Genomic DNA, 68851 nt, shown 5'->3' with positions numbered 1-68851 from the left:
ACAATGCAGTGACTGAAGGCCTGCCTGGCAGCCAGCATTCCCAAGGCCATTGTTGCCAGCACGGGAAGGACACAAATACAAACAAGAGCTGTGTTCCCAGGCAGAGACACATCCACTGCAAATGAAATGACTCCCTGGAGCTCCTCAAGGCCTGCATGCACCATGCCATCCTAGCTGGGAAATCATATCCTGAGGCAGGAAAAGCTGTGCCAGGAGGGGATAAAGAATCAAGCAACCTGGATGAGCACAGGCTGGGGTTTTGCCTGCATTGGCAAAACCGGACCAACATTAATTATGTTGCCTGTGTGATGGACCAATATTAATTATAAGGATAGATGGAACTTGAAAGTCACTGCAAGGAAGGAGATCCCCTTCAAAGAGTCTTGGTCTGGCCTAGGGGATATATAGGAGAAGTAGAGGATGAATCCCACCCAAATGTGATCTCACTAGAAGAGCATTGCCTCTAGAAGTCACAAGGCTTGGAGAAAGAAGAGGGATAATTTTATAGTCTCTTTTCTGGCAATAAAGCCCCTGTAAGATCCCAGAGAAAACTGCTAGAAGCACCAGCTGTGGTCAGGAAAGGAGAAGCTGAACTGCCCTGGGCAGCAGGGTGGGATCCAGGCTGGATAAGCAGCTCTCTCCAGAGGATGGCCATGCAGTAGAGGACACCAACAAGGGCAGCCCAGGGGATCCATGTGGTGCTTTAGCTCTCAAAACAGCTCCTCAGGGATTCAGAGCAGGGCGTTCCGGGCTAATCCCTGCGTCCCTCAGGGAACCTGAGGATTACTGCTCTACATCTGCTCCCAGGGCTGGGCCCCACCTTGTCCAGGCAGTGGAAATGCTGACAGCCACTCTCAGCTCTTTAATCGGTTTGGGACAAACAGCAATGGGCTCTGTCCCCCGTGGGGCAGCACCTTGTGGCATTCACGTTCTCTGAAAAATCCCTTTGCTCAGGGTTTTCCTCCTGGGAAGCTGAGAAGCCTCAGAGAAAAGGAAAACAATTCTTACCTCAATTGTTTCTCCTGTGTTGTGCTCATGTGGAATGTGTTTGGGGATTGTTTACCCACAGGTGATTGTTCCATTGGATTCTGGTGTGAGTTGTTTTCACTCTTTGGCCAACTGGGGCCAAGCTGTGTTAGACTCTGGAAAGTGTCACACGTTTTCATTGTTATCTTTTTAGCATTCAGCAAGTACCTTTTTTATATTCTTTAATGTAATATAGTATTACAAAGTAATAAAATAGCCTTCTGAGAACATGCAGCCAGATTCATCATTCCTGCCTGCCATGGGGACCCCTGCCAATACAATAGCACCTCTTAAGTGACTCCCTCCCTCACAGCCCTGATGGCTTCTCTTGACCTTTGGCTGGGGCAGGAATGCCCCTCAGAGTTTGTCTGGCAGCAGCTTCAGAGCTGCAATGCAGCTTCCCTGGTGGAGTGGTCTTGGTTTGTTAATTTGAGATTTTGTTAATTTTGAGATTTCTTGGTTAACATACTAAAGAGTGTGGTGGGTTCGGTGTTGGTTAATTATTAATGTGTTTATTTTTTGTTGTGAGATAGGATTAGGAGAAAGGTAAAGTAGGTTTCAAACTTTAAAAGGGTATAAAGAAAAATGTATTAATAGTAATTAAAAGAAAGAGTAATAAGAATTAGAATAAAACCCAACTAGAGCAAGGCTCAGTGAGCTCCCTAGAGAAGGGCCTCAACATAACTTCCCTGGCTTGGGGCTCAGCTGGAACAGGCCTTATTACTTGTTCCTAAGTCAGGAAAAAAAAAGAAGAAATTCTCGAGTTTCTCTCATCTTTTACATGTGTTTTTCACAGAAACATGTCTAGTTTTATAGTAGCTAAAGGTTTTATATCACTTCTTGAAGTGTCGCTCATACAAAACCATAACCCCTGGTTATCTCAGTTAACCATACAAAATGTAGATAAGTTTTATATCACTTCTTTAAATGTCTCCCATAGAAAACCATAACCCCTGGTTATGCCAGCAGCGTGTGGCCACCCCTGGTACCCCCCCAGCAGCAGCCATGGCAGTGTTTGGCTGCAGCCCAGGCTGGGATGGAGGTGCCAGGGCAGCAGTCAGAGCTGTGCTTTCAGCTGTAATAACTGTGATATCTCAGACCTGTGATAACTCTTTCAACTTCCCAGCAGGAAGGGCTGCAAAAACCTCGGGTTTGTGCTGTTAGTTGTGCACCAAGATCTGCTCGCTTCTCTTCGTGCTCTTCTCTCCCTCCTGCGCTTGCCTGCCGGAGCTGGGGCGCTGGTCCTTCCTCCTCCCTGTCAGACTGGGGATGCTGGTTTGGGATCAGCCCTGGCCGGGCCAGTCCCGGGCAGTCAGCCCCATCTGCTGGCTGCTAGGGAAATACGGGAAGCTCCAAGGGAAATTTAGAGTGGATTTTAGGAAAAAGTTTTTTGTTGAAAGAGTGATAAATACTGGAATGGTCTGCCCTGGGAGGTGGTGGAGTCACCATCCCTGGGTGTGTTTAAAAAAGGATTGGTTGTGGCACTCAGAGCCCTGGTTTAATTGAAGTGGTGTTAGGGCATGGGTCAGGCTTGATGATCTTAAAGGTCTCTTCCAACCCAGTGATTCTGTGATTCTCCAGTAATGGACAGCCTTGCTTTTAGTCAGTCTTCTCCCTAACCCTCACATTCTTCTGCTTAAGCCACAAGTCATAGGGCTGACCCAAATAGTTTAAATTATTCACATTTACAAATAGGGAGTGTTAAATTGAAAACATTTTATTAAAAAAATGTTACAAATAGAACGATTCACATTTACAAATAGGGAGTGTTAAATTGAAAACATTTTATTTAAAAATGTTACAAATAGGACAATACATATCAGGTTAAATGAGAGATTTTTAATTTATAATCATAACTTAAGTATAAATTAAAGGAGTCTCATTTGAAGACTTTTAACAGCTAAAAAAATCGTATTTTCAATACATAAACATACAAATCTCAGTCTTCCATTTCATTCATAAACATTATGCAGTCACGCAATCCTTACAAACACTTCCAATTTAGTTTCAAATAAATTCTGATCAACAGCCACAGACCTACTCAAGAACAAGTATTTTACAATGCATGTACAGTTAAGAGCACAGAAATATCCACAATAAAAACTGCTCAAATAAATACATATGTATATACACATATTACAGTACAGAATCCCACAGGGATGAGATAATTTCAGATCTACCTGCTGTGTTCAGAAACCAGAGTACCCTGTGTAAACACCATGGTTCCTAGTGCTGTTATATTTTTTTTTTTTTAAAAGGCATCTAAGTTTTCTGGGATATGCAGCAGAAACCCAAATAATTGCCCATATCACTGCAGGCATATCTATTGACTGGGACATCTGAAAATAAACTGGCTTCCACAACCCAGATCAATAGTTTCAAAGCTGTTCAGTGAATATTTTTCCATCCTGATTCTTCTGTTTCTGCAAGCATAACCCCTGTGAGTCCAGAGGAGACACTGCAGCAGTGTAGTAAGTGATGTGAATTAATGCATGTCTTCACCTCACCTTGGTACCTTTGAGTGGAGCAGAGGAGGAACCAGCCTCCTCTTTGGGCAGCAGTGCTCTGCTTACTCACCACCTGCACAGGAGATGGCAAGCTCCCAGTTCAGGATAAGCACATGGCTGAATGGAGGCAGGATTTGGCCTCAAGGCCAGAGTTCTCTGTTTGTCTTCAATGGAAATACCAGACAGCTTGAGTTCAAGATTTCTGAATCACATACAAGGTCAATCATCTTGTCAGCAAAAGGTAAAAACATCTGGACAGCTGCTGATTTGCAGGCAGTTTCATTCTCCAGAAATCTGAGATGTAAGTGAAGGTGGCTGCAATTCCTGTGGAGAGAACAAAATTCCTCCATAAATCAGAAAACTGGCAGAGATTTGTATTTGCTCTCATCTCAGAGGAATTTTGTATGCAGCAGGTAGCAGAACTGCACAAAAGCGTTCCTAATACCATTTGCAGCTGGACAGAATGCTAAGCACAATCATCCTTCAGGAGCTGAACAGCCATTTCTGCAGCAATAAATCCATCAGGCTTGTTAGGAACTGCCATGCAATGCCAAGATGCACATTAGGTGTCCCAAAGCACATATTGCTGTGTCAGCAACTGTACAGAAATTAGCAGCTCTGATTGATTGCTTGTGTGATTAAAAGGAAGAGAATTTGTGAGTGAAACCATCACATGTGCTTACCTGAAACACCTGAGTTAGACATTCTCACCAGCAATTTGGAAGCTACCTTCACTGGCTGTTTCCTGCCAGTTCCTATAAAACAAAAAGTGAAAAGTACTTTAGTGACAACAGGTTCTTATCAAATGGGTTTTAGCAAAGTGATGGCAATGGTTTTTTCATGTTGCTTTTTGAGACACAACTTACCTGAAAGGAATAAACTTCTTTGCTGCAAGAAGAATAAGAAAAGATATTAGTATTTCAAGACAAAAGCCCTCATTCTTGTTGTCTAAATATTTGGGGTTTACTATTTTTTTTCCTTTTTCAGATGTCCATCCAAAAGCCAAACGTGGCATACATGGAGGGTTCTTGAAAATAATTTTGGAATTATATCTAAGTATGTGAATTACTACTTTTTCAACAAGCAAGGCATAGGGCTTTGGAGGTTTGGGGTTGATTGTTTTCCTCCTTTCAGGGACTTTTCAGGAAGATAAATGAAGCAGAGCAGGTGCTGACCTTTTCTCCGGAAGCGCCTTGCGAGCCAAAGGAGGAATGATGCTGTGGACAGCAGAGAGGCAGAAGTGGCTGCTATGCCCACAGAGATGTAGCTGGCTTGGTCAGAGGCTGAAAGGATGAAAAGATTTCAGTGAGATCAAGGTGGGTCTTTGAAGCCCTCTCTCCTTCTTCCCTTTCCTCGTGCTCTTCGAGAGGAACCACAAGTGCAGTTTGTAACACTCAAGTTTTCTCTTGCTGAAACAGGATAGTTCCTGTACACAAGGTAAAAAGCTGAATACTAAAAATTATCCCATCCATTGCCAAAGTAATGGCAAAAGCAAGAAGCTCCCTACACCAGGGTCTGTCTCCAACCTCCAGCCTTGCATAGCAATTTGTGCTCCTCTTATTTTTCATGTTGCAGTTGATATTTTAACTCCCTGTGCGCTATCTTCTTCTTTGAGCAATCCTGCTGAGATCAATGAAATTCTAAAGGATCTAAATTCTGCTCAAGCAAATGAAAGTGGGATTGAGCTTTTAGGACCTCAAGAAAAAGCATTCCAGGCAGGCCAGGGGTGTTCCAGCTCAGGGCAGTGACAGAGCTCTTACTGCCTTGAATGAGAAGGCAAGGCTGAGCTTCTGTCCTTTGAAATTGCAGCCTCTGAGAGAAAAGCTCTGTGAGGTCTTTTGGCTGAGGAGTCCATCCAAGAAACTATCACACCAAATCAAAAAACCTATAAAATTTTCCACTGAGAACCAGACTTAAGAGTGCAGATTTCCCCACAAGGTTCTGCTTGTCTAGAAAAGCTTTTGTTTCTATTCACATGGAGAAAAAGCTCATGGTGAGAAATATTTTGTTTAAAAACCAAACAGAAAGAAGTGAAATCTGGTTGCAGGGGGTTTTTTATATATAAGAAATCAATCTTTTCCACCAAGATCTTTTAGGATTTTTCCCCTCTTCCATTTTCAAGCATGAGTGATTCTGTTGGGCTTTTGAATTAATGGACTTCACTGCATGTTCTAGCTCTCAGGTTGCTATTACCACCACTACCACCCTTGCAAACCTCATCTGACTACAAACACAGTGCCACCTCCCTGTGGCTGCTCACAGGCAATGTACCTTCACACGTGGGCAGGCTGGCACTCCAGTTTCCTGAGGGGCTGCACTCAAGAACACGAGAGCCATTGAGACTCCATCCTTCCAGGCAGCTGAAGTGGCAGGAGGTGTTGTAGGTGAACATCCCAGCCCCGTGGGAGCAATCCATGGAGCCTTTCTCAGGAGAGCTCAGTGGTTCACACTGTATGACTGAAACACAAAAAGATATGGTTATTCCTGCTGTAGAGTAGTGAAGTATGCAAGAAAAAAAAAAAATCAAGAGGTTCCAAGCAAACAAATAGTGAAATTTCTATATAATTTCCTGTGGTTTGCTTGCACATAATTTTTTTGCAAAAGAACACAACTGGAACAACTAAGGGCTTTCCTGTCTTTGGCCCAATATTTTGCACTAGTAGATGTACACTTATTTTCAAATTCATTTGACTTTGGGATGGGAGCTGCTCAGAGCCATGAGCAGGCATTCCAAGGCACAGCTGAAAACATGGCAACACAGAACTGAGTTTGGAGCCAGGGTCCTACAGGAACAGGGATTCCTGCGTGTTCCCCAGTGAGCAGAAAGCTGCAATTCCCAACAGCCTTACCTTTGCATTTGGGCACCGGCTGTGACCACTGGCCCTGAGCCGTGCACTCCGTGCTGGGTGATCCCTGCAGGACAAATCCCTCGGGGCACTGGAAATGGCAGCGGGAGCCAGGGGTGAGCTCTGCAGCAGCGCGGTCACAGCTGACGGAGCCTTCTGCTGGCCACGGCACAGCCTCACAGAGCACAGCTGCAGCACAGGGAGCACACAGCCACCATCAGCACAGCGCTCCGGGACAGCAGCAGCCAGCGCTGGCAGCCCCCGCGGCTCAGCTGAGCAGCGAGAAGGAAATTAGGGAATTAATTAGGAAATTACCTGCACACTCTGGCTGCTGCCTGTCCCAGGCTCCTGAAGAGCCACACTGCAGGGTGGCTGCTCCTCTCAGGGTAAATCCTTCCTCACAGCTGAACTCACAGGTGGTTCCCCAGGTGAGCTGCTCTGAGGGATGGGAGCAGTTCACAGTCCCATGGGCAGGCATTGCCAGGGCAGGACAGGTCACAGCTGAAAGGCACAAGAGACAGCACAGAGCTTAGCTTGGGGTAGGTCAGGATAAACAAACACTCTTCTGGAGCTGGCAAGAGACATGCCCTGCCTGGAGCTGTCTTACAGAGCCATCAAACCTCCCTTCAGACCTAGCAGTGTCTGAAGCAGGTTGCACAGTGCAGCCAGAACCCTTAAATCTGCACCCAAAGCACACAGGTCATCCTGGGAATGACTACAGATTATTCTCCACCCTGGAGTGCATAAACTGACACTTGCTCCCATTTGGGGTTTACGCAATCAAGATTCCTGCCTGAACACTCCACTGTTAAAGTGTGGTATTGGGATCTGCTTATGAAAAGGGCTGGGGATGAATGCCACTCCTGGATTAGATCTGATTGAGAGAGGAAATTACCTGCACACTCTGGCTGCTGCCTGTCCCAGGCTCCTGAAGAGCCACACTGCAGGGTGGCTGCTCCTCTCAGGGTAAATCCTTCCTCACAGCTGAACTCACAGGTGGTTCCCCAGGTGAGCTGCTCTGAGGGATGGGAGCAGTTCACAGCCCCATGGGCAGGCATTTCCAGGGCAGGACAAGTCACAGCTGAAAGGCACAAGAGACAGAGCTTAGCTTGCAACAAACCATTTTAAGTCTTTTTCTTTTTTGAATCTTAGCAACACATCCACTAAACAGGAGCAGGTTTAGAAAAGCTACTACTATGGCATGCTACTATGCCACCATCCTACAAAGCAGACAGAAGGGGAAATATTTTAAAATGGGAAACTAGCTCTTCAGGCAAGACTGTTAATTCATCTGCAGCTCATGACAGCAACTACTTAAAATCCAAAATTTCCCTATTTTTATTGTTGCTGTGTGACCTTTGATGCTTTAATTGTAACTGGCCTGTTGAGAGCTGTCTCACAGCTAGGTCATCTCAATTCCCTGTTTCCACCTAAGAGTTGGAAAATTCTTTCCCTGCAAGGAACAAGGCCAGAACATTCATCCTACTCATCTCACCTCCTCGGGAACAGAGACCTGTGTGCTGAAATACAATAGCACCTACATCACATAATGTGTTACAAAGGATTTGGCCAAATTTCCATTTTTACCTCCTGCCTGAGGTGTAGAGGGCCATGTGCAATGCAGCAAGCTCACCTTTGCATGCTGCAAGAGGGGCAGACCAGAGCCCAGCAGAGGTACAGTGGACAGACTCCAGTGCAGTCAGCTCATAGCCCTCCTCACACTGAACTTTGCAGGATGAGTTGTAGCTGAAGTTCCCCAATGGATGCTGGCACTCAAGACTCCCATGATCAGGTTTCTCTAGTGGATCACAACTCTCAACTTCAAAGAAGCACAAGAAGATAAAGAAGATACACAGTCAGTCTCTTTGGCTGAGCAAGGAAACCAAGAAGGCAAACTGAGCACTAGGTAGCATGAGTTGGTCAAGAAGCAGGATGAAATAATCTTACCAAACTCGCATTCAGGCCCATAGAAGCCAGGGTTGCAATGGCAGGTGTGGTTGTTGATGGTCTCTATGCATTCTCCATTGCCACTGCAGAGGGATGGGTTGCAAGAAGCTGGAAAAAAAAAAAATAAAGCAAATTATGAAAGAATCAACAACAGCCACTAAGAAAACGTGGCTAGCACTTTGTTTGTCTTTCTGACACTAAACAAGCCCTTTGTATAGCAAAAGAAAATCAGAGGGTTTGGTATTTAGGATTGTCCTGTCATTTCACAGAAGCATTTCTCAAATGCACACCTTTTACAGACTAGCTCACAGTAAAAGGATTCTGGTGGCTGGAAACTCCAAGACCGCTTGTTCTGAGGTAAATATTAAATGAAGTTAAACAACTCATGCCAGCCACCACCTTAGCTCCCCAGATCACACTGGAGTGACTTTTATCAGGCCATACCTGTGTAGCACAAGGCAACCTTCTTCTTCTCACACTGCTCATCATTCCATTTGCCATCATCCTTCCCTCTTTTGATGTAGATCTCAACGCAGTCCTCGTTGTTCCCTTTGCCATTTGGTTCCCCTGAAGCCCAGTTTCTTGCTTCTTCTGTCAGCTCTTTGTTAGTTCCAGTCCAGGTCCACACCCCATTAATTTTTCTGATTCCAATCCAGTAGTAACCCGGATTGAAGGGTAAGAAGGTATTGAGATGCTTGATTTCCTCCTGGTTCTGGATGGCAACCAGGTTAGTGTACTTCTTTCTGCACCACAGCTCTGCTTCCCTGTAGGTCATGTTTGTGTCTGAATAATGGTATGTCCACCCATTCACCCCCTGCAGCACTGTAAGTCCTAGAATGAGAAAATATCCAAAAGTTGGTGCCTGACTTCTCCCCTCCTCTCTCTCTAGAAGAGGACATTTAAGCTCTATAAACACTGCAAATGCATAAAAACTAGTGGTAATTATTTTATAAACAACCACCTGGCAAGCTTCAAACCAGGCAAGTCAGCTTCAAGTACAGGACTTCAGCCTGTGAAACTACATCTGATCACACAAAGCTTTGAGACTTATAGGAGCCAATTATGGCTCTGACAGGCAAGCAGGGAAAATGTGCCATTGCATCCAGAGGTTCTTCTGTGTGAACACAGCCTCAGGTTAATTAGGGCAGGTTCAAAAATTCTCTTTGATGCTGAGCTCAAAGAGAACAGTCACATTAATATTGCCATCCCACTGGTTTTCTACACAGAGAAATACACACTTACCATAGGTTAGAAGAGATAGGAACTGCAAGCAAATCATGTTTCTGAGAGTTTTCTCTATCTTTCAAGCAGATGGCTATGAGAAATCAAAGAAACACATTTGTAAAAAACAAATTAGTCAAAAATCCATATAAAGTACTTGTCATGCAATTTTTGCTATGTAGGATTTCCACAAATTATTCATTTAAAAATTGTTTTTAATATCAAGATACTTTAAAATGTAAGCGGCTTTTAAGGAAGATGGACATAGATTTCCAGCTGTCCAGTTCTCCTTTAGCTGGGCAGTGAAGCAGAATAGCAGAGTCCATTTCTACTCACATTTTGTAGCTGCAGTGTCCAGGTGACAGAATTCCTCTGCGCTGCTTCCCAGAGACTGTGGCTAAGTGGATGAACTCAGCCTTGAAAATCAAGTTCAGCTCCAAGTGTCTGGACTCTGAAATGCTCTGCCTTTTATTCCCTCGACTAGCCTGCCCTCCACGAGACGGGAAACTCCGCATGGAAAACAATTTCTTGGAAAATCCCAGGATCCGTCCCTCCCACACGTCAGGACGGATATTACCCCTGGCCAGAGAGACACACTGTGGTGACAGAGTGCCAAGTGCCACATGACCAACTTTTACTGACAGAAACACACAATTCCAGGATATCAAGGAGGAGGAGGAGGAGGACAATTAGATGGAATTAAATGCATGAATAAGCAGATTGCAATTTTTCACTTGGCATAATGTTTTGCAGTGAGGAGGCATCAGTTCTTCCGGTATCTCTGTAGGAAAGGCACCAACACTCAAAGCTGGAGCAAAAATGGGAACTGCAGCAAAGGACAAGCCCTTCCTATGGATCTCAGCTGTGCAGAGCTCTCATTTCTGGTCAGGTTTGTCAGCTCCAGGATTGCTGGAACTCCTCACAATACAGGTTCATCAGTCACTTGTGGCAGTCAGGCTTGAAACGTGGACCTTGCTCTGAAGAGTCCCTTGGACCATATTCTTCAATGTCCTGATCTCGATAGAGTTACAGCACCTGAACAGGTGCATAGAATATTTCAGTGGACAAGGCAATACACTAGGAACTCATGCACATTTATTGTGTATACTTTGATTAATTATACTGCTGCATAAAGCTCCACTGTCGTGGATGGGATTTAATGAGGCTGAACATGCAAAGGACTCAACAAGTGCTGGCAGCAATAGGAGGCCACAGGGTAGCACCCACTTCACATCTGTAAAGCATTGTTTGAGTTTATACAGTACATTTTGGAGCCCTAATTTTGGAGCCTCAGCCTGTTCTTACAGAATAAAAATCAGTGGCTTCTGGATTCCAAGCTAACATCAACTGGTATCGCCCAATTTTTTCAAAAAAAAAAAAAAAGAACTGTCAAGTAGCCAAAAATCTCTGCCCATCAAAGAAATTATCTCAGAAAAGAGCATGGAATAAAGAGTATATTCTAAAACAGCCTCAGTTATTAACAACTCAGGAGAGTTGACTACAAATTGCAACAAAGTCTTAGAAAGCAAGGCAGTTACTGAAGAGAGTGAGGATTAAAAACAACAACAACAACTGAATATTTGTAGGCAGATGAACACTTTCTAGCAGGTGAGAACTAGAAACACAAATCAAGAAGCTCTGGAAAGCTGAGATCAGCTTTTGGCTGGCCTGGGCAAGCCTTGCTTAGAAGCACCAGAAGTCCTGAGGCTTCCAGGCAGCATCAGATCAGGGCTGCTGTTTATTTAGCCTCAAACTGGCAATGAAAACTTTTCCTGTTTGCCAGCCCTTCTCTGTTAGGAGGCTTTATTGCCTGAAGGACACAGACAGAAGCTGGTATTTTAATGCACTTATACAGCACATTGTGCAGCAGGGCCTAATTTCAACATTATTCTACTACAAACTAATGTCAATCAATCTTGATAGGGCAGGGTTTGGGGTTTTTGGTTTTTTTTGTTTTCTAAAACATTGATCAGCTGTTACAACTGTATGCACAGAAAATTTATAGACAACTTCAGGAGAGTTTTTATGCTCCCAGGCACCAAAAGGCAGAAAGTGCTACACCTTTTCCTGGAGATTCCCTTTCCAAGCCATTTAATGAGCTTCCTACTGATAAGCACTCACCCTTGTCATGGCAGAAACTGTGAAGAAAGTTCTGAGGAAACTTCATCAGAGTTCGTTTGCCAGTGGAATCTCCGGAGGAAGGAAGGGTTTATTTCATAGTTTACAGTAGTCTTCCTCTGCAGGGGCTGTCTGAGACCTCTTGTCTGCAGCAGATAAAGAGAGCCCCAGAAAAAATAACAAAACACCCAAGCCTACAAGCAATATGCTTGTAAAAACTCCAGCCTAAAAAAAGACTTGTTTCTTTTTGTTGGCTGTACTCCCTTGTGCATCATTGCCATGGGGCTCTTTTTGGTTTTTCCCAGGGAATTCTGCTGACCACTGATTGTATTCTTATTTCCCTGTAATATACTGGAAGAGGAAGGCAAAATTTTCAGGAAAAAAGAAAGCCTGAAAATCATTCTCAAAACCCCACAATAGAGGTTTAAACCTCGCTATTAAAAGTCAAAGGCACTTAAAAACTTCAGGGGGACTGGGATTCCTATGAGCTAAAGCTCATCTTGGATGCTAAACTACATCTATATTTCAGGGAAAATACCTGTGATACATTTTCTTAGGTTGAACTGGAGATAATCAAGCTAAAAATGCCATTTCTGATTCTGTGTTACTTATTTATTCTCTTCTCAAAGTTTTTTTACATTTATGCCTTTTTTAGTCTTTTGCCAGTTGATTTGGGAATGTAAGATCCTCGTATCTTGGGCTGGATGAAGTTGTTGTTCTTGTCTTATATTACATGAGCACAGACATAGTTCCTTAAAATTAATACAATTCCTCTCTGCCAGAAAAACAGGAGACTCTAAAGACAAGTTTTTAGAAATGCTGAACGCTTCTTGTTCCTATACACTCCAGAATTTCATTTGCACAAGTGAAGGCCCAACTTTTTATAGGGAACACTCCAGATCACCTCTTTTCCCTTTCAAACAGAGGTGCATTGACAATTATGTAGACACAGCTAATTTTCCAGATGGAAGGTTCACTTAAGAGGCCATTATGAGACATAAAGGGTAAGAAAGGACTTTATAAATATATTAGGAATAAAACAAATAAAATCCAGCCAGGTCTGCCATTTAAATTGACAGAGGACATATCAAATGTCATTTCTTTCTATATAAAGTTAATATTCACTGCAATAGTGTAGGAAAAGAGAACAGGTCGGATTATGGAGTGAAGAATATTTAGGTTGGTTACAATCAATCAAGCTACAGTTAAAAGATCCAAACCCTCAGTAATTAACTTTGAGAATATGAGCAGAAAGATGTAAAAAAATGAACAAAAAGCAAATATTGTGTCTCTGTATCTCAGAAAAGAAGATCAAGGTAATTAGAAGGCAGGCCTTTGATGTGAGCACCTAGAAAAGACACCAGAACATTGAAAAATGTTCAAGAAAACCATTGAAAAATCAGCAGAAGGCTGCTAGGCTGTCAAGAACAGCTGACATTGATGTGATTGATCTGTTCCTGGTAGATCAACCTGGCTTGTGCCTCAAGGCTGTGTCAGTAATAAAGAAACAATAGCGCACGGCGGTTTGTAATAATTAAGATTTTTAATATCGTCCCATGAGACATTCTTATGAGGAAACAAGTGAAACAATGCTTAGCTGAAATCACCAGAAAATGAGCACACAAGGGATGGAATCAGAACTCAAAGGGCAGACTTTCAAAGAGCCCTGTCTGTCCAAGAGATCTGTTTTATTGCCACCCCACTGGAAAACAGGGTGCTGGAGGAAAGAAATCTTTTCAATCTTCTAAAACCCAAAAGGTGTTTTAGAGAATTTAGGAGGCACATGATCAACAATGTTTCACATCCATTTGGTGCATATCAAGTAGTGCTGGGTTGATTTGTAGGGACAAAGTTTTAATTGAATTTTTTTCAAAGAGGCCATAAATTGCTGAAACAGGGGTTTTGTAGAGTCTGCCTTTCTGTTGGAAATTTGTAAATTTTGGTTTGAAAACCATTTTTTCCATATCTCAAGAAAATTTAATGCAGTGAAAAATTATTTTACTTTATCTAAAGCTCTGTTGGACTTGAAGAAATCACAAATTCAAGACAAATAGAGAATGTGGTGGGATCCCAGGTAAACAGAGTATATAGATGTATATTTGTACATGCAGAAAAGAGATTAATTTCCCATGTGTTTTTTAAAGACTGGTTCTTTTTCTACAAGATTGCACCTGCATTTACATATCAACAGACAAAAATAGACCTTTAAGTGTCTCTGAGTAATCCAGTTCCATCTCTCTCCTAGAAGATATTTTCGTCATTCCTAAATTAAAGCACTTGATAGGTATTTATTTCAAAGTGCTTTGTATAATGGACATTTATCCCATGGCAAAGAGTCATAGAACCACTTGAAATTTTGAAATAGTGGAAAAACCTCCAGCTTCACCCACAGTAATACTTGGAGAGGCAAAGTAAGAGATTGAGCCGGCCTGGAGGGGGGAAAAGGAGTTCTAGTGCCAGTGGTGAAGATGTTTCCTGTTTGGAGAGGAGCTTGCAGCACTTAATTCTTTTGAAATTAAGAGACAAAGGGTTTAAATCACAAGTTTTCCCTGAGGTCCAGATGGGAAGAAAAGATAATTTCTGAAAACATACTCATCCCTCAGCTTCTGTGTCTGATTAAATGTGAATAAGGTAGGCAATGCAACTGCTACAAAGGCACTGGAATTTCTCAAGGCTGCCTGAGGCAGTCTCCACTCTGTCTGGAGTGGAACCCCAGGAGTCAGAAAATCTTATCTCCACTTCTCATTTCGGGAATTCTGAAGTGACTCATAGTGCTCAATTTCCTCCAAACAGGCAAAAATACACACTGAAGAATCTAACCTGAGGCTGGGGGGTCACTTGCACTGGCCAGGTGTGATTCAGAGCATTGAAACATCAAACAGGCAAGGAGCAGAGGAAACAACAACTCACACCTCGAGTGAAGATAAAAGCAGGACTGGCCTTAACACCACACATTGGCTGCCTGCAAGTGGAACTGATCTTTCATGCAGAACTTGATTCTTTCTCATTCCACTGCTGGAAATTCTTGTGGCAGGGAAGCTCTTGGAGCCTTGTCATCCTTCATGTATACCTAGAAAGAATAAGTATATAATGCATGCATTGACTGTTCCTTTACTGTCCAGCTCTGTTGCACAGCCCCATGGTCTCAGCAGGGAGATGTCCCACAGGTGACACTGACAGGAGGTGCTGGCTCTGAGGAACAGAACAGGTTCAGCTTTTGGCAAGTGAGAGGAGTGAGAACAAGTTTTGGGATTAGGGGATTAAGTAGGTGGTTGAGACTGTAAAAGTGGGCATCATGAGGTACAGTTTTTGTTTTGCAGATTCTTTGCAGAGCTACTGCCTATCTCTGTGCCATTAAATATTGTATTGACTTATCAGAGAGCATGTGAGTTTATCAGCAGCACTGGATGGCTGACATGACCCACCAGTCTTCATTTGCTGTATCAGGAGGAAGAGGCTGCAAAAAAAGGAAGAAAATGCAGCAGCTTCACTTCCTTATTAATGCATTTCACCATGGGTTTATGGATTCCAAGCTTCAGGTCTGTTCTCTTCAGTGCTCAAGTTCAACTTCATTTTTATACATCAATGGACACAATATTCAACATGTTTGAGTCCTTAACTACAGCAGTATTCAAGAGCAATCATTAAATCATTAAACACAGCACTCATTATAACAAATATAACAGTCATGAAAGGTCCATCACCAAAACTACTGGAATTCTGTGGAATGACAACTTGCCATGGGGTATCTGAAATCTTCAAGGCAGAAGACCAAAGCACAAGGAACAACTGCACAGCACTGAGAGGTAAAACCTGACCCAAGAACAGCCATCAAAGTGTATCATTCATACCACTTTTGAATTTTCTCAGTTAATAGGCCATGAGAGAACAGATGTTGAATCCTGTTCTTATATTCAAGAAGAGTCCTTGAATTAAGGACTCTTTCAGGAACTTTTTTTGCCACGACCATACCACTTATGAATTATTCAGAGAAAGAAATTTATTTCCATCAGCAGAATAAGTAATTACTTTTTAGGACAGGCATTTTTTAACACAGAATCATTAGTAAAATCTACTTTAATTGCTGCATAGAATTGTTGCTGCAAGAACAAAGAACTCGCTAACTTAGAAAGCAATGATTTTAAATTACTTAATTTTATCACTTCCCACAAGAAAACCCCAAACAAACTGGCGCCACAAAGCCTTTTAAAGTTCCAGTTAACAGCTACCAAAAAAATTAGGACTTCCCTTACTTCCAGGGCTTGAAAACAATACTTTAACTTTTCCCACAAAGATTTTGCACTTCCAACACTTTTAGATTTCTTGACTCATCAGGAAGAATGATCTGTCACCTATCCTGAAATTGTTGCACTTTTGTATTTGAGCCTAAGAAGAGATGCACAAAGTGGATTTTCTTAAGTGCTGAGTATGCACCCCACCCAACAGACCCTGTTAATAAGCTTTAAATGTTAATAAAGGGTTGTCAAGCACTGGAACAGCCTACCCAGGGAACTGGAGGAGATATTTGGGTGCTTAGGGACGTGGTTTAGTGGTCAATTTGGTAGTGTCAGGTTTCTGTTTGGATTCTGATCTTACCAGGCTTTTCCAAACAAATGATTGATTCTGTGATACCGTATTTATCCTTCCTGGTGCATACTAGTTGTGGTTTTTCCTCTCAGTTATCAACAGGCATTTACCCATCATTTGCAGTCACTGCAATGATGGCAATCAACAGCAGAGTCTGGTTATTTGGCCCACAGAAATAATATCACTTTCACAACAGATATTGTATCAGTGGGAAGAGCAGGAATTGCCATTTAGCAGCTATAAAATAATACTGGGCTGGCATACAACATTCTTACTTCAGGCACTTAATCTAAATCCCCACAATGGGGGTACACAAATACAGTGGGGAAGCTACCCTAGTCTCAAAATAAAATGAAAGATCCAGATTTATGCCCACCTGAAGAGAAGGAAATTAGGAGTGCAGATGCTCTATATCCTCTAGAGTCAAAGACAGACAAAGGTTTATCTAAAGGTTAAGTCAAAGGACATAACTTCAATTTATATCCAGAATTATGCTAGTAAAACTTCATACCATTACACTCCCCATCCATCATCTTCATTCTGATTTTTTCTTAGGAGCTGCCATCCCAATACCATGACAAAGGAAGGGCATGGTTTCCCTGCTGAATGCCTCCAGCCCTAAATCTACCAATCAAAAACCCCTCATATCTCCAAGAATGAAAATGTGTGAGCCTATCTTGAAGGAAGGCAGCTGAAAGGCCCATCCTGATATTCAGGATGTCACATATCCCACATAAATGAACTGTGATCAATTAAACAGCTCATTCACACTGTTTGTCTCTGCAGAGCACAAAGGAACAGCTGGGCCTCAGGAACCATCACCTGCTCACTGCTTCCATCGTGCTCCCAACATATGGAGAGCAGGGAAGGACAACCAAAGGACAGCAGAACCCTGCAAACAAACCTAGAGAGCTGCTCATTGAACAAGGAGACTCTGGGCATGCCCTGTTCTCTCACTTCAAACATTAACAACCCTGTGACTGGTGATATTTATGGTCACTGAGAAGGAGAGCCAGGAGAATGACACCTCCTGGTAGGAAAGTCCAGTTTTTCAAGGAATAGGTACATGGCATGAGGTCCCTTCTGAAAAAATACCTCTCCAGAAACCTATTAGAAATTTGGGACTAAGCCTGGGGAAGAGGAAGGCTAGGAAGGCTCAGAAAAGTAAAGAAGGTGCTCAGAAGTGTTCTGTATATAGACAGATACAGCTGGTACAAAAAACCCCAAATGGATAAAAAACCTTTTGTGAGTAAATGTAGACCAGAAATTAGAGGGGGCTTTTAGCCAGCAGAGCAGAGGGGCTATAAAATTGCCTTCTATGAGAAGCAGGACAAAACTTGGTTTTCCCCAGATCTTGTTCAGTTTCTCAAAGGGATCATTATTTATGAAAGCAAGATATGAGGGGTCCATAAAAAGCCCTTCACAAATGCCAAAGATGTTAATCCCAAGGGAGATAATGTTATTAACCTGCATTTGTTCTGGCCTCTTTGCTAATCTGAGGAGCTGCTAATCAACAGCTGTAGAAGAAGAATCTTTATTAAATCCTATTAAATTGAATGGGCCAAGCAGCAAAGAAGACCTGTGATCTTTGATGTTCATGGCAGAATTCACAACAGTGCATTTCCTTTGCACAAGTGTATAATGCATTCTTCTGATCAATCCCAGGGTTACTCATGCTCTGGAATAAAAAATAAATTTGCAAGTACAGCTAAACATTAGCCTTCATTTTACTTTCTCTGTTGTGTGAGGGTTACATGGGATGGAAAGCACCTACTTCAAAAGCCTTTCCTTAATATTTTCCTGTAATACAAGCATGGGCTAAATGTATCCTTATATCTTGTGCTCTCTGTCAGAGAGCTCAATAAAAGGAGAAATTTATACACCTGGAGATCAAAGTGATTGCTTCCCTTTTCCTGATTTTAGCAGCCTGGATTGATCCAATGGCTTGAGAGAACCTCATGTTGAGTTTCACTGCAGCACAGTGTGTCGTTAAGAGCTTTGCAATGTAATAATATAACTTTTCTAGTCACCTGCCATTTAGAGTTTAAATTGCTAAAAAAATGAAGATGTTTTGGCATTAGGATACTCCTGGCTCAGGGGATCTGATGATAGGAAGGACATAAACAGAACAATTTCAGTCATTTGGGTGCAATCCAAATCCTACAATGCAAAACAAGGCCCAAACAATGTTGTTTAGGACTCCTCTGCAAAGAGACAAGATGTCTCTTGACCAAATAAATAAAAAACCCCTCAATTTTTTCAGAAATTAGTGCCAAGCCCAAGACAAAAGGAAAGTCCCTGTGTGCAGTTTTGCTGGAGACAGGCTGTGTCTGGATGAAGACCCCTGTCACCCCGTGCCATCCTCTCCGCACCCCTGAGGCCCACAAAGTGACGCACCAACAATTCCCACCAGCAGCGGGGAATTTTTGTCTAAAAATGGCCTAAAAGCCAAGAGGAAGCTCCTATACCTGGGCATGGCATAGGAAACTGCTCTTGGACAAGATGGGTGCTCAGGAAAAGCATTCAAGAGAAGTGGACAAAGCTCTGATTTATTAATTATTATTACTAAAGTTATCTGCTCAAACTCATGGAGGGTGAAGCCTGATGCCTGTCCTTCTTGTTGAGAGCAAATTCCTTTCAAGTTTAGCTTCTGAGGTATGCCACAAATATTTCCTTTGCCATCCTCACCACTATTGTTTGTTGCTAGTTCCTTTCGTGCATCATAACCGAAATGGGGCAATAAAGGTTTTCAGAGCCACGCAACAGATTTCTGTGCTTGAGGAAATGAAGGAAACCATTCCAGTGAGAAAGAAAAAACTGAGTTGGTGCAAACAAACAACTTCCATAACACTGTGTTAGTATAGGATAAATCAGAACATGAGATATTAGGGTAGATTGGTAAACAAAGTAACCAACCACAGCCAAACCAGACCTTCCTAGATTACTGGAAACAAACTTAAAACACTAATCCTGCCTTTAGTGCCAGACAAAGCAAGCTTAAACAACCACCCCAACTCCACAAGATTCTCTAAGCCTCCTTATCCGAACTAGGCATAGATTTTATCACTTTCTCTGGCTGTCTTGAAAACCCAGAACAGCTGAGGCAGGAGCTTGGAATTTCTGCTTAAAGCTTAAACAACCACCTCAACTCCACAAGACTCTCTAAGCTTCGTTATCCTAACTAGGCACAGATTTTATCACTTTCTCTGGCTGTCTTGAAAATCCAGAACAGCTGAGGCAGGAGCTTTCTGCTTAAAGCCCTTTACACCTCTTCACTCCTAAAATTTAGTTAGTAAGGGTTTAACTCCCTAGGGCTCTGGGCGTTTTTTCCACTCCCAGATTTGCTGTTGCTCTGTGTACAAACAAGGTAACTAACAACAGTTTCTGAAATAACAAAATGCTTGAATTTTTTAAATTAACGTTTATTGCAGTGAATAAAGTAGTTCAGGAAGCAGCTATAATTGTTAAGTAACCAATAATAGTCTAACTAACCACCAATTTACGTTTACCTTTGTAGTATCTCTCAATACTATATTTAGGTGATATGTACTCCTCTGTTTTAGTGATGTTTTTCATTACATCTTAAATTATACAGCATTTTGTGTATTTAGAGAAAGTATTCAAGCACTAATTTTAGATTTGAAAGCTATTGTTGATGGAGAAATAGTTTCAACAATAACTTAAATATTTGTATGCATGAAATGAATAAAACAGTTTAATTAGAAGTGATCTACAATATAACAAAATGTAGTTATGTGAAAGTGCCTGATTTTCTGAAGTTTTAAAAGAATTCTAGTCTTTAAAATCTGAAATTTGCCTGATTTTGGAGTTACCACTTTGTGAAAAATGCGTATTTTATGATTGGTTTTTTGCAAATATTAAAATGAATATTATATGTGTTGTGTTAGAAAGTTATGCTGTATTAATTCTCCTAAGTAGTGCGTTAAATATAGTTTTAGGTTATAACAAAATGCTGAAACAGAAACTGTGCTATGTAGGATAATTTTTCTTTCTAAAGAAAGGACTAACACTGAGATAGCAGCCACAGGACACCTGAATCTTTCAGAAAACAGAATTTATTGCTCCATTATCAGAAGAAATGAACTTCTTCCTGCCTCGCTTGGGCAGGACGACACCGTTAGGATTCAGAGGAAGAATTTGATGACCAGACAGAATCCTGTGTTTGAATGGAATTTATGCATTGTGTATGAATATGAAACAGGTTATTGCTTTTAAGGGTTAATCCTCTGTTAACGTGGGTCCTTTTTCGGGCTTGTGCTGCCCAGAAAAAGTTACCCAGACATCTGTAATGCTTTGTTTCTTTTGCCTCATATTGTCCTAATTCAATTTGTCCAAATTATTATTACTTTAACTGTATTACTATTTTTATAACCATTTTATTAGTATTAAACTTTTAAATTTTTAAAAACAAGCCATTGGCGTTTTTCACGAGTCTATGCAAAATATTTCATTTCTCTGCTTTTGGTGCCTTGATGCTCACGGAGGAGCATCAGGTAAAAGCAGAGTTTTATTGCTATGAGGGCTTCTGTCAGGTGGAGACCCTGGGGCTCAGATGGCCTCAGTCCCAGGTCAGAAGTTAAAATATTAATTATATTGGTTTAATGCTTTTCTTGATTTGGGGATTTGTTGTCAGACCGTAGCAGAACCACCTTAGTGTTTTATTGAAACCAGAGAAATGGTCTTTTACTTCTTTTTAAGCAGATGCTGTGCTGCTATTTTTAAGGTTGGATGTGGTGTGAAAAATGCCAATGGCTTGTTTTTAAAAGTTTAATAGTAATAAAATGGTTACAAAAATAGTAATACAATTCAAGTAATAATAATTTGGACAACTTGATTTGGGACAATATGAGACAATAGAGTCAAAGAGTTAGAGACAGTCTGGGTACCTTTTTCTGGGCAGCACAAGCCCGAAATGGACCCACGGTTAACAGAGGATTAGCCCTTAAAAACAATAACTTGTTGCATATTCACACACCTCAGACATGATGCATAAATTCCATTCAAACACAGGATTCAGTCTGGTCATCGTCATCTTCTTCCTCTGAATCCTAACTGCGCCTTCGAGGCAGGAAGAAGTTCATTTCTTCTGATAATGGAGCAATAAATTCTTTTTCTCTAAGATTCAGGTGTCCTGTGGCTGCTATCTCAGTGTTAGTCCTTTCTTTTAAAAAAGCATCCTACATAGCATAGTTTCTATTTTAACATTTTGTTATAACGTAAAACTATATTTAACACACTACTTAAGAGAATTAATACAGTGTAACTTTCTAACACAACACATATAATATTCATTTTAATGTTTGTGAAAAGCCAATCATAAAATACATGCATTTTTCACAAGGAGCATCAGGTAAAAGCAGAGTTTTATTGCCGTGAGGGCTTCTATCAGGTGGAGACCCTGAGGCTCAGATAACCTCAGTCCCAGGTCAGAAGTTAAAATATTATTTATATTGGTTTAATGCTTCTCTTGACTTGGGGATTTGTTGTCAGACTCTGTAACAGAACAACCTTGGCGTTTCATTGAAACCAGAGAAATAGTCATTTACTTCTTTTTAGGCAGATACTGTGCTGCTATTTTTAAGGCTGTATGTGGCTACACAAAAGCGATCCGCAGAAGCGCAGCTTTGCAATTTGCCATAACGACAGAGCTCGGCACGTTTTTACCGGCGGGCACCTGAAAGAGCCCACGGCCGCTGCCGCCCGTCCCCTCAGGGCGAGCCACCGCCCCCAGCTCGTCCCGCCTCACGGCCGCCATGGCGCCCGCCCCGCCCCGCACCTTCCCGCCCTCACGGCGGCGGCGCCATGGCGGCCGTGCGGGACGTGGAGATCGACCCTGAGGGCACCTTCAAGTACATCCTGGTGCGCCTGCAGCGCCCGGGCGGCGGCGAGCAGCGGGACATCGTCCGCGGCACCAAGGCGGCCGAGTTCCACAGTGCGTGACAGCCCGCGGGGCCGAGCGGGCAGCGGCCGCTGAGGGGCCCGCACCGGCGGCGGGTCTGAGGCGGAGCGGGAGCCCTGCCCTAAACAGCTCAAAAATCCCTTTTTCCCCTCTTTCTGCGCCCCCCGGGTGATAGGAAAATTGGGTCTATATATCTCTCGCGTGCCGTTTGGGAAGCCAGTTGAAAAGAACGAGGAGGTGTCTGCAAACCGCGGGCCTGAGGGTAGATAAGGGCAAATATTGAGAGGTGAAAGAAGCAATGGAGGGGGAACCATAAATTCCTATGGAATTCCACTCGTTGGCACAGACTTGCTCAAGACTGTGCTAAATCCCTGGATTTGTAGAAAAAGAACAGAGAGATAGGGGAAAAAGAAAAATGGTGGGGGGGTACATATTAGAAATGGGGTTTGTTAGGCGACTGGGGGAGTCTGTATCTTTCAAGGGAAAGAGAGAGGTGGAAAAATGATAATAAAAAGGAGACTGTGTCTTCTAACAATTTGAGAGACCCCACAGGAGATGCCCATGACCTCTCCCTTCATTCAAGTAAAGTTATAGGACTTCTCTGTTTCCATTTTGGACATTAATAAACCTCTGGTGTTTATGGACTAATTTTCCTGACACAATCAGCCTCATTTTGAAGCATGATGTATGCTAACTAAAAAACTATAAAGGGCTTTAACTGCAGCTTTTCTGTGTCTCTCAAGAGAGTTAACTGCTTTTAACTGCAGCTTTTCTGTGTCTCTGAAGAGAAACCTCCCTGCTTCGTAGGTGAAATAAGAAAGTAGCCAAAAATTAGTTCTAGACTATGTAATGCCTAGTTCCTGTTCTAATGTCTCTCGCCATTCTTCTTGTGCAGATCATATATTTGAAAAAGTAAATCCTGAGATGGAAAAGCTGGGATATGAGTGCAAGTGCCTTGGAGGAGGGAAAATTGAACATAATAGCAAAGACAAGAAAATCAGGGTATTTGGACTCTCAACAGTAAGTGCAGCTCCCATTTTCCTTCAAGTGCCTCTGTCTCTGATGCTGTGGGATTTTTTGGTTAATAGCATGGTGGCTTTTGGCAATTTACATCACATTTTAAACATTAACTGGCAAACTTGCCTGTCTGACTTGTGAGATAGATTAGAAAAACAATGGTTTTAAGGCAGGAGAGCTGTATTATTAATCTAGCTGCCAAATTAAGTGTTAAGAGGCAGCAGTCAACTCTTGCAGTCTGAGAAACAGAGTTTATTCTCTGCTTTTGGTGCCTTGATGCTCACAGAGGAGCATCAGGTAAAAGCAGAGTTTTATTGCCATGAGGGCTTCTGACAGGTGGAGACCCTGGGGCTCAGTCCCAGATCAGAAGTTAAAATATTAATTATATTGGTTTAATGCTTCTCTTGACTTGAAGGTTTGGTGTCAGACTCTAAAACAGAAATACCTTGGTGTTTTATTGAAACCAGAGAAATGGGCATTAACTTCCTCCCTAGCTGTGCTGCTATTTTTAAGGCTGGATGAGGTCTTCAAAGTGGTTGCCAAAGCAGGAGTGAGCTGTGGATCTGTTGCTTTCCAACTGACATAACTAGATGATCTGTTATTTTTGAAAAGCTTGCATTTTATAATGCATCAACTTTAACCTTTTCAGTTTAAATGCTTGTTTATTTAAGCTGTTCCTCTTTGGGGCTGTCACTGATGAATAAGAGTATGTTTTGTTTATAATACAAACTTGGACTCTTTTTTTCAGTATTCTAAGTAAACTTTCATATGAAATATTATGGGGAAAAAATAACCTGTAAATCACATATTTCTGTCTGTGTACTGCACTGTTGTTATGTGTAGTTCTGAAATAAGAAATCCAGATAACTCTGGTCATGTAAGACAATAATGGAGAGGCTACTTTGACCACAAGTACCTTAAATTTCAGTGAAACAGTAACACTGTGACCAGTGATTTTTAAATGAGGGCAAAAAACCACATGGGTCATCTGACCTTACCTTGGAGTTGCAATGGCTGAACAGCACAGATACTTAAAATTGTGCTATTATCAGCTAAGGGAGGATGGGAAAGAAATAAAACATGAAGATTGTGATTTCTTTAGTGCCAGAGTAGTGCCCAAATGCTCACACTTGTTTGCTTATTCCCTTTGCCATCAGGTGAGCCAAACCAGCTGTTTGTGTGCTCACACTTTAAAGTGGGTCAATGCAATCTCTGTGGTTTAAAGCAACATTCCATAAATACAGTGCCTGATGGGTTGGGAACATTTTAAAGCAAGCTTTCTGCTGGAGAAATTGTGTGGAAAATGCATTTTCTATGTGACTCCATCTCATTTATTTTCTACAACTTCAATTTGGGGAGGGGGGAATTAGAGAGGATAATAGAAAAATAAAACATGATACTACAAGAGTATCTATTTTAGAACTTTTGATTTGCATGTGAACAACTTTGTGCTGATAAGAACTGAATGGTTCTCATGATTTAATGTCCATGTCCAATTTGTTGTCTCTTGCAGGGCTATGGAAAAGCAGATCACTCAGTCACTGTAGAGATACTGAAGAAAGAGTATACAGATTATGAAATTACATGGTCAGATGACAAGAAATAAACTTGTGAACACAATGAGCAGTTCCAACCTGGTAACTGTGAGCTGTACTTTGATAAATAAAATTGAATGTGTGTTCTATGTGTGAAACCATAAATCTGGAGTAACTAGACTCTGCCATAGTTTATAATATGGTTGGTAATCCTCAGAAATATCTTATTTTTTAGATCATTGCTTTGTGCAGAATATGGAGTTCTAATCCTTTTTCCTTTCCTTTTTGATGTGCCCTTTAGTTAAACACTCCCACACCACCTTACCTCTAATTTGTTTTCATCCAGTCCTATTTCACTGATCTGTTGTAGGACACCTAAGGATTTACCATCAACTTCAAACACCACTGAGCCAAGCCTGGTCTTTTGACCACAGTGTTTTCAATTTGTTTTTCTGTTACTTTTTAGGCTTCTCATCTTTCTTACCCACATTTTACAAAAGATTGGTGTGGAGGGTGGGGTTGACTGTTACAGTTCTTCAATGATCCAAATCTTTGATTTCCTCAATGATTTTAAAATCTAGTATTCTGCAGAAGTAATGATCAAAATATTTGATTTTCCTGTAAGAACCTTCCCTATAGCAGACTGGTGGCAATGTAAAAATTCTGCCAATGCTTCTTTCATTCTGATTCCCCTGAACTGCTTTGATTTGTGTGAATTTAAAAATGCTTTTTTCTTTTTATTTTCCTAGCAGTAATTATGTTAAACTGCCTCCTCAGTACACCTAGACAGTGTCTGAATTAGCTAACATCACCCTCTTGTTGTGACAGGATGTTGCCTTTTGTTTGTTGTCTAATTACTTGCTACAATTTTGACTCTTTGTTTCATGATACTTTGAATTTAATTCATTTGTGGGTTTATTGACTTGCTGTCTTGAAGGCTTGCTGACTTCCAGAGGTTATTCTGGATGAGGAGATATTCTGGATGAGGAGATATTCTGGATGATATAGTCTTCCCTTTTCTGTGGTTCCTACTGCAGTTACCCAGCAGTATCTGGTGGTATAGGGAAGCCTTTCCTTTTCAGCATGCAAGTGACTCTAGCAGTACAAACCAGGAAATCTGAGACACTTTAGGCCAGTTTCTATTGCCAAAAATCCTGCTGTTACTCCCCTCTGACAATTGTGAGCCATCTTAAGTCACCTTTCTGTGCCTTTGTTTCAGTTGTGGAGAGGAATTTTCTGTTCTCATCCTCAAACCTTTCAGTCCAGTCCTCACCAGAAGAGTTCCAGGGTCTCTATCCCAATAATCTCATCAGAGCAGAATCTCCTAAACCTGGTGCTCCAGGTCTCTTGGTTGGCATCAGATTCCCCCCCTTGCAGCCTGGATTTTCCCCTCCAGCACCCTTGCCTGCTTTCACATCTGCTCTTTGTGCTTCTCTTTGAGTTCCTGTGCAATGGTTATCTGGCTGCACTTCAAATACTGTGGTAATGATGACAGGATTGATTTTACTGAACAAGATTTTGATTTCAGTGCCTAATAACCAAGAATAGCACACAAGTCAGTAACCTGCAAATTGGGCACTTCCCAGTTCCATGATCAAGGGCTTTTTTTTCCCCTAAGCTTTAGTGAAATAACTGTAGCTGCCAGTATACAGACCTGAGTTTTAAATAGCCTCATTTCCCAAAACTGGCAAATAGTCTTCAAATGGAAGTCATCAGTTAGGGATAACTGTGTTAAAACAAACAAGCCTTTCAATTTAGTTTCCTGAGGTATTTAATGACTGATTTTAATCTTTGTCTCCACAATACTTACAGGAAAGACATAACTTACACTGGACTTATTATTGGAATGACGTGTTCAAAACGTGAGGGGAGGAAAAACAGTGATGATTTGGAGTGAGCTGATCAAAACTGAGTTACCAGCTAATCTCTACCTTTTGTTTCTTCATAGAAGAAAGATTTTAATGTGTCATAAAAAAAATAATTAGAGGAACCTCCCCATTCAGTTATTTTTTTAGTGCAACGTCATTTGGGGCAATTTAATTTCCCTGGTCATTAAGTAATACGTACAAGTGTTACAAAGGAATGAAAAGTTTATTTTCTTCTATTCCAGTTTGTGAAGAGGAGCAGGACACTGGTTACTGGTTACAGGACACTGTGAGGATTTCTCAGGTAGAGCAAGCCTTAATGCAGATGAGGGAAATTAGTCTTATTTGAAGATTGAAACATCAACAACCTACAAAACTAAGTGTTGAATTCTGTTTCCTCTCAGCATGTACCTGCTGAATTCTAAGAACAGAACTCATCTCAAACATGGAAATCCCAATGCTAATTGTGCTGATTTCACCTGAGAAAAAGCATCTTCCATTTTCTAATCAGATTCTGAAATTGGAAGCTCATTATTCTGTGTGGGGGTTATTTGTTTTGCAGGTGTGCAGTCACTATAACATTGTGGCTCTGCCATTCTTCCCTCATCCTAAAAATTCTAAAAATTCTGATTCTGTATTTGCACAAAACCAGTTATGTTTGAGCCAAATACTGAGTGAAGGCACAGTAATTAAACCAGAGATAATGAGTTTGATAGTGGAATATTATCAAGAGGAGATATTATAGAAGATTTTAAGTACCTTCTTCATTTATTCATCCAAAGTTACATGAGATTCTTGTTCCTAACCATATCCTTTGTCATAGAGGTCAACATTTCTTATTACTGCAGGTATGGTTCTCTGGAACTGCACTAGACTAGCAGGTGTAGAACAAACTATTCGGTGCAAGCCATGATTTATCTAAGAATTGAGTTTGAAAAATGACAAATGGTAATCCATTTGTTTCCAGCTTCTCTGTTTTGACAGGAAAAAAAAAAGAGCTGTTAACAGTACCTTCTTGATTTGCCAAAGCTAAAACTTTCTTTGTTCCTCAGTCTGAGGTCAGCAGTTATCATCATTAAGTTTCAGAGTTGGTTCAGAAAAATTCCAAAGCACCATAGCAGTCAGGGCAAAACTTACTTTTTCCCTCCCTCTTCTATCCTATGAGAGGCTAAATTCAGTAGTTTCCAAAACATCTCTTTAAAATAGCCTGAAACAGTAGTGAAGGCTCTTCTGTGAAGTACAGGAAATCCTTTACAACTCTGTCTTAATAGCAGCAGGTTCAAAATAGGAAACTTAGGATTGACTTTGGACACCTTCAGTGATGGAAACTTGATGGCATAATTAAAGTGATGTAGATCACTGCTGTACTAAGTTTCTTCCCATCCTCTCAGACTATTGCCTTCTGCTCTACCCTGAAGATCCTTGCATCCAGTTTACAGCAGTGGTCACTGTCTCCAAGTTTGTATTTCTGCAAGGGCACCTGATAAAGCAGTGCATGATGACAGCAGCTAAGAGCTTTCTGTCTGCTTTTGGCAAAACATGCAGTGGATTTCCTCTTTTTCTTTGAATTGCCAGTGGCAGTGAGTGCTCAAGATGAGGTTGTGTAGTTCTTTGGGGGTTTGTCTGCAGTGATTTCTTCAGCAACAGCACTGTCTTGTATTTCAGGTTTTTCTGAGTGCTTTCTGTCCTGCCAAACTGCTGTGAAAAGACTGAAGAGGTGTGGATGTTCAGCAAGTTTACCCCCAGCAAGTTTAGAGAAAGGGGCAATTCATTTCTGGAAAAAGCTTATTAAAGCAGTACAGCAATCTATTAAACTCCTGTAGAACAGTTTATCTCCTTTCCCAATTATCTCCTAAAGCTCAGTTCTATCATCCTCCAGTATTTCATTTGTAGGCTTGTTGGTTGGTAGAAGGAACTTACCTTGGGTAGAATATTCTTTCAAGTCAGCTTCTAAACCAGCATGGCTTTTTCTAATTCCTTGCTGTAATTTTCTTAGCCTGTGACAGAATCTGAATGTGGAAATTTACAGAATTTACAGACCACAGGGGTTAATATTGTTACACTCTTTAAAGGGCTTGAGTACATTATGTGTGCACTACACATGGAAATATTACATGGATTTCTGAGATCCCCGTGAGTGATAAATACAATCACATCTCCCTCTGCTGGCAAAGCAGCAGAGCTCAGAGGAGCGTGGTCCCTGCCTGAATCTGGCTGCAGTCAGGCTGCCCAACCCTTGAGAAAAGCCTCTTGCATTCATTTTGGGTGCTAAATTTACCTCATTCAGCCACAATACATCATGTATGCCATTCCTGTGACATACAGTTCTGCAGCTGACAGAGAATGTGAAAGCCTGGCTGGAGACAATGACTTGCCTAATCTTTGTGTGTATATTAATTATATTAATAAAAATATAAACAAATGCTGCTTTAAACAGAACTCTATGCAAAGCCAACACCAGAAAAGTCCCTCACTTCTAGTCAAACACTAGAATTTGTCAAACATTTCCACAACCACCATCCTTAATTTGTTAAACCAGAATAACAGAGGAAAAAGCAAAGAGAGACATGAGGATTTAAAACATTTTCCAGTTATGTTTTGGAAGATAATTAGTTTAATTTTAACAGGAATTTTTAAAGGCAATTTCCATAATGCATCTCTGCAGACCCTGATCAATTGTTTTAACCAAACTGGTTTTAAACACGTTTTTATCTTCAATGAATTTCTCAAAGAGATAGACACCACCACCAACTCCAAAATAATGCACTTTGCTTGCCAAATACACGTGGCCATTTCTATCCAGGAGCTGTGCCAGTGTATCATGCAAAGCACTGTAGTAGTCAGGGTTATAGATGGTCTCAGAGGTGAGAATTATATCATACTTCAGGCAGGGTTTGTTGCTGTTTGACAGGAGCTGGCTGACTTGAGACCAGTCCCCAGAAAAAAATCTGCATCTGCTGAGCACATCAGCTGAGCCCTCTGCTTTCCTGGGCCTCTTGGAAGGAGGCTTGCTGGCTTTTCTGTCCTTCTCCCTGCCCATCCTCCTGCCTTCACTGCTACAGTTGGCCACCACGTTAGGCAAGGTCATTTCATCAATCACTGTGCTGTTGTAGTCCTGAAAATGGACTCTGGCAGCTTCACCCTGTAAAGCAACAATTCCCAACAATCCGGCCCCACAGCCAAGATCCAGTACAGTCTTGTTGGTAAATTCTATCTCAGCCTCAGACAAGTAGTCCATGAGATCAAAGGTGCATTCCCAGATTTTCAGCCCTCCTTCGTAGACTCCTGGGATGAGATCAGAGTGAGAAGAAACACTTTTGGACACAATGCCTTCACTGTCAGCATCACCTGAACATGTCCTTTCCACTACAGACAGCTTTACATGAGACAGGCCCAATACTGTTTCCATGACTTTATTTTCCAATACTTTGTTGAGATCTTGGGGAATGCTGTGCTCCTTGGCAGCTTTCACACAGAGGTTTTTCTTCAAAGCTGCCTCATCCTGGTGCTTAGCAGCAGCCAGCTTCAGGCTGGACTTTGGTGCAAGATCAGCAGTTTCCCTGCTTTTTTCCCTGGATTCCTGCTTGTGTTCTGGAGAGCACAGCAGTAAGAAGTGAGCATCTGCCTCACTGTTCTCATTTTCATCAACAGCAAAATCAAATCGAAAATCCATTTTCAAGAATAACAGTTTTTTGAAAGCTTAATTTCTTAGAGCCAAGCTTTTATCTAGGTATTGTTGCAGGACGGAGTATTTCGCTGGTGCAATATCAGACGTCTTGCCAAGAGCCAGGTGAACTGCTGCTGGAAATAAGAGTTAATAGTTTTATGTCTCATTAATATCAGCACTAGTTGTAGCACCCTGATTTTCATTACCAGGCTCCCCCGGGAAGCCGTGGAGTCTCCCTCTCTAAACATTCCAAATCCACCGGGGCGCGTCGGGGACGCTGCCTTGGCGAGGGGGCTGGACCGGCTCATCTCCAGAGCTCCCTTCCAACCCTAACTATTCTGGAATTTTAAAAACGGCTCTCTAACCACTTATGTTTATTAAAACACAGCCTCACAGCTGACCCCATCTCACATACCAGGCAAGGCAATTAGGACAGCTGCCAGCTCCGCTAAAACTCGCGTTTCAGACTCCGTGTTTCAAGGGGCGCAAACGCAAGGCGCGGAGCGGTGCCGGTGCTGCCGCGCAGGCCGGGCTGGGGGATCCGGGAGCGTTTCCCACCCCGCTTTCCCCGCGCCGTGCCCGCACCCACCCGCGGCCGCCGCTCGCTCCGGGCCATGCCCCGCCGCTCCCACACGGAGCCGCTTCCGCTTCCTCGGGCGCGGGGCCTTGTGGGAGCGCGGGCGCCGCTCCCGCCGCTGCCCCGCGCTGAGGGGAGCGCGGCCGCCGCCATGTCCCAGGCGGACCCCGAGCTGCTCCTGCGGGAGCTGGACGGCTGGGACTGGGAGCTGTGCCGCCGGGAGCTGCCCGCCGTGCTGCCCCGGCTCCTGATATCCTTGCCAGCAGGGCTCCGGGTGGCTGTGGGAAAGGCACACGAGTGGTGGTGGGGGGGTGTGTGTGTGTGCATCCTTCGGAGTTCCAGGGTTCGAGCGAGTGTGTGTGAGGGAGAGCGGTGGGACCTTTGTGAGGGGCCGGGTGCCGGGAGTTTCTCTGGAGATGGGTACAGCCTTTCCCTGGAATAAAAGATTTATAGTGTCCAGAACATCGCGTGTGGTTCGTTTAGCACTGTAGATAATCCCCGACACATCTCTCACCTACCCCCCCAAAAACAAAAGAAACCCAAGCCCCTAAACAAACCCAAACCACACACCACCGAAAAAAAATCCCAAAAAAACAACCCCTCAATACTTACTCTCTAATACATTTTGGAAAAACTTTGTTGATCCTGTGGATACTCCGGGCTATCAGCCTGCATTGGTTGTGGAGCATCCCCACCAATTTCATAGGACCGGGAGACAGTGATAGAAGTCACTGTGGTTCTGCAGGTGCTTTAGAGATACCCTTTGTAGAAGAATGAGTTTGATTTTCTTTAACGTTTTTACTCAATGTATGCAGAGTCTGAGGACTGGACTGAGCACATTCGTAAGTAATGGCTAAGAAGTGCCTCTTCCTGTGGAGCCCTGCATTGCAATTGCATTAAAATGAAAATCATTGCAGTGCTTAAAATACTTTTGCTACAACTTTTCAGAGTCTTCAGCAATGGAGCTGGACCTGCTGGACCTTGCATATTCCACTAACTGCACATTGAATGAGCTTTATAAATGCCCCTATAAGAAACTCTGCATCTAAGGCTGCTTTTTTCCTTTCTGCTACTTCTGATCTTTAAATGCACAAAAGAAGAGTGTTTTTTATCTGGTATTTTATTTTCTTTTGGGTTGTTATCTTCTAGGTGACAAAACTAATAGTTTAAAGAAAATGAGGCTAATTTGTAACTGTTTATGTGTTGCTAAAACTGCTACATTGCATATTATGTTGCATTATAAAACTTGCTACTGTTTGCAGTTTGGAATGTGGCAAATTCTGGATTTGTAGGCTTGGCAGTTGTGCTCAGCCTTCAGCTAAGTTTAGTCAGGTGTGCTGCTATTTTTGATGGGTTTGTGCATGTTGGAGCTATTACAGTTACTTGATTTTTCAGATCATGTATGTGTGTTTTCATGCATTTCAGATAAGGCAAATGCTCTGTTGCCTCTCAAAATCAAGTACCTCAATTGTTTTTGCTTTCTGCAGTTCTTTATTTCCTCTGGTAGGTTGCTGTATATTTTTGAGAATTACACATTGTAAATATTTTCAAGTACCTGATTTGCTTTTGCTTTCTGGAGTTCTTTATTTCCTCTGGTAGGTTGCTGTATATTTCTGAGAAATACACATTGCAAATGTTTTTCTTTGCAGGTATTTTGAGGATCCTGACTGAAATGTTTTTGCCACACATCAGCCTTGAAGATGTGGAACAAAGTTTTTTCTCAAAAGTATTACCTAAGGTAGGACAGCTTCAGTTAACTGTGGAATTGTCTGTCAGTCCAGTGTTAGAACCTGCTCAGATTGCAGTGATTCTTCTTTGGGGTTGCAAAATACCTATGGGATACAAAAATTGAAATTTACCTGTTAAGAGTTTTCACAGTGTTGTGTTGAATTGTGTCTGTGATTGTTCTCATTCTTTACAGTAGGGAGAAAATCAAATATACAATGTTCTGCTTTCTATATTCAGCAGTAGACTTGGATTTTATTTCTTTCTGAGAAGATTGGGCTTTTTGTAAAATGACCAGGGTGGAGAATTTTTAATTGAGGGAGCTTCTCAGGACAATTAAACTGAAGAGCTCAACACTCCCATATCACAAATGAATGTTGTGAAATTTGTGAATTAATATAGTGAATAATCTTTTAGACCATACTGACCTCACACATGTTTTCTTTTTTTAATAAATGATGGAGAATTTTGTGCCATAGGTGTATTAAAATCAGTGCTTGCATTTTAAGTAAAGAGGTGCCAAATTACTGATTTAAGTTTCAAGACTCAGCTTGTCCATTTTAAGAAGCCAGTAAAAAGCACTTGATTTTCCTTTCTCATATTTTATCTCAAGTAAGAAGTTTTTGGAGATTACAAGAAAATTGTCTCATAATAGGCATATCCTGAGAAAGGATCACTGTTTATCCCGCATGTGCCTCACTGTCTTTGCAGTCTCAAAAGTAACCCTCATCCAAAAACCTCAGCTAAAGTAGAAATAAATGTTGTCTGTATGTCACAGGCTTTTTTTTAAAAAGCATTCAAAATGTTAATAATAATTTTCAACCAACAAATATTTTTTATGAGACAAGATGAAATTATTTTTTAAATTATGTGGCTTTAACTAAGTAAAAAATGTTTAGTAGAATAATATATTTAATATATAATATTAAATAATATTTAATATTATTCATTATACATTATATATATGAAATATGTTATGAATGAATAATAATATATGTAATATAGGATTGAATAATATATTTCAAGCAAATTAGCTGTGAATTTGCAGCTAATTAGCTAATTAGCTGTTATTTTTTCTAAGATCTGTTTTAGCAGCAGATCTTAGAAAAAATAACAGCTAAAATGTCTTCTGTCTATAATATATACATAAAAATGGTTTTTGCTTCTTGTTATATCTTGCTTTATGACTGAAATGCTACAAAGTGTTTTCTGCTGTGACTTCTCTCTGTGCCTCCATGCCAAGGCAGCAAGCAGGTACAGAATGGTGCTATTATTTGTCATTAATTGTTTAATTTTATTATTTATGATTATGTGTCCCTTTGTAAGTAAAATGTTTTGGTTTTGTTGTGTTCTGCCAGACTCTGCAGTTCTTTGATAACTTGATGTGTGAATTATCCAGCAAGGCCAAAGGACTGACCAGCCAGAGTACAGAGTTGTGCAGTACTGTAAGGAATCTGCTACAGGCAAGTCCCATCCCATAAGCTGTCAAAATAATGCATGCATCACTCTTTGCTTTTACCTAAACTGCTAAATTACTAATTACTAAAAAGGTTTTAGAATGTTTTTGGTGGGTAAAATGTGATTTAATCTTCCTTTGTAGTTGAAGTTCAGTTAACATTTTGTGAATGATTTGATTACATCTAGCATGTGATGCTAATAATAATTTTAAAAAATCATCTCAAATTCTGCTCCAAGTCCCTCCTGCAGATGGAATGCGACTCCCCATATTTAAAGAGTGAACCTGGCCCCTGTTTATACATCTGTCACTTCATTCTGAATTTTAACATTTTTGTAAATTGAGAGCAATAGTGAAAGAAATAAGGAGTTTTTATGGAGGGTATGGTATTGCAGAAAAGCTCTGGAGCTTCATTCATCTTTAACCAACTACTTCTTTATGCAAATAGCAGCGAACTTTAAATGCTGTGAAAATACAGGTGTATTTCAGCTGAGAAAAGATGCTTTTGGAGGCATTGCAGGAGTGACTGATGTTGTTCAGTGTTGGTCTCAGACGGTGGTGCAGCTGCTGGAGACGCTGACGGGCTGCGTGCGCTCCCTGTGCTCCGTGCAGGAGCTGTCCCTGCACAGCATCCGCTCCCTGCCCTCCTCCGTGCTCTGCCTGCTCAAGAGCACCTTCACACACTGCAAGGTAGGGCTCTGCTGGGAGCACAGGACTCCTGCTGCTCCTGGGCTTTTGGGAAATGCAAGAATCCCTCTCTGGGTGGGCTGTTAGCTATGGAGCACCTTCACACACTGCAAGGTAGGGCTCTGCTGGGAGCACAGGACTCCTGCTGCTCCTTGGCTTTTGGAAATGCAAGAATCCCTCTCTGGGTGGGCTGTTAGCTATGGAGCACCTTCACACACTGCAAGGTAGGGCTCTGCTGGGAGCACAGGACTCCTGCTGCTCCTGGGCTTTTGGGAAATGCAAGAATCCCCCTCTGGGTGGGCTGTTAGCTATGGAGCACCTTCACACACTGCAAGGTAGGGCTCTGCTGGGAGCACAGGACTCCTGCTGCTCCTGGGCTTTTGGAAATGCAAGAATCCCTCTCTGGGTGGGCTGTTAGCTATGGAGCACCTTCACACACTGCAAGGTAGGGCTCTGCTGGGAGCACAGGACTCCTGCTGCTCCTGGGCTTTTGGGAAATGCAAGAATCCCTCTCTGGGCGGGCTGTTTGGGTCCAGCTAGCCATGGAGCACCTTCACACACTGCAAGGTAGGGCTCTGCTGGGAGCACAGGGCTCCTGCTGCTCCTGGGCTTTTGGGAAATGCTATGGAGCACCTTCACACACTGCAAGGTAGGGCTCTGCTGGGAGCACAGGGCTCCTGCTGCTCCTGGGCTTTTGGGAAATGCTATGGAGCACCTTCACACACTGCAAGGTAGGGCTCTGCTGGGAGCACAGGGCTCCTGCTGCTCCTGGGCTTTTGGGAAATGCAAGAATCCCTCTCTGGGTGGGCTGTTTGGGTGCAGCTAGCTATGGAGCCCAGCCCACACCATCTTACATGGACAAAGGCAAAAGACTGGAAGGGCTCTTCTCCACGTGGGGACAAATGTCCTCAGTTTATTCCCAGGAGAACCACCAGATGGAAAGGACCCACGTGGAAAAAAGAGGCCAGGCCAGCTGCCTCTAGGGGGTTTTAAGGGCTGGGAAAGGGGGCTGGAGGAGCCAATGGGATACAAGTGAGGAGGGGTAAAGCAGGGAGACACCACCACACTGACACCTGGGGGTCCATGGAAGACCATGTGGTGATAGGATACAAGTTATGTGAACAGTGCAAATTACCAAACACCCAGTGCAAACAACTAAATAACTATTTAGTGCAATACAACAGGGAAACACTTTAGAAGATGATCTTATTTTGTTGTTGAAGTATAGTTGTAAGGTGACCCCAGTGTGGGGAATAATGTGCTCTGACTCCATGATTCAGAAAGTTGAACAATTGTTTTATTAAGCTATACTATATTATACTAATGCTGAACTAAAGAATACTGTATTAAAAGAGATACTAAAGAAAAATTCCTGACTGTCTGAGACAATCAGGACACAGCTTTGACCCAATTGGCCAAGGAATCAAAACAACCTTCACCAGTGTCCAATGAACAAATCACTTAGGGTGAAGAATCTCCATAACATATTCCACATGTGCAAAGCAACAGGAACAGTGAATAGACATAAGAATTGTTTTCTCTTCTCTGAGGTTCTTACTGCCTTTCCCAGGAAAAATCCTGGAAGAGAGAATTATGTCTCTCTCTGTTCAGAGAATGTGAATACCACATTAAAGTATTATTCTTTTCATTTTAGTTGTTAAGTCATTTTCAGACTGCACTCAGTGCACAGGTCCAAAGATGATTTTTCATCTGTCTGCCCAGCAAATCTGACCTGCTGGTGAGAAGCTCAGACTGGGCTATTTCCATCCTTTGCATCAGTGTTAACTAAACATTCTGTTCAGGAGCACAGTGCTCTGAGGGATCTGTGCAGTGCTGATGGCTGCAGTACTTACAGAGCTACAAATGACAAGTTCCAGAGTGGATTGAAAGCTGAGATTAGTAGGTTTATGTTGGTTACAGTGAGCAGTGTGTATCAGTTTCAGATATGGACTGATCTGAATTTTCAGGTGCAACAGTAATTCCCTCTAAGCATTGAAAATAAAACAAGATTAAGACACACTAACTTTTGGTTGCTTTTCATTTTCATATTTTTAATGCTTTCTTGTGGGAACATTTACCTCAGTTTTCCATGGCAGGATTCAAATTCAGGTGCCATATTTTCATCTAGTAATTCTAATATGAAAGTCTTTGGCATGCTACATCCTTTGCTGCTGCCATTGTCCTGTTTGTTTGGTTCAAAAATATGAATAGGCCTGATCCAGAGCCCCCTAAACTCACAAGAGCCAGCCAGACCTCATAAGTTTACCATGAGCTGCAGGTGAACATATTTTATATAGAGTGCTCAGGGGCTGTGTATTGAGTTAAAGCAGGTACATCTGTGCCTTGTTCTTTTTCTCCAGAGAAATGTATGGCAAAGCTCTTGGTGTTTTCTGTGTGTGAAAAATCCAGCTGTGAGTCCTGAGCTGTTTTACAAACCTCTTCCTCCCCATTTCAGGACAGTGAATCAGTGTACTGTGGGCACCTGCACCTAATTTCTGACCTCCTACAATCCATGTTCAAGGAAACTTACTCCCTTCAGAAACAGCTGATGGAACTGGTTGATCTGATTTCCATAGACTCTGCTTCCACTGAAGATGACATCACATATATGGTGTCAGGTATACATGGATTTGATACTTTTTTAGTCTTGCTCAGTCTTTTTTTCCTTGGAGAGTATGTTTGAAATTTTAAAACAGGTTTCTGAGTGTGCACAGTTCCTGCTGTCCTGACCAGCTTTTCAGAAAGCAGCATTTTGAACCTGAAATATTTCCATTTTTCTCCTGAAGTTGTGTAGATTTGTAGGACAGGGGCAGCACCTAAACACTGAGCCATTTTCCTAATTCATGTCAACATGGTGGTATTCTCTCAGTATTCTTTTGGGATTGCTGTGAACTCATAAATCTGATTTCTCTGTTGCTGTTATTTTCTTAGTAATCCACACTGTGCTGGAGATCTGCTCTGTCATTTCCAATTTGGACCATGCTCTTCATGCCAATACATGGAAGTTCATAATCAAGTATGTAGCTAAACTCTTTGGGTTTATTGTGGTGTGTAGTTTTAAATAATGAATGTCTCCTTTGCTTTGTGCTCAGAGTTCCTCATAAAATTAAAATAAGAGAATTCAATGTAGCTATTTATTAAGGAAATTTAGAAATTTAGCTAGGAGGTAATATTAAAGCACTGCCAGTGAAAGTGGGTAGGAATTAGTATGAAAAATAATAGAAACTTGACTTTCTGTACTGCAATACAGAAGAAAATTTGCAACACTGTTGTCTGAGTGATGACATTAAGAGGTCTGAGCTGCAGTTCTGTAGATGGTTTTGCCTTGAGTTGGCTGTCTCAAACTTCCATCCTGCCCCTGCCCTGGGTTTCAGTCATGGCCATGGAGAGCATTGTTCTCTCTGAGTTTCTGCTTTCAGTGTTCATGGATATTGCACCAATTGCTGCTGTATAAAAGGCTAAACAGAAGAATTAGTTATTTGGATTTGTAAGAGCTCATTGCATGATCACTTCTGACAATTAAATACCTGGTTATATTCCTGTCTTTCAGGCAAAGCCTGAAGCATCACTCCCTGCTGCAGTGCCACCTGAAGCACAGTGACATCCTCAGTGGCCTCTGCAAGGACATTCTTCTTTCTTTTGACTCCTGTTTGCAGCTGGCTGAGCAAATGAAGGTGTCAGAAATACAGGTGAGTTAAAAAGCTCCCAGAGCTGCCAGTGAACTTGAGGAGGAGAAATTCTTTGTGCTGTATTATTGCTTGGAGTCATTTGGTTTGGGTTTTTTGGGTTTTCTTTATTTCATGACAGAATTCCTTTGGAACCACATGAAAATGAGGCTCACAGCTTTGTGTAGATTGAGGATGTTTTAGTGAAACACTAAGTTTTCACCATACTATGTGAGAATTTTTTTTTATTTCCTAAACTGACAATATCCCAAGGTTGGACAAATCCTTAATATTGCTCTGAAAATGCTAAAGCATACATACAAAATATTTTTAAAGTTTCTCCCCCTTAGCTTTAGAGTCTGTGGAGAATCAAATGTGAAATAGGTTTTGAACACTGTTAGCAATCTAACTTCCTATTTTACTCTCTACTAGTTCCTCTATATTAATATATTAATTAACTTTTAGAACTGCTTCTTTTGGACAGGAGGGCACTGACTTCAGGCTGTTCCAGAAGACACTGAAACTGTGCAGGTTCTTTGCTAACTCCCTTGTACACTACACCAAGGTAGGTGTAATATTTCAATATTTGAATACTTCAGTTTTATGTTAGTATTAAATTTAAGCCTCTGCTCTGCAGATGGCATCATTTTGTACTGTATAATATCTTAATGATTGACAGCTATCTCATATGGGCAGTATCATTAACATCCATGCATAACCTGCTTTAGTTCTTCCACCTGTAAATACTCACAAGCCTGTGCAGGATTACTGTTGGGATTTCCCAGAAAAATAAACTGGAAGAGGTTGTTTCATGCAGTGGCACTGTGGAGGTGGTAGGAGATGTGCAGTAATTCATGTAATTCATCATGGATACTTTTATTTTAAAAGTATCACTCAAAATTGATGGCTTTTGCAGGAATTTCGTGCCTGCCTCTCTGATTCCTGTTCTCAGTTACATCAGCTCTTTCTTCAGATATACAGGTATGTGAAGTACAAATAATTGATTATTGATAGTGGCTTAATAACATTTCAAAATTACATTCTTAAATTACAAATATTTTGAGATGTAAAAATGCACTTCTCATTCCAGAGTTGTTGCCATCTTTTTTCATGTACAGAAAGCTAAAATATTTTTAATAAATTTGGTGGTTAAGTGTTTTATAGTTTCCTTAAACCCCATTCTTGATCAATGCTGTGCATGTCCCATAATGACAAACCATTAACTTTGTTTCAACTATTTATGCAAGATTTATTAACAAATTATGTGTAGGAGATGCAGAAAAAAGCCTCTACAACTAAATGCAGGTGTCAGCAGTGCCTTTTGACAGATTATTTCTACTTTAAGACAAAGTTTGTAAAAATTTGTCCTGGAGAAAGAAGGGATCAGAAACAGTGTTCTAAATTTTTTCATAACTTTACTGTTGTGTTAATAATTTTGTGGAATCTCACAGAAGGACTCTGGCTCTCCTGGAAGCAGATGCTCTTATAATGCTACACTTATAAATTTCTTATAAATGTGTACAAGTGTTTTATCACTTTCCTTTCAGAAAGTTTGGTTGCTGCAGTGGTGGGGAAGCATAAGAGAACCCAGACTTTATACTAATAATTATTTATTCTATGAAATCAGAGGGCTGATTTCTGTCCTTTGTTGGAATTCAAACCAGGCTCTGTGGTGAGATATTTGAGTTCACTGCATGTTCCACTGCAAGACTGGGGGGATATTTCTTATGAGTTTCTTCTTCTAAGTTTCTTCTTCTAGTTTTTTATGAGTTTCTTCTTCTAAGAGGGCTGATTTCTGCCCTTTGTTGGAATTCAAACAGGCTCTGTGGTGAGATATCTGAGTTCACTGCATGTTCCACTGCAAGACTAGGTGGATATTTTTTATGAGTTTCTTCTTCTAAGTTTACTCCCCTTGTAGGTTTTTCCCAAGTGGAAAGTTGTAAACTTTTATTCACTCAGGGAATAATGAGCAGGATTTTTGAGAGGAAAGTAGCATTTTTACAGTTCACTTTATAAGCTGCAAGAATATAAGGTTATTTCATGATCTCTTGCTTTATTCTCATATTGGTTCTTTTTTTCTTTTATTGCTCAAGTGTTTTTTTCCCTCTTCAGAGAAGCTCTGATACCTTTTTAGGGTCATAAGTTAGTGCTGTGATATTTATGGCTGTAAAATCATGTATAAAGGTGTTTTCTTGGCTTTTCCCTTTCACTTGACTCTTTGTGATCTGAAATGTTTCTTCTGAGAGTTGTTGTGTATTTTACACACATTTGCTGTGAGCTTGTAAGGTTTTCTTTAAATGTTTAGTAAAATATTGCATTGTGATGCTTATTTTAAAGGCTGGATGCAGAGTTGTAACTCTTGGGCTATAACAGATGCTCTAAAATGGGGAGCCTTTTCTGTCTTTTATTTCACAGGAACAAGGAGATAATGAATTTGCCTTTTTGTAGTTCTTTTGGAGAAAAGTAGTATTGCTAAAAATGCTACTGAGAATATTTAACTTTTTTTTTCTTTTTCTGCCTCAGCAAATTTCCTCCCAGTCTTTATGCTCCAGAGATCTTGGAAGTTCATCAAGATGAAATATCCCAGGTTTTTCTTGTGGCTCTGGACCCTCTCATCACCCAGCTCCTTCCCTTCAGTCCTTTCATGGAACGAGTGTTAAGTGAAAATTTAGGTGGGTTGAAAGTACAATCCCAGCATTGACATTTTGACTTTCTGGACCATAATATTCTGTACTCACTTGCTTGTCTCTGGTTCTTCTGTAAGTGCTGTGATAGAGCTGATTGCCTGCTAATTTGGGTGGATTTTATAACAGCTACTTTATGTTGTTGCTGGATTCATCTTTTCCAAAGTACTCATAGCAATTGCACTGTTAATCTGATTAACAGAAATCCTGTCCATTTTGCTCTTTTGCATCATTTCAATCCACATTTGCTACAAACTTTCAAAATAAGATGGAATTTTTTCTGCTCTTCTCTTAGGAGGGGAAGACAGCTTTTTTTCATGAAGTAAATATTTTCTGTGAAAAGTAGCATGCCTGGGAAAATATCAGCCTTTTGTTTCAACAAGCTCTTCTCCTTGATTTCTGCCCTGACCAACATCTCACCATTCTGAAATAGCTCATCAATTTGCCTCTACACTTGCTTAAAAGCCAGTTTACACACACAATAAATATATCTAGGCAACTTTCTTCACACTTGAAACCCAAATTTCTACAGGTCTCCCTCCTGAGCAGCAGCTGCCCCAGTGTCTCCTCCTGCTTACCATAATGGACAAGCTGTCCTCTCAGCCAGAAGAAGTGCAAACTCTCTGGAACACAGGAAAAAGGTACAAAAAAGGTTTTTGTTGTGGTTCTTCACCACAGCAGTCAAACAGGCAAACAAAGGGGCTCAGCTGCTGGAGCTTCCTTTGCAACTGAACTTGGGAAATTGTCACTGTGGATTTGCATCCTTATGCCAAGACTAACAGGATCTGATGTTCATTGCCTCAGGAGTGAAGGATACAGAGACAGAGATGTCTTTGTTTTTTCAGGAAGGAGTGGTAGTTAATGTACTTGTAGGGTAGGAATAAGGCTCTGAATGTAATTTGTTGATACTTCACTAAGGTAAAGTCTCACACTTTTATGCCTGAACCCTCTAATAGTCACCTGAATTGGTAAAAGAGGAAGGCAGTCAGCAACATAAATCTGGTGTAAAAGCACTGAAGTTATTGCTATCTTTTCTGGCTGAAGACAAAGATTTTGAAATACCAACATTGCTTGCAGGATTTGGGACTTACATGTCTGTAACTAAACTGTTCTCTTTTTTGGTTTTCTTTTTTTCCTTTCCCCCTTGCAGCCTCTCCTTGTTGTCAGCTCTCTTCCTCAGTTTCCAGCAGTGCTGTGGGGAGCTTTCTCTCCCTGTGTGTTTGCCACAGGTGCTCAGTACAGGACAGCCAGCAGTTCCCATCACCCTCTATCACTATGTCTGTGTCCACCTGTGCTCCTTCATTGCTTCCACACTCCCATCACACTTCCCTCAGCTGGTAAGACTGGGTTTTGCTTATCTATTTGCTTATCAAGCTGTTGTGATGCATAGGTGCTGCTTAAAAAGAATGGGTTCTTTCTAATGGTGTGGCTCTGAAAAGATGCTCAGAGAGAACCATCTCAGAGATGGTTTTGTAAAAATCAGCTGTGGCACTGTTGCATGGCTGGAGTTCAGTTATTACACAGCAAATGTCACTTTTGGGAAAGGGGAAAAGAAAATTCTTGAGGACCTCAGTGGTCTTGCCAATTTTTATTCTCTTTCAGAGTAGGGAAGGTCAGGTTGTTATAAAGTTTTCTTATAAAGTTGTTATAAAGTTTTCAGTGCTTTCTTTTCTGTGGTATTCAGGCTGTGTTCATGTTCCTGTTTCTCCCCAGGAGCGTGCCCTGCTGGAAGCTGTGCTGGGTTCCAGTATGATCACATCTCTGCTGGCAATGGACTCCTGGTGCTTCCTTGCCCGGTAAGATGCTCCCAGTACAGTCAAGCAGGTTTTCCACAGATCCAGTTCATTCTGTTGGTGTTGTACAGAATTTGCAGTTTGCTTGAGAGAGATTTTTGTAAGACAGAATTGTCCCAGACTTGGACTATTTTCAGATACAGAACATATTTTGAAAATTAGGAGTAGCAATGGTTTGACCATTTTTATGATCTTGCAAGCAAGAGGAACATAGCTTCTCTCTTTAATAACTGATTTTTGAAGTGGTTGTCTCAAGTAAATTGTGTCTCTGCAAATCAAATTTAAATATGTTATAGGAAATGGCAATTTCTCAGACCAGATTTATGATACTTAGTCTCTACAAGAATAGGAAGTACAGATTCACAAGCTGCTGTCTCTCCTGTTTCAGATATGGAACAGCTGAGCTGTGTGCTCACCACGTTAATGTGATTGCCCACTTGGTAAGAACCACAGTGATGTTGCTTTGATTTTTTAAGATTTTCTAACCCTTCTGATGTTTACATTCTTGTAAGGAACTTTCTCACACACTTTCTGTAAATAACTTACTGATTTGCATTCTTTTATGGAGGAGGAGAAATTTGATAGACTTGGTTTGTCCAGTGCCATTGGAGAGGTGGCACTGTCACCCTCCAATCCACTGTCACTTTTGGAAAACTATAAATGTTGGAGTCAGATAATAAACTTCCCTTTTTACACCTTGAGAGCAGCAGTGTGTGTGCTCATGTTGTTTCATGTCCTATAGTGACACAGTGATGTTTGCAGTTTGACACCAGCTTTAATCTGAGTGCTACCAGCAAAGACTCAAATGGAGATTTGAATTCTTCAAATTGGCTTAGTAATTAGCAGAAACAGTCCAGTGAAAATACAAACCAATATGCCCTGTTTATTTTATTTCCAGTGTAACTGCTGTGATCCCACATAGCAGCTCTCAGAATGTCCTGTACAGAATTTGTTTGCTCAGTGGTGATTTTTCCCTCAGTGTAATGAGGTGCATTTCTCTTTTACCCCAATGCAGGTAAAGGCTTGGCCCAGTGACTGCTGCCAGGTCCCTGCCCTGGGTGTGCTGCTGAGGAGAATGCTGTTCCTGATGGCTCCAGAGCACCAGGCAAGTCAGTAGAAGAGATTTGAATCAGTGCCCTGTGTTCAAATATTCCCTTTCAGTTCTGGAGAAGTGACAAGATGTCGAGTGCTCACTTGCTGCACTTGTTATTGTACTTGTTATTACTTAGTCTAAGTCATTAAGTCACTAAGTTATTACTTATTGTGGGTCCCACCTCGTGCAGATGAGTTCTTTAAAACAAGAAAAGCACATTGACCTTTCTAAGAGTCTTGCTGGGTAGCAATGAAGTCTTTTTTTTTGACAAAGTATGAAAACAGCACATCTCCCCAGACTGGCTGAAACTGTGTCCTGTCATTGCATCTGTGACATCTCATGACATCAGGTGTCAAGAGGAGTGTCCTGTCCTGTCCTGTCAGTGCCTCTCTGTGTACCCTGGAGGGGCTGAAGCCCTTTCTTCTACTCACTGGGGCCATTGCGTCAAGCAGCTGAAAGAATCAGTTCCTTAATCGTTCTGATGTCCTGTATGTGACAAGGGAGGTGGCAGTTTCTAAATGTTTTTCAAATAAAAAGATGGATTTTTTATGGATGGATTTATATATGGAAATCCTTTACACAAATTGTTTAGCATAATTAATCTGAAGCAAACCAGCTTTTTTGTTTTCTCATCTTTTCGGTTTCATCATTTTGGTTTGGTTTCTCATCTTCTGAGCTACCAAATTGTTTTCTGGTCTGTTTAGTTTCTATTGCCTTTTGTTTCCAGGTAGAATTTGCTCATGAATTTCCTCCTGAAGAGGTGGAGAACTTGGCCGTGTGGCAGCACGTGTCCCTCGGAGCCCTGAGCCCTGACCTCAGGGCACAAGTGGCGTCTCAGCTGTGCTCGGCAGGGCTCGGGCGGTGCCGCCAGTGGCTGAGCAGCAGCCGAGCCTTGGGAGGGCTCCCTCCTGTGGTAAGGAGATCTGCTTCTCTCTGGAAAATGAGTGAACTCCAGTTTTTCAAAGGGTTCTGTTGCACAGCTTTTTTTTATGCTTATGTGCATAAGCAAGAACTCTCATTTTAATGTTTTCTTGTAGTATGCAGCACCTTAGGAGCTGTGCTGTGCTAGTGGAGGTTCTGTGATTCTCTAGTTATTCTAATTGTTTGTTCTCTGGCTGAGCAGATGTATTTTTCTTCAGAATTTCTCATTTATGCTGTACCTTAGCAGACAACTCCTCTTCAGTTTTAAAACCTGCTGGTTTTATGCAGCATCAAATCTGGAAGATGCTCACTGGTCTCTTTGATGAAGGAACGTGAGAAACCAGAGGCTTCCACATGAAGTTTCTGCTGCCAGGGCAGCAAATGACCTGCAGTGTGTGTGAAACTCACAGAAGTAATGGATGGTTTCCCAGTTCTGGAATCTTTGTTGGCTGCTCTCCTTCTGGATTAGCTGTTCTGAACAGCTGAGGCAGCACTTTGGGCTTCTTGCCACCTTGGATCACTTTAGATGTTTCATATGAGCCTGGGGTTTTGGGTTGGTTTTCATGTAATGTGCTCTGGTTGGTCTCACGCGTTTTTTCCTCCTAGAACACTGCCCTTTCTGCCCTGCTGGCTGCCTGCAGTTCTGCTGATGCCACTCTGGAGGCAGAACTTAAAGCATCTGTCTTGGGAGTGCTCAGTCAGTTCTGGTCTTTTCTCCAGGCTAAGCAGGTAAGAGAGTTTGCTGCTCCAGCAGTGAAAGCATGTCTTGCTGCTGTTTCCTCAGATTGTTGGTACTCATTTGTTTGACTTAGGTTGGACTGTTTCAGTAGTGTAGACTGTTTCAGTGCTGCCCATCTGCTCTCAGCTGGTTTTTCTGTAGGGCAGGATGAGCTCCGGGAAGCTTGAGTTTGAATTTCCTGAATGTTACATATATGGTTCCTTGTTACTCCATCTGTTACTCAGTGTCACATTCAGACTTGCTCAAGGAGAAGCCTGAATTACCTGATTTTGGTTCATACCAGTTACACATTCAGTGTATTTTGAATATTCATCAGAATGTGACCAAAACTCAAGGTGATCTGATCAGAGCACAGCCCAGCACATGGGGCAATCACCCTGCATAAAGGAAAGAAAAAAAGGATTGTCAGGGTTTTCATGCTCCAGATTAGAAAAGAAAGTTTGAGAGAGGGAGTGAAGAGCCAACAATGTGCCCCTTCAGAGATCTTTTCAAACCTCAGCCATCCTGTGAGGACATTTGGCAACTGAAAGTGAAAAGAAACAGTTCAGATAACCTCTAGGTGCCTATTTTAGTGAGTGGTGGAAGGAGAGGAGAATTAAGAAATGTTCTTCACAAAAATCAAAGAAAATGGGCTCATAAAATATGACCACTTAGAAATACTGATATGATTATTTCAATATTTTCTTTGCTGCTTACAATGCAGTGTTCTACATCTGTGAAATCAGACTAACAATTTTGGAATGCTACTGTAACTTGACATTCTCTCCTAAGCAGTAATTCCATGAGCTAAAATGCAATGTTGCTGATATCTTGTGCTCTCTTCAAGGTCTCAGATGAGCCATGTCTCCAGAAGACACTGTGTTTATTGCTTCACCTTTTGGAATTTTTCATCCAAGCATTAGATGCTCAACTGATGACCCAGGTAAAAAAAAAAAAAATCCTAAAACCCCCAACACCACCTTATGAATTATTCACTACATGAAAACCAAGTTCTTTGTGATTTGTTGACATTTCAAATGAGTTATTTCATGGTCTGGCCTTCTCTTAACAAGGAAATAATCTTCCTTGGTTACTTTCCTGGCCTTCAAACCGAGCACATGGCATTTTGGTTAACACCGCTTTTGAGAATCCCTGTCCTCTGTAAGATAATTGAGATCTAAGGAAGTGCTTTAGGGACCATGCTCATTTCTTCCTAAAATGCACCCTGCAGCTTTATCCTGGCCAGTTCTATTGGAGGTGCAGCAATCCTCCCTCAGGTTTCTAAACTCCCTGTGTGTGGATTTAAAGATGAGCCTGCTCAGTTGCACCTGCAGTGTGTCTGATGGGCTCTGCTGGGGTTTGTGTCCTGCAGGTGTTTGCACTGCAGTCATCCCTGCTCCAGCTGCATCCCCCGGATCATGTCCGTCTGGCCATGGTGGATTTTCTCTCTTCCATGGGAAAGGTGTTTATTCCACAAGAAGCACAGGTAAATGGAATTGTGGCCTTAGTGAAATTGCCTTAGCTTTTGATAAAAAGACTTTTGATTAAATACACAAGTTCATTAAATAGATACAGGAATGCCAGGACAGTTGTCTTGGATTAATGGTCTGCAGCAGGTTTCTTTTTTATCAAGACGTGCTGAGTGCATGCAAGATGCTTCCAATGCCAGTCCTTTCTCACTGGTGAGAAGCAACAAGAAGTGAGAATAGAATGTCACCTCCCTCACAGTGGTTCTTTAACCAGACAGGGCAGTAGCATTCTCACATTTGGCAAACCTGTCCCTCAGTCTGAGAGCCAGTCTTCAATAATGAATCATGATGGTGAGATATGCTCAGCTAACTCTTGGGAACTGATGGCTGTTGGTTCTGTTGCAGAGGCAGGTTGTGCCCCAGCTGTCCTGTCTGTTTGCCTCTCTGCTGGCTGACCAGACCTGGCTGATTCAGCAGCACGCCCTGGAGGCATTCACACAGTTTGCAGAGGTGAGCAGAGCACAGCTCTGGCTGCAGGCATTTGGTTCTGTTAACTTCTGTTGTAAAAATTCTCCTGACTCAAATGTTTGCTGCTCCCCACTGCACAAGCTGGATCTGAGTTACAGCTGTTGCACATTGAAAGTGCTGGGGGCTGGTGCAGGTGGAAGAGATTTCAGGAGCTGGAAGTGAAGAAGGGTTGGGCACTGGTTGCTTGGATTGGTTGCAAGGGGGCAGATGTCATAGAAACATCTATTTTGTTCCCTTGTTAGCATGAATGTACTGAACAACCAATAACATTTTTGACAGGAAACAAGACATGAAGATGTTGTTCCTTGGTGCCTTAATTCTGAAGAAACTAAGAACAAAGTTGTTAATTTTCTGGCTAAGGTATGTGTATTGTTTAACCATTTTACTGCTATCTTAGTGTACATGTGTTATCAGCAATACACAGCATGGGTCTACCCCTGCATTATCTGCATGGCCATTAAGTAACTTTAAAATAATCTGTCTGGTTGAACTTCTCTACTTGCTTTTTATCAGCAGAATTAGCAACTGCCATTCCTATGCACACTGGTCCTCCAGTACTTTCAACAAAAGCAAAGCATTTATTATCCTTAAACAAAAAATACTTACTAAATTGCACTGTTGTTTTTGAAAGAAGTTACCTATTAAAAAGACAGGATTTGATAATTTGATTTCCTTCCCCATTTCTCTTGGATCAGTTTCTGAAATCTAAATGAGCACATATGAAACATCTCAGTGCCTTTTGCTTATTAGGAGAAGTCCTCTTAGGGCAGGTGCCTGTTGCTGCAGAACAGTGGCATTGGGAAAGGGGGGACAGCTGCAACTTGAGGCAGGGCTCTGGTTGAGCAGCTTTTGACAAGGAGATAATTTACAAAAGACCTGGTAGCTGCCAGTGATGCTGACCCAAAGTTGTAGATTACCTCAATCTCTGTGAGGAATAATATTCTTTGAACTGCTCATTAAAATCCCTCCCTGTCTCCCTTTTCTTCTGGCCTATAAACTGTGCCTGTGAAGGTTGCTAATGCTGCTGGGTTTAGTTACCTCTCCTGGGGCTTTCTCCCCAGACAAGGCAGGTGGAAGAGACAAGAGAAGCACGGACAGAACGCCTGAAGCAAGAAAGGATTACCTGGAATGCACAGGTCTTGAAAGTGGATGGAGAATTGGAGTCAACAGGAGAGGTATGTGTGATTCTGGTAATTTCTGACAGTTCTGGGGAGTCTCTGAAAAGATGAGCTACTCTTGCTGCCTTCCATGTCCTAAGAGGAAAGGTCACATGCACTCCTAGCCCTTTGTATGATGTTTTAATGGTCTGTGGTGCCTGCCAGGCAGCAAGAACCCTCACAGGACCAGGGACTCCTGCAGCTCTGCTCCACCTAAGGGGTTTCTTGCATTTGGATGAAGACTGATCCCTCAAGTACAGTATTAAATTGATGTTTCATGCAGTATTAAATTGATGTTTCATGCTTAAATCTGCAGCCTGTGGCCAAAAGAGCCTGTCACCCACCCTCTGAGGAGCAGTACAAGGCAGCAGTAGGCACCATGGAGGGAGCAGTGGAGGCTGTGAAGCTGCTGCTCCAGAAAGGGCCCCCCCCAGGCTGGCTTGCAGTGAAGCTGGAGGCTCTGCACGCAGCCATTGCCAGCCTCAGGGACAGCGTTCGGTAGGTGCTCCTCAGGCCTTGGGGACAATGACCCAGCACGGCTCCCTGGTGGGAGGGAGGAGGTGCCTTTGTGCCAGGAGGGCTGCAGAAGGAAAAGCTGTGCCATGGGGCAGTGCTCTACAGAACTGCTGGCTCCTGCTTGTGTGCCAGGATGGACTGAGGGGGGCATGCCAGCCTCTCCTGCGTGGCCTGATGGGTTTGAGTGCACACTACTGCACATGGGAGCTGTGGGGTTGTATATTGCTTGTTCTTCTACTGTGTGGAGATAAACATGCCATGCCATTGGATTCTGAATACTGAGAGGTTTGAATCTGTTGTAAAAGTAGCAGTGACCTTGTTCCTGTCACATGCAGGCACTCCACGCTAGGGTGATCCTTTAAAAATAATCTTTATTGGTCTTTACAGTTAAGAGCAGAAAGAACATGGTGCTTAAGCAGTTTGTGGTTGTTCACTGTATGGTTCCTAGCACCTCTTGTGCCATCCATTGACAGAACTATACAAACAGAAATAAATAAGTTGAATAAACTGTACATTCATCTTAAAATCATCTCTTAGCTGAAAAGTTAAAAGGAGCCATTTCTAAGGGCTTTATTTTTCTGGGAAAGGGGAAAAAACCAAACAGGAAAACCAAAGGAAAAAGGCACATTAACCAAGAAACTCAGTGTGACTTTCATTTATTGTCAGCAGTTTTTCAGGGAAGGGGTGAGTTCTGGATCAATCTCCTCCACCACTCTTGGCCTGCAGTAGCACATCAGCACCATCACCACCAGCAGCTGTCCTCTCTCTGGGAGCAGGGGCAGCACCACAGCTGGGCACATTGCTGGAGTGCAGGCTCACCCCTGCAGCTTTTGGCACAGACTGGCAAGGAGCATCCCTGGCAAGAGCTCAGGCCCCACAGGATCTTGTGGCTGTGCAGCAAGTGCCTGCCTTGTGGCAAAAGCAGTGCTGAGGTACTTTAGCCATTGTACCGGGGAAGCAGCAGCTCCTGTCACAGGATCCAACACGGCATCAATCGCCTTGGTCTCACTCACAACTGTTACCAGTTTGTATCATCTTCCCAGTTCAACTCCTCTTCTTCACCCCAGCCTGTAGCTTCAGCCTAGAATCACATAAAATTATCAAGATTAAGGGATGTGGAATGTACTCGTATGCTTAGCACAGCCCAGGAGCCAGGCAGGAGCCTTGTGTGGCTTGGGATGGCAGAGCACTCATCCACAAGACCAAAAGCACAAACATGAAGTGTCAGTTTTGCAGCTTATGGTCTTAAAGAACTTTGTCTTTAAGGTGATTCCTCTTGTAGTTCAAAAGCAGATTTAACAGGGAGTCTTATTTTTTTTTTTTCTGTTTGTATCAAACCCACTTCCCATTAAAAAAAGGATGCCATACATTAGATTATATCCTTCCCCTAGGAAAGAGCTGTTTTCTTGTTGTATTCTAACACTAAGTTTGATCTCCCCTTCCCACTGACACAGAACTCACTGGGTTCCCCCCACAATGGGGTTGGGATCATGACAGTCACAGGACACTGTGCCACTTTCATAAACAACTCCAGTTTACAGCCCAGGCTCCTCTCCCCATGCTCCCTGCTGTCCCTGGGGTAGCTCTCTTGAGGCTGAATGAGCAAAACAACTTGAAGTCAACACCTGTTCCCTAAGAGAGTTACATGTTCAGGTGGGAACACTGCCTTCCCCTCCCAGGAAACAGCAATGCTCTTTGGAGTCTCCCTGATTGGGCTACAGGGATTTATCTGCTTAAAGAAGCTCCAGTTTTGTGACCCCCTGTGTCTCTGAAAGAGAGAAAGGTTTCAGCTATTCTTTCATGAAAACAACATACTCAAAAATCTTTACTCTGTAATCCAGAGGTTCAGGTTTCCTGGACTTTAATTTAAATGCTATTATGTTTTGCTAAAAGAGTCAGGAACAACACTTCAGTCCTGAGCACTCTCTCTGCCTGAAAGCCCCTTCTGTTTGTGGATGGGACCATGTCTGTTCAGCAGCCAGGGTCCAGCCTTGTTTTACCTGTCCTGACCAAACTCTCCTTAACAAATCACAGGATTCCAGGATACAGAGTAAAAGCTGGAGCTAAAACTCCTGAGTGCTTGTAGCAGTGTACAAATGGAGTCCATTCCCTGTTTCCTAACAGAGCTCCCTTTGCTGCACCAAGTGCCCACTGCAGCACCTGCTGTGTGCTGAGGAGCCCCTCAGGGCTGCAGTCACCTAAACCTCGAGCCTCTTACCTCAATCACATCAGCTGCTGCAAATTTGGATGAGAACAGCACCTTCTGGGAGGCCCCTTCTCTGCTGGACACCCCACCTGAGTGAGTGGGAATAACTGCTTCTGTCCTTGCCTCAGGGAAAATCAAGAGGGAGGAAGAAGGTTTAATGTCTGGGATCATGTCAGCAAACCAGTCCAGCTCTGGGTCTTGTACTGGTTTCCTCTTCACTTTGATGGTGAATTCTTCTCCCAGGCCAGACTCTGATGAAGACTTCAGCCTTTCCTGAAAGGTTTTTGGCAGCACAGTTTCTCCCAGCTGTTCCTCATGGTCCCACTTGTCATTGCTCCAGCTGTTCCCATGGCAAGGCTTTGTGGGGGGACTCAGTCTGAGGCTTTTGAATTCTTTGCTCAGTTGCTGGGTACCTGGCAGAGGCCTTTCAGCTGCACCAGCCTGTGTCACACTGGGGCAGGTTCCTGAGGACACTTTACAACTGGGGCTCCTGGGTTCAAAGTCATCCCAAGGCTTCTCATCTACATCATGATCAGCAAAGTAAGGCCCCGTGCTGCCCTGCAGCTCCCGGGGCTGGATCTGGATGTTCACAGTTTTCTCAGTGTCTGTCTCCTCTGGCTCACTCCAGTCTGGCCACTCCTCTGCTGGCTTTTCTGAGGTAGTCAAAGAGCTCCTGCTGCTCCCCAGTGTGTCAATGCTTCCAGGAATTCCATTCACGGGGGGCTGAGGGCCTTGCTCACCTGTGGAAGACAAAGGTGTTACACACCCATTTAAAGAGAGCAAGGGCAGGCAGAGATGGAGTTATGTCTAAAAGTTCCTGACATTACAGGCAGCACCTGGCACGGGAACAAGCCAGTAATTGATTGGAAAGAAAGCTCCTCTTGGATTAGAAAGCAGGGACACCTTCCTGCTTGCAAAGGAGGGAATTCACCTCAGAGCCCTGGGGCAAGACAAGCTGATGGCTGATAAGCAAAGGTGGCTGAGAAAAGACCATGGAAGGAAACAGAATGAGCTCTGTCAGAATTAGCTGTAAATGCAGAGTATCTGCTGAGCTGTGAGGGGTGAAAGCACAGCACAGAATCTGCTATAAGAAAACAAAAAAATACAAATTCAAGTCCAGGCACCCAGTCTGTGTATGTCATCTTCCCAAATAGCCATTCCCTAGGATGCTAAGGATCACACTCCCCCTCCTTCACTGTTGCCCTCTGTGGTTCACTGACTCTTTCAGATCAGCACATCTTTTCAAGCAACACTTCCTTGGTGAACACTTGATTCCTGAAAGGAAGCACTAGGGCACGTTTTACCTGTCTGTGAAGCCAGGGGATTCTCCTGTTGCATGGAAAGCTTTTTGCCAGGTGCATTTGCAGAGCTGGGGAACGAGCTGGGACTGCTCTTCAGGGGCTGAGAGGTTTGGTTTCTCTGATTGATCACTCCATGACTGGGGGAACCTGCCAAGATAAAAGAAAAGAAAGGACACAAGTGCACAAGGTGTGCTGTCAGTCTGAGCTGAACTGCCTGCAGCACTGGGATGTTCTTTTTGAGCAACACTGAGGCCTGGCACAGCAATCCAACAGCTGCACCTCCTGATCCATACAGAACACAATACTCCTCTGTTCCTGCTGCCTGCAGCTCTTGTCAGTACAAAGTTATGGCAACTGTATATGGTCAGCTTTGCTGAGATGTTCCTTCAAGAAACACACAATGAATAAACTGATTAGGATCAGAGCAGATGCTTTAAAAATGCTGTTTGCCACCTGGCTGGATCCAAAATCCCAACTGCATCACAAATCCCCTGGTACCTGCCTTCTACAAAAGCCCTGCACTCACAGCAATTCCAAGCATAACTCAGGACACTACACAAAGCCCTTTCCATGCCTGGGCAGGGCACAGCACCTCCCTGCAATGAGCAATGAGTCTCTGCTCTGAAGGCTGACTGCCAGCTGCCCTCCTGTCCCAGCCTGAGGTGAGGAGGGTGCTGGGCAGGCAAGGCCATGTTTGGAGCTGCCCAAGTGTGTTCATTTCCCTGGCTCAGTGATGCCAGCTTGGCAAGCACGTGGCTGCAATTCAGTTTTGGGAGCTGCAGGGTATGGTCAGTCCTGGTGAGGGGACCCTGCTGCCAGCATTTCAAAATGGCACAGTTTGGGCCAGTGCTGCACTTCCTTCCACAGGGCTCATGTGTGCTCCCAGCCAGCTGTGCCTGCCTAGGCCAGGCATCACCAGTGCCACCAGACACACACAGCCCACAGGAAAGGACTGCAAGGAACACAGAGAAGCCACCCCCTCCCCAGTGCCCTTCATTAAGGGCACATCCTTTGAGGGGCTTGAGCAAACAGCTCATTAAGCATCATGTGCTCAGCCTCTTGTGCTGCTTTTTGCAGATCATCACTCACTGCTGAGGACAAAGGTGGAGGTTTTTGTTGTTTACCAATAGTTAAATCAGATCTGATTTTAAGTATATTCTGAAAAAGAAACCTGGTTTCACCCTGTGATCCAAAGTGGTTTATTTACTACAGTCTACTAAAATAAATAATGTAAAGAAACTAATGCAGTGAGCCATCCACAGATTTTAATGAAGGGTGGTAGCTGCCAGTACACACATAAACAGAAAGCAAGCACTTAAACTGATCTGTCATGTATTTCATTTGGTATCTCTACATCTAAAGTTGCACAGATGCTGGCTTTTCCCTTGTTATAAATATTCTGAGTTTCAGTATCCAGAGAAGCTTTCCCTTAGCACACTTGGTTCCAAGTTATCTAGCAGGTGCAGGGGCTACTGTCTTCACTTGCATTAGCTGAAAAGCCTCCAGAGAGCTGAGAAAATAGGGAAGTTGGTATTCCTTTTCCAATCTATGAATAGAAATTGGGGGAAGAACATGAGATTTACTGGTTTTAAGAACAGAAAGGACAGAGGGAATATTAAATAACTGCCTATAGAAGTCCTTCAGAAAGGCAATACAGTTTCTCCACAGAAGACACACACACTCTTCTTTACTTACAGGGATTCTTAAATTAAGAGGTTTCACTTTTTCCCAATCTATTTGGTGTATTTAAAATACTTTTATATAACTCTTCTGGAATCAATTCTGTATCTGCAAATAGCACCTAACTTAAAATCCAAGTTTGGCTGCAAATTAGCTTTTTTTTTTTAAATTAATGAGCAGGAACAGATTAATAATCCAAGAAATTCTGCCTACACTGCTTGGACAGAACAGGAGAGCATCCCAAGAGCACTCAGACTGTATCTTTTACCTTCTGGGGAGAGATCAGCAGTTTTCATGAAACTTGGTGCAGAGCTTTTGAAGATCTTTGTTCTTTCTCCACCCACAACCACTTCAGGCCCAAGCAGGGAGACGAGGACAGCCAGACTGTGCAAGGTTATGGCCACGATGGAGTCACTGGTGTCCCTCAGGCCCAGCAACACCTGCACCAACAACACACAATGTCAGCCCAGCACAAAACTCTGCTTTTGCACTGCCTGCCTCCTCAAGTGCTACTTGTGCAGCACATCTCATTTCTAATCCCCTGCAGCTCTCAGTAGAGACTGGATGTTGTTTCATAGCACAAAATTAGCCTTCCACTTTGTGCTACCAATTAAGTAGGGTGGCTGATGCTACTGGGTGAATGGGGCTCTGAGCAACCTGGTCTAGTGGAAGGTGTCCCTGCCCATGGCAGGGTTAGGTTAGATTAGATTAGATGGTCCTTAAAGTCCCTTCCAACCCAAACCATTCAGTGATTCTGTGAAGTCCCATATGTTGGGGAAGATGAAACAGGAAAGCCTTATAAATATGATTGCCTGGCAAAAGATTTTGAGAATATGGAAACTATAAGCAAGATTGAAATGAAAGCAAGCTTTGGGATACCTCAGTTACTGAACAACTGGAAACAATGGCGTGGCCAGCTGAAGGTGATCCCCTTTTGATGAAACAACACCCTCTGCTTGCAGACAGCTCCAAGGGTCAGAGCAGACCCTGCCAGCTTGGCATAAGGGCTCCAAAGAGGAGTTTTTAGGGTTTAAAATGTAACACAGTATGGTAATGTAATGATTCTTACAGGCTGTATGTAAATGCTATAGGATTTGTATCTTGTACTAGATTGGTTAGTGAGAATTAAAATATTCAACACAGAAGATTTATGGTATTGTAACAGGAACTTCCTCTCTTTTACTCTTTTGCTCTCTCTCATCCTCTTTACCACGCTCTTGCCTTCTCTCTCTTTACCTCTCTTTACTTCTCTGGGGCCTGCTCTGAGCTGTGGCTGGCAGCTCCCAGCAGGGCCCTGCACCCAGGCCCTTTGCAATAACCCACAAGTTCCAGACCTGGCTGCAGAGATCTCTGCTCTCCATCTGTCCCGACCGTCCTACCCCCATATTCCAGCACGCAGCACCCGCGTTCCGGCACGCAGCACCCGCGTTCTGGGATGCAGCACCCACGTTCCAGCACGCAGCACCCGCGTTCTGGGATGCAGCACCCACGTTCCAGCACGCAGCACCCATGTTCTGGGATGCAGCACCCGCGTTCCGGCACGCAGCACCCGCGTTCTGGCACGCAGCACCCCTGAGGTGCTGTCCCTAACCTGGGGCAGTATGATGTTCTTCAGCTCCTCCCGAGAGAACAGCTCTGCATAGGCGTGGATGTGAGACAGCAGCACCATCCTCACGTGCTCCTCGTGCACCTCAAAGAGCTTCAGCAGCACAGGGATCACGTGGGCCTGGAACAGGGCTGGTGACAGCAGGCAGCTGGTCTGGCTCTCCCCACTTTGCTCTAGGGAACAGAGGGGAGGGTGGGAAAAGGCTGCTTCACCCAGCAGAGACAGCTCACCCAGCAGCTACTGAGTGGTGACACAGGATCATTGCTAATTCTCCTCCCAGCACCAGCAGAGCAGTGCAAAGGAGGAGGCACAGATAACTGTCCTGTCCAGTTCTGTCTCTTACAGCATTTGTTCTGCTTAGGGAAACACCACTATTCCCGTGATCCAGTGAAACAACTGCTCTGAATTCATTCCAAACTTGTCAGGAATAATTGTGATGAGGAAGTATTTAAAGGTCACCTTTCTTTGGGCCCAGCAGATGAGGAAGAAAACTCTTGACAGCTACAGGTTCTGCAAACACGAGCTGATTGAGTAGGAGAGGCACCAGCCGTGATGCTATCAGCTCCTCTGACAATCCAGCCACCCTGTCCAGCAGGAATCTGCATTCCAGGAAACAGCAATTAGTATCAAGGCAGCCTTCCATGCATTTATGCCTGTTTCCCTTTATCATTTTCCCCTTTTTGTGTCTGACTCATGCAGAGTCAGTGTCCCACTGCAGCCTTTTCCTCTGTCTGCATTCTGACCTACAGAGAGAAGCCTCTGCTCCTGCCTGAGGCAAAGATAGCACAGCCCAGGAGCCAGAACCACATCCTGTAACACCCCACACCCGGATCATGGGCTGGCACAAGCACATCCAGCTGGCACACGAAGCTGCTGGGGCATCAAACTGCCTGAGCTGCTGGCATCTCCTGTCAAGAGCTACAGTCAAAACTGCAGCAGAGAGCTCTCCTCTCACTCCTCACCCTGGTCCATTGGAAGGATTTTCCTGCTGCTTTGGAAAAGGCTGTTCTACCTACCACACAAGGGAAGTTTCCCTTGCACAAAGGGAATCCCCTTTTGAAACCACTTCCATCTAATGAGGCCAACAGACTGGGTTTATCAGAGCTTAATTTTGTGCTTTAATTTTTTTTTTTAATTTAACTGCTCCTGTCTGTCAGATTTTAATTTTTAAAATATTAATTATCAGTTACTGCTGTCTCTTTATGCTTGAAGGAGACCAAGAGAAAGGTGCACATGCTGGGAAGGCCCCTCTGCCTGATGGAAGGGCAGCACTCCCCTGTCTTTAGGCAAAGTGTTCATCCCCTCCCTCAGTAAACACTGCTGACACAGAGATAGTGAGAAACACTCTGAATGTTCCTGCTAAGGATCCCCATTCTCCTCTTACTTCTCCACTTAAACCTCAAACTAATTAAAAATAACTGATGTATAAAATAAGCAAGAAAACAGCCCTGTGAGAACACCAAGGCTCTTTTATATGGAAAAGAAAAAATCAGCTTCTCCCCTTTTCAGGCCTAGATAATGCCATGATTACACAGAAAATTCCCTGACAGAAAAATTCTTGGGGACCACAACAGTGAGATTTACTGCAAGATGTTCCACTACTGCAGCTGAGACATCCATTACAGGCAACAGCTTTACTCTTGGCTCCACATGATTAATTCACCCAGCAAGTCTTACTGCAAACTCTCTCACTGGCAGCTGCATCCCTCTGGAGGCTGGGGAGCATCAGGATGATGCTGAGCCCAGCAGGGACTGCTCCTCCCAACCACCAAACCAGTCACAGGGAATTGGGAAATGAGAGCTGGAGAGGTTCCTCTTTGATAGGGCTCTCACTTTGGCTGGAGTACCCAGAGTGTTACAGAGTGACCAAGGTTCTGCCAAAGCCACCAAATCTGCCACCTGAGGAAGCACCTCTGGCCAGGAGCCTTCCCAGGTCCCCCCACAATCCATTTGCAGAAGTGTGCTTTATCATTCTGAAATGAGAAGTTTCCACATTACAGTTCCTTCACTTACTTGAAAAATTCAGTTTTCTCCTCCTCAGACTTTAGCGTTAAGGTCTTCAGAAAATTCACAACTTCCAGAAAATCATTCCTAAGCACAAAACCAAAAGCTGTCAAGTGTAATCCTTATTGATGCTTAAACCACCCACTGTGAAGAGACTGAAACCCCCCACCACTCTTTTAGCAGAGAGAAGAGACAGAGGCACCCAAGCCAAATGCTGCTGGATCAAGAGTGCCAGCAAGGAGGTGACAGCTGAAGGCTGCTGCTCAGCACCTCTCTGGGAGGGCTGGGAACATCTTCCTCGTTCAAGGAGCCTCTTTGTCAAGGATCCCTGATTAAGTCTGCACTCCCATCCCATCTTCAAAGCAGCATCAAGACCAAGAGAGGCCTGATATTCCTGTCCTTACCTGAAGAACTCGTGAGACAAGAGGCTGGACAGTGGTGGGCGACACTTTGGGTCTGGATTCAGCAGTGTACAGTGCAAGGTTTGCTGAAAGCTGGAGAGAATATCTGCTGAAACTGAAATCCAGAGCACCTACTGTTAGATTCCTCTCTCCACACTGAACAAGATACATTCAGGACTCCTCCACCCCACACAAAAACTTAATTTTAGCAAAAGTGCCAAAGGAAGGGGAAAGTAGCATTTCCATTTCCCTTCCTAACCTGCCTGGCTACTGGGCCTCCAAGGAGTGCTACTGTTCTCCCAAGAAACTTCCTGCTGCCTCTCTGCTGAAGTGGCAGCCCCTGCTCAGCTGTGGCTCTCAAGACCCCCCTGCCACATCCATAACCCTTGGCAGGACCAGAGCAGGTTTGGGAGTGCTCGTGTCACGTGGGCTGGTGACCTCCAGCCACACCTGACCACGTCCCCACAGGAAAAGGGGAACACAGGAAAAAAGTCTGCAAGCAAGGAAAAACACTGGCCACTGAGCCCACAGCACTGCTGCCAGCTGCAGAGCAAGGTGGAACCTTCAACCACACCAGGAGTGAACCACAGGGCCTGTCAGCAGCAAAATAAACCAGTGTCATTCTCACCCTGACCATGGAGAACTGTCAGGAGATTCTCAACTGTTGTCCCAAATGCGTAGGCGTCCCTCGCATGCCCGTAGCTGCTGGGCAGCATTTTGAAGTCTGCAGACTGAAAACAAAACAAAACACAAAAAAAAAAAAACCCCAGCAAGGCAGGAGCTTATGAAATATGTGGTGTTTTCCATAAGTCTTTATTCCCACCCCCCACCATATGCACTCTCTAATTCTTTTTATAGCACCAAAGCTCCACTGTGTACCCTACAAGTCGAATATTATGCTAAAAAAACCTCCACTGGGGAATTTATAACCCAAAGGAGCAACTCCATCATGATGAAACAACTCCCTGATGAATGCAGGCAGTCAACAGCTTTCAGCATTTCTATGGAAACAGGCAGTAATTAGAGAGCAGAAGCTGCTCCTTCAGCACAGGCTGCTCCAAGGATTCTCAATGGCTGGGAAGTGACTGACAGGTAGGAAAAAGCCTGTGCTGAGTTACACAACCACAGGACTACAGTGGTTTGGGCAATCTCAGCAACTACTCTGATTTTTGCAAAACTTTGGTGATTTAGAAGCAACACAAAGCATTTGAAAAGTCACATTACCTGTGCCCAACACCATTCCCAAAGCAGGGATGGGACAGAGGAGGGACAAAAGGAAACCTCAGATAATATCCAAGAGCCACTTCCATGCCATTTAGGCATGAGGAAATACAACATGAATGTAAAAACACTTCCTGCCCAGCAGGTTTTTCTTTGCTGGGAGCAGGGAGCCCCTTGAGCTGACACTCACCATCTCCTCGCAGGGGATGCACGACTGGTCTCGCACCGACCTCACGTGACAGAGGAACTGCAAGGACAACAGGGGGCCATGAGCTGATCCCTGTCCCCTCAGTGCCAAGAGGGGGCCATGAGCTGATCCCTGTCCCCTCAGTGCCAACAGGAGCCATGAGCTGATCCCTGTCCCCTCAGTGCCAAGAGGGCATGAGCTGATCCCTGTCCCCTCAGCACCGAGGGGACCATGAGCTGATCCCTGTCCCCTCAGAGCCAAGAGGAGGCCATGAGCTGATCCCTGTCCCCTCAGTGCCAAGAGGGGACCATGAGCTGATCCCTGTCCCCTCAATGCCAAGAGGGGACCATGAGCTGATCCCTGTCCCCTCAGTGCCAAGAGGGGACCATGAGCTGATCCCTGTCCCCTCAATGCCAAGAGGGGACCATGAGCTGATCCCTGTCCCCTCAATGCCAAGAGGAGGCCATGAGCTGATCCCTGTCTCCTCAATGCCAAGAGGGGACCATGAGCTGATCCCTGTCCCCTCAGAGCCAAGAGGGGGCCATGAGCTGATCCCTGTCCCCTCAGTGCCAGGAGGGGACCATGAGCTGATCCCTGTCCCCTCAGAGCTAAGAGGGGGCCATGAGCTGATCCCTGTCCCCTCAGTGCCAAGAGGAGGCCATGAGTTTCCTCCCTGTCCCCTCAGTGCCAAGAGGGGACCATGAGCTGATCCCTGTCCCCTCAGTGCCAAGAGGGGGCCATGAGCTGATCCCTGTCCCCTCAGTGCCAAGAGGGGAGCATGAGCTGATCCCTGTCCCCTCAGCACCAAGAGGGGCCAAGGGGGGGCCATGAGCTGATCCCTGTCCCCTCAGTGCCAAAAGGCAGCCATGAGCTGATCCCTGTCCCCTCAGTGCCAAAAGGCAGCCATGAGCTGATCCCTGTCCCCTCAGTGCCAAGGGAGGGCCATGACCTGATCCCTGTCCCCTCAGTGCCAAGCAGCTGTGCCCCTTCCACTTCTGCTGGCACCCAGGACAAGCTGTGCCTGACTCTGCACAGCAGGCAGCAGAAATCAAAACAGGAATTGTTCTTTCTGCTACCAAGCAGTGAAAATGCCACCAGCACAAGCTAAGAAGGCATTTACATTATTTTCCTTAATGTCTCATTTCAACCTGAATCCTCCTGCTCTTTTTTAATTTTTATATCAGTCCAGAAAGCAAAGATTTCTCACTCTCCAGCCAGTAGTGTCCCTTTGAAAAGCAGCTGTGTTTTGGCTAATGGAGAATTAATTTGTGTGGACATTTTAGTTTATAGTAATGGTGTCCTCAGAGCAAAGTTCCAGGACAGAGCTGGAAGTGAGCCAACACATTTAATAGCAAATCCAGCTAAGTGGAAGGACTTGGGCCTTTCCCCCCATAGATGGCCAAATTCCACAGGCCAGGAATCCTCCCCTGAACATCCAGGGTGCACTTGGCTTGGCTCTTACCTCTGGGGTGGCTTCACTGAATTTACAGACTGTTTCCATTCCTCCCAGCTTCCAGTGCCCGTCCTCACTCACAAACACGGATGACAAACAGACGTTGTTATGAGTTAGGTTTCCCTAAAACATAAAAACCAAAAAAAAAAGGGTAACTGACTTGGGGGATAGATGAAGATGTTGAATCTTAATCAGCACTAATTAGGTACTGCAGGGGGCTGAGGGAAAGCTGCCAAAAAACCACACAGCTCCTCTGGGACTTTGTCGGTGACCAGCAGGTGCCAGGCAGGAGGGCCAGGGTCTTAGAGCAGACAAAGCTCTAATTGTCACAGCCCCTGCAATGCAACTGTAAATCCAACTGTGAACACAAAACCCCAGAGCTATAGTCTGAGCTGGGATTTACCTGGGCAAACCCACAGTGCCCAGACAGGGCAGAGTGACACAAACACCAAGGCCAAGCAATCCCAGTTCCCTAAAGCAAGTACTGCAAGCAGATCCATGAACTGAGAACTGCTTGCTCCCTCATTTCCACAACATTTTCAATTACCCTTCCTCCCCCAAAGCAGGCAACTTTAGCAGTGTCAGCCTACAAGCACTGTGGGGCACATGTCTGTCCTTTTGGGAGGAACCAGCAGCCAGTCACCCAGACAAGGCCAGGTACAACCCTGTCACATTTCCTCCATCTCCCAGCAGAGCCTGATGATGCTGCCAGGGGTACCTACCCTGTCATGGAGGAAGATGAGTGCCAGCAACACATCATAGATGCCTGCACAGATTTCTGCAGCAGAGAGTGTCTCCAGGACCATCTCCAGGGGCTTCACCCGCTCTGTCACCAGGTGGATCCCGTTGGCTTCCACGGTGCAGGAGAGGAAGCGCAGGAGGCAAGGGTGGCGCAAGGTTTTCAGGTGCTTCAGGAACAAAGATGTGTCAGACCTCCTCTGAGGCAGCTCCTTCAGCTGCACAGCTTAGTCCTGCCCCCTTAGCCATGCTTTCTCATGGAATTCACACAGCCCATCCCTGCTCCTCACCAAGCACCCTGCAAATTCCCTCGCTCAGACTGCAGAACTTGTTATAATGTAATGGAACAGAATCATAGAATGGTCTGGGGTGGAAGGACCTTAAAGACCATCTTGTTCCATCCACCTCCCGTGGGCAGGGACACCTTCCCAGCTTGCTCCAAACCCTGCCCAGACTGGCCTTGACTCTTCCAGGGATCCAAGGGCAGCCACAGCTTCTCTGTGGGCAACCTGTGCCAGGGCCTCACCACCCCCACAGAGAAGAATTTCTTCCCCTGTATCCAATCTAAACCTACTCTCTCTCAGTTTGAAGCCATTTCCCCTTGTCCTGTCACTACATGTTCTTGTCTCTCCATCTGTCTTGTAAGCTCCCTGCTGGCACTGGATGGAGAAAAATCTTACACAGAATAAAAGCATTATAATAAATATGGCATTTTGGGTAGGATTCACCCTAGAAAGACCCTGACTTGCATCAGCAGGAGGAGGCAGCACCTTGCAAAGGCTGCCTGAACATTGCATTGTCTGAACATTGCATTGTCTGAACACTGCTGCTCTCAGCATGCAGCGCTGGCCAGGCTGGCTTCCACGTTCCTGCTGCCCTCACTCCCAAGGGCTGGACCCCATTAACCGATTCCCATCCTGCCAACAGGAGGAGGGGGAGCTGTGCAGTGTGTCCCAGCCCAGGCAGTACCTTGGCAGCTTTGTTGACCTTGTCCTGGCTGTCCCTCTTGTACACGAAGACGGAGGCGCGTTTGCCATCCTGCAGCACGGCCGGGTGGATGCTGTGCCCGCTGGGCAGCGTCAGGGGCGGCTCCTCCAGGCTGTAGCTCTTCAAAGCACTGTTCTCCGAGCCCATCCCTTGCACAGCTGCCCTGCTCACCACAAACAGGCCCTGGCTGCAGGAGGATTTGCTTTGGGCAGGTTTAGTTCCAGCAGGTGCTGTCCAGGTCACGTTCAGAGCATTTTCTGCAAAGCAAGGAACAGACATGAAGAATCTCCTCCTGCCAGTATCTGTTGGGTCCCAGGACATTGCTCTGGCTGCCCTGGGTGATTCCAGACCCTGGCAAGGGGCTCAGAGACCTTGGCACAGAGTCAAAGACACCTGTGCCTTTGATTTTAGCCCATGGAAACAATTACCAACTTTGTGTGAAGATTTACAAGACACAAGAGTTTGAGTAGAATGATAGTGAATTTGTCATAGGGTGAAAAAGTAGAATTTTGGGGATTTAGAATGGGGGTTCAAGAGGCAAGATGGAGGAATCTGAGCATGTCCTCTCCTTCTTCTCCTTGTCCTCCATCTTCTGCTGTGGTGATGACACTTTTGGATTGGTTTAGAGTAGAGACAGACTGTCTAACACAGGTGATAGGTATTGGAAAATTATTGTAAATAAAGCACAGGTAGTTCTTAGTATAAAATGTTAACACCACCCCAGGGGCAGTCACTGTGCCACAACCCAACCTGCTGGACAGATCTCAGCAGGTCAGAGAAGGAATGTGACAGATAAGAGAAAATAAACAACCTTGAAAAGCACAACTGAGGAATCTCAACTTCTTCTTCAGTCATAGGGATGGGAAAAAAAGACTCTTTAATACCTCAGGAGCCATTCCAGCAACACAAAACCCGAGAAGTATCCATCCTCTCCTTGAGTTTAAGGACAAGAATAAAATCCCCAAAGTTTACTTTGTAAAGGAAACCCAGTGTCCACAAAAGGTTTGGATCAACAGGAGCAGCTCTCAGCAGCGGGGCTTGGACTGCACTGGCACCTGTGTCAGCATCAGCAGCAGCTCTGACACAGAGCAGCACCCACAGCCCATCCCTGACCTTGCTGACTGAGACCCACCAACAGCAGCATCCAGCAACACCCCCAGCCACACAGACACCCCCTCCAAGGGTTAAACTGACATGAAGCTCAGTCACCAGTTAGAAAGTGTGACTGCCACTCCACAAGGAGCCCCTGGCCTTCTTACAAACACTGTTCCTCAACTCTCCAAGCCAGAGAAGAATTCAGTGAAGGAGGAAGGGTTACAAGCTGGATTTCAGGAGGTCACCTATAGCCAGGTACCCTTCAGGAGCATGTTTTCCCCCTTGATTACCTCCTCTCCATGTGACAAATATTCCTTCTGCCTGCCAACATTTCCTTCCTCCCACAGCCTGTCAGGAAGAGGCTGACACAGATTTCTGTGCCGTTTCCTCACACACAAAACCAGTAAAACAAACACACTGATTGCAGAGGCTTTTTTGGAAAACACTGACCCAGCACATGCTCTGTCATCAGGCTTGTGATCACAGGCCACAGGTGAGACCTGAACCTGTCTGCACACAGAAGTCAGCAAACCCTCCTCAGGAATCAGAGGGACAGAGCAAACCCTCACTTGTCAGGAAAAGGGGGGGGAATTGCCCACCCCCAAGCTTTTCATTTTTTGCAACTGGAGAATTGCTTTATTGTGGTTGTTCCCAGCCATGACCTGAGGCTTCAGGGAGGCAGCAACATAGGAGTCTCCCAACCTTCCAGCAGAGCTGTTCCACCCAAGCTGCTGCTCTGGCCCCTCACCTGTGTCTCCAGTTCAGTCTCCCAGGAGCCCTGAGGTCAGAAGTGCTCAGGGCCTTTGCAAAGAGCTGGTTTGTTACAGTTCCCTGGCTCCTTCAACCCTCCAGAGGGTGCCAAGTGAGGGTACAACAACCCCTGCAGCCTGAAATGGGGGGAACAGGGGCTTTTAATCAATTCTGTGTCCTGATCCACCTAGAATCTGAATTGAATTAACTACAGGGCTTACAGCTTCCTCATTCTCTCCCCTCTGGTGTCAGGCAGGGATCTGCATCTTTTCAGCACTGATTCCTTAAATGGGACCTTTAGGACATAAAGGGAAAGTTATGGAAATCTAAACTGCAGCTTCCCAGCACTACACAGAGGAGCTGACAGGTGAAAAGGAAACACAGTGCAGCAATAACACGTGCCTATAAACTAGATATTTCTTTAGTGAGCTCCCTGGGACAAAAGCATTCATGCTGCTCCCAGACAGAACCTGGGGGCTCTGTCCTGGCTGCCCCAGCTCATCCTCCTCACCCGTGTGCAAGGCACCAGCTGCTGCTCCTGGGCACAGCCAGTGCACTTCTCTGCATTCTGCTCTTCCCAGCTGGGCCTCATTTAGTTGTTCTACCTCAGTGATTTCTCACTCAGGACACCTGAAAGAATCTGGGCTCACCTGATGCCTCAGGTTCCTCCAAATACACGTGGACATATTTGTCTTCAGAGACACACACAGTTCAGGAACAGAACCATGGAATGGTCTGGGTTAGAAGGGATTTTAAAAACTCATCTCATTCCCTTCCACTATCCCAGGCTGCTCCAAGCTCCATCCAACCTGGCTCTGGGCACTTGCAGGGATGTGGCAGCCACAGCTTCTCTGGGCAACCTGTGCCAGTGCCTCCCCACCCTCACAAGGAAGAATTTCTTCCACACACCTCACCTAATTTTCCCCAGGTTCCATTTGCAGCCATTCCCACCTTGTCCTGCCACATTTCCTGATGAAGAGTTCCTCTCCAGCTTCCCTGGAGCCCCTTCAGATACTGGAAGGCTTCTATGAGGTCTCCAGGCAACCTCTTCCAGGCAGAACAACCCCGACTCTACCAGCCACAGGGGAGGTGCCCCAGTCCCCTTATCAACTTCATGGTCTCCTCTGGACTTGCTCCAACAGTTCCGCGTACTTCTCATGCTGAATACTGCAACACCAGAGTCATCCTCACGCCCGTGATGTAGCTGAGACCTGCTGTACCAACAGCCAGCTGCAAACACACCGCCCCTCTCCAGGGAACCTCCCCTCGGGATAAACAGGAGCAGCCTGTGGCACCCCGAGCTTTTTTTACGGCTACTGAAAGTCCAGCTGGCAAAAGCATCTGCAAAGGTCTGTGCCCAGGTGTGGCTCTCCGGAGCCAAAACAAACCATTACTCACGCAACTATGAGTTAAGAGCATTAACCCTTTTGTATCTTATTTTCAACAGATTGTAAACGTAAATGTCAGATGTAATACACAGAACACCCTAGAAGAGACAGGAGCCCGGCAGGGAAAGCCAGAGCGATTGGTAGTAAAGGACAATGTGGATTTACTACCAGAAAGAGGTGGAATTCCCATTTAGCTTCCCTGCGGAGTGAATGACAGCCGCATATTCACCTGAAACACACACAGCAGCTCACGGAGAGGCTGCTCCCGGCTTTCCAGGCGCCCTCCCAGGCCAGCAGAGCCCCCGGGAAGGGCTCTCAGCGGTGCCGGGCTTTGCTCCCGAAGGCAGAAGTGTCCCAGCGTGACACCCCCAAATGCTCGCCCCTGGGCACCCCGCACACGGGCCCCTGGCAGGCAGGGGGGATCAGCAGCCCCCTGGGAAGGAAGCCCGGCTCCACCGCGCTCCCCCGAGGCCGGTCCGACCCCGGGCACCGGGCAGAGCGCGGTTAAAACATCCGGGAGCCGCGGAACAGCACAGCCAGAGCCGCCACTGCGGAGCTTCGCCCGCTGCCCGCGGTCACAGCCCGGCCCGGAGGCGGCACCGTGTCCGCAGCGGGGCTGACAGGGCCCGGCCCGGCCCGGCCGTCAGACCCCACGGCTGCCCTCACCCTCGGCCCGCCCGTCCCGTTCACCTGTCCCCGCCGGGCCGGGGCTCCGGTGCCGCTGGGCCCCGCCGGCCGCTCCGTCTGTCCGTCCGTCTGTCTGTCCTTCCGCCCGGCCGGCCCGGCAGCGCCGCCCGCCTCGCGCGCCCCCTGGCGCCCGGCGGCCGCAGCGCCCTCAGCGCGCGGGGGCGCGGCCCGCGGAGCGCCGGCCGCCATTTTGGGTGAGGGCGCGCCTCCCTCCGGGCTCCCTTAGGAGCGGGAGCCGCGGAACCGGCGGGGCTGGAGGAAATCTGTGAGGGGATGGAACAGTGCAGCGCCACTGGAACCGCTAAACCCCGCGCCGGCTCCGGACTCCTCCTAAACACCGCCGGGGATGGTGACTCCAGCACCCCCCTGGGCAGCCTATTCCAATGCCTGACCGCCCTGACAGTGACTTTCATTTGTTTTTTTCCCTCGTATTTAAGCTGAACTCCCGTATCTCAGCTGGGCCATTTCCTCTCGTTCTCCCACTGCAGGCCTGGCAGAACAGACCGAGCTGCATCCTCCCGTCAGGAGCTCCCTGAGCTCCTCCGAGCTCCACAGCCCCGCTCCCGCAGCCGCTCCTCATGGGCTGTTCTGTAGCCCCTTCACGAGCCCCGTTGCCCCTCTTCGGACACGCTGCTGCCCCATAATGTCCTCTTAAAAATAAATTTTTAAATATCCTTGCCCTCCCCGTGCCCCACTCAGGCCCGGGCCGCAGGGTGGTCTGACACTGCGGCGTGAGGGGATCCATTTAATGCCATTAAATGTAATTGCTCTCGGCGCTGCGGCGTAAAGCGGCCCCGGGGAGAGATTTCACGTGAGTGTTTTGGACGGCGGAGCGAAGGTTGAAAGGAAGGGCTCCAGAGCGGTGGGAGGTCTGAGCTGTTCACACGCTATTTTCATATCGCCGGTGTTATTCCAGTTTCCTGCAGCGCCAGGACGTGAGGATGTGGTTTGCTCGGTCGCTCTGAACAGCAGCACAGCCCAGCCCCGTGGCCTCGTCTAGACGCGGGTTTAATGGCCAGGGCAGAGTGTTTAACACAGGTGGTCTGAGCTCTGCAAGCGCCTTGGCTTTCTGTAGTAACTCAACTCCACGAGTTTAACCTGTGCTGAGTCTTGTGCTGCCAAGTCCAGCACGAACTGTATAAAATGTGTTCTTTATGCTTTCCCCTTCCATTTCTAGGGAAGCTTTCCAGGGCTTGGACAGCACAGATGATCCCAGACACACAGCTCTGCTGGCCAGTGGCTCATCAATGCCAGAGTCCCTTCAGCACAGCTACAGCTCTGGATAGCAAAAGGGATTCCCTCAGATCCACAGCACAACTCTGCTCAACTGAGCCTCACCGAGAGAGGATTTCTCCTGTGACTGTGCAGGGGAAGTGCTGTAAGGTGGCACATGAGGGTTAACATGGGGACAACAGTGCTAGGAGGAGCCTGCTCCTCTGGCAGGATATGCTGGTAGATGGATGATCTGGGGTTTTTTTAAAAAAAGAAGAAATATAATGGGAGGAGCAGGGTACAGGAAAGTGAAATGGGTCACAGTATGTCGTACATCACACATTACAGAGTAATAAAATGCACACAGGAACAGAAACTAAGTAAAGTTCAGGTACATCACCTCTATCTGTCAAAGGCAGGAAAGATCCAGAGTCTTTGGCCCAAATGGGACAGACACCTAAAAATATCCTGGCCCCAAAGTGCAAACGAAAAGAAACTGTAATGTTCACTAAGGTGGACATTAGTCACCAGTTTATTCAAGGGGCCAGGTGTGGATTTGTATGTCCTGTGTTTGTGGCAGGGCAAAGGCAGAAGGTCAGAAGACACGAATAACTGGAGGTAAAGATAAAAAATTCTTAATAAGCAACAACTGATTTCTACTCACAGCCCTTGGCTCCAGCTTCAGGCTGT

At 44.4% G+C, this 68851-nt stretch overlaps 5 protein-coding genes across 8 annotated transcripts; 2 read left to right on the top strand and 3 right to left on the bottom strand.

Moving 5' to 3' along the window:
- Nucleotides 1-2947: 2947 nt before the first annotated feature.
- On the bottom strand, nucleotides 2948-9973 carry SELE (selectin E). The gene is made up of 13 exons (XM_077182694.1): nucleotides 9884-9973; nucleotides 9569-9641; nucleotides 8771-9157; nucleotides 8327-8434; nucleotides 8013-8198; nucleotides 7275-7460; nucleotides 6695-6880; nucleotides 6383-6568; nucleotides 5805-5990; nucleotides 4709-4816; nucleotides 4400-4421; nucleotides 4217-4288; nucleotides 2948-3857 (listed from the first exon to the last, which is right to left on the bottom strand). The coding sequence occupies exons 2-12, from the start codon at nucleotides 9603-9605 to the stop codon at nucleotides 4231-4233; spliced, it is 1650 nt and encodes a 549-aa protein (XP_077038809.1). The 5' UTR covers nucleotides 9606-9641; nucleotides 9884-9973; the 3' UTR covers nucleotides 2948-3857; nucleotides 4217-4230.
- Nucleotides 9974-22010: 12037 nt separating this feature from the next.
- LOC129124012 (14 kDa phosphohistidine phosphatase-like) lies at nucleotides 22011-24889 on the top strand. Its single transcript, XM_054638710.2, has 3 exons — nucleotides 22011-22205; nucleotides 23068-23192; nucleotides 24703-24889. Exons 1-3 carry the CDS (start codon nucleotides 22076-22078, stop codon nucleotides 24793-24795), a joined length of 348 nt encoding a protein of 115 aa, XP_054494685.1. The 5' UTR covers nucleotides 22011-22075; the 3' UTR covers nucleotides 24796-24889.
- Nucleotides 24890-29157: 4268 nt separating this feature from the next.
- METTL18 (methyltransferase 18, RPL3 N3(tau)-histidine) lies at nucleotides 29158-30914 on the bottom strand. Of its 3 annotated transcripts, none has more exons than XM_054638708.2 (2): nucleotides 30846-30914; nucleotides 29158-30387 (listed from the first exon to the last, which is right to left on the bottom strand). In XM_054638708.2, the coding sequence occupies exon 2, from the start codon at nucleotides 30260-30262 to the stop codon at nucleotides 29210-29212; it is 1053 nt and encodes a 350-aa protein (XP_054494683.2). In that variant the 5' UTR covers nucleotides 30263-30387; nucleotides 30846-30914; the 3' UTR covers nucleotides 29158-29209. The 3 variants fall into 3 exon arrangements, with proteins under 3 accessions (XP_054494683.2, XP_054494682.2, XP_054494681.2); XM_054638707.2 differs by having other exon boundaries at nucleotides 29158-30390; nucleotides 30672-30895; XM_054638706.2 differs by having other exon boundaries at nucleotides 30672-30895.
- FIRRM (FIGNL1 interacting regulator of recombination and mitosis) lies at nucleotides 30901-55579 on the top strand. Its single transcript, XM_077181946.1, has 25 exons — nucleotides 30901-31083; nucleotides 31636-31675; nucleotides 32483-32571; nucleotides 33917-34021; nucleotides 34567-34704; nucleotides 37157-37319; nucleotides 37633-37717; nucleotides 38252-38390; nucleotides 38851-38931; nucleotides 39283-39347; nucleotides 40890-41038; nucleotides 41583-41691; nucleotides 42201-42387; nucleotides 42764-42846; nucleotides 43232-43283; nucleotides 43859-43948; nucleotides 44664-44849; nucleotides 45464-45586; nucleotides 46423-46518; nucleotides 46948-47061; nucleotides 47450-47554; nucleotides 47852-47932; nucleotides 48634-48747; nucleotides 49046-49227; nucleotides 51370-55579. Exons 1-25 carry the CDS (start codon nucleotides 30985-30987, stop codon nucleotides 51494-51496), a joined length of 2802 nt encoding a protein of 933 aa, XP_077038061.1. The 5' UTR covers nucleotides 30901-30984; the 3' UTR covers nucleotides 51497-55579.
- Nucleotides 49597-67102, bottom strand: SCYL3 (SCY1 like pseudokinase 3). Of its 2 annotated transcripts, none has more exons than XM_054638663.2 (14): nucleotides 66953-67102; nucleotides 63012-63286; nucleotides 62027-62212; nucleotides 61314-61427; nucleotides 59855-59911; nucleotides 59072-59174; nucleotides 58447-58558; nucleotides 58052-58129; nucleotides 56498-56637; nucleotides 56024-56211; nucleotides 54701-54872; nucleotides 52756-52899; nucleotides 51464-52191; nucleotides 49597-50326 (listed from the first exon to the last, which is right to left on the bottom strand). In XM_054638663.2, the coding sequence occupies exons 2-14, from the start codon at nucleotides 63174-63176 to the stop codon at nucleotides 50264-50266; spliced, it is 2250 nt and encodes a 749-aa protein (XP_054494638.2). In that variant the 5' UTR covers nucleotides 63177-63286; nucleotides 66953-67102; the 3' UTR covers nucleotides 49597-50263. The 2 variants fall into 2 exon arrangements, with proteins under 2 accessions (XP_054494638.2, XP_054494639.2); XM_054638664.2 differs by lacking the exon at nucleotides 66953-67102 and adding an exon at nucleotides 66492-66514.
- Nucleotides 67103-68851: the final 1749 nt, after the last annotated feature.

This window comes from Agelaius phoeniceus, chromosome 8 (genome assembly GCF_051311805.1).
Source record: "Agelaius phoeniceus isolate bAgePho1 chromosome 8, bAgePho1.hap1, whole genome shotgun sequence".
NCBI classification, from domain to species: Eukaryota; Metazoa; Chordata; class Aves; order Passeriformes; family Icteridae; genus Agelaius; species Agelaius phoeniceus.
Note: the sequence above shows the minus strand (reverse complement) of the source record. Positions and strands in the feature narration are given on the sequence as shown.

Coding starts and splice junctions, on each gene's coding strand:
- METTL18 (XM_054638708.2), bottom strand. CDS start 30,262: ATGGATTTTCGATTTGATTTTGCTGTTGATGAAAATGAGAACAGTGAG.
- FIRRM (XM_077181946.1), top strand. CDS start 30,985: ATGTCCCAGGCGGACCCCGAGCTGCTCCTGCGGGAGCTGGACGGCTGG. Junction 41,692..42,200: donor CTCTGGAACACAGGAAAAAG/GTACAAAAAAGG, acceptor TCCCCCTTGCAG/CCTCTCCTTGTTGTCAGCTC. Junction 42,847..43,231: donor TCCTGGTGCTTCCTTGCCCG/GTAAGATGCTCC, acceptor CTCCTGTTTCAG/ATATGGAACAGCTGAGCTGT.
- SCYL3 (XM_054638663.2), bottom strand. CDS start 63,176: ATGGGCTCGGAGAACAGTGCTTTGAAGAGCTACAGCCTGGAGGAGCCG. Junction 62,213..63,011: donor AGGTCAACAAAGCTGCCAAG/GTACTGCCTGGG, acceptor TTGTTCCTGAAG/CACCTGAAAACCTTGCGCCA. Junction 52,192..52,755: donor TCCCCTGGCTTCACAGACAG/GTAAAACGTGCC, acceptor TGTCTTCCACAG/GTGAGCAAGGCCCTCAGCCC.
- SELE (XM_077182694.1), bottom strand. CDS start 9,605: ATGATTTGCTTGCAGTTCCTATCTCTTCTAACCTATG. Junction 8,435..8,770: donor GGTTGCCTTGTGCTACACAG/GTATGGCCTGAT, acceptor TTTTTTTTCCAG/CTTCTTGCAACCCATCCCTC. Junction 4,289..4,399: donor AAGAAGTTTATTCCTTTCAG/GTAAGTTGTGTC, acceptor TTTGTTTTATAG/GAACTGGCAGGAAACAGCCA.
- LOC129124012 (XM_054638710.2), top strand. CDS start 22,076: ATGGCGGCCGTGCGGGACGTGGAGATCGACCCTGAGGGCACCTTCAAG. Junction 22,206..23,067: donor CAAGGCGGCCGAGTTCCACA/GTGCGTGACAGC, acceptor CTTCTTGTGCAG/ATCATATATTTGAAAAAGTA. Junction 23,193..24,702: donor GGGTATTTGGACTCTCAACA/GTAAGTGCAGCT, acceptor TGTCTCTTGCAG/GGCTATGGAAAAGCAGATCA.